This window comes from Mirounga angustirostris, unplaced genomic scaffold, assembly GCF_029215605.1.
Source record: "Mirounga angustirostris isolate CCGP_5_RB_7025 unplaced genomic scaffold, mMirAng1.0.hap1 SCAF_8, whole genome shotgun sequence".
Classification (NCBI taxonomy): Eukaryota; Metazoa; Chordata; class Mammalia; order Carnivora; family Phocidae; genus Mirounga; species Mirounga angustirostris.
In genome coordinates this window covers 54,495,213-54,567,301 of record NW_026991716.1, presented here as the reverse complement: position 1 = coordinate 54,567,301, position 72,089 = coordinate 54,495,213, and the positions used below count along the sequence as shown (strand labels likewise).

Below are 72,089 nucleotides of genomic sequence, written 5' to 3'. Positions count from 1 at the left end.
GAGTGATGTTGGGATAAAAATAGTGGCCATTTGTGAACGTATTCCATTGTTAAAATGCACCCCGTATGTTTTAATGAAAGTTATTCACCCAGAGATCTTGTTCCGGCTAGCAAACTGATTCAATCACTGAAAGTAGATGACTTGAGGAAAAAAAATCAAATAAAATACCAATTTCCCATTTTCCTCTTCATTTTAAGCCTATTCGCGAGTGTTCTTTTCTCATATTTAAAATTCTACTGGGCTCAAGTAAGAGGCTGTCAGATAATTAGAAAAGAAATTAAAGAGAAATGCAATGGTTGAATGTTTTTTAGAAGCTCAGAAAAGCCTGAGTGTATCCATTGCCATTTGCTTGAGTCTATTAGGGAGTTAAAGTGCAGAATATTGAATCCAAGCATTGTGATTTTTCTAGACGTCAGCATTTGTAGCCAGAGGGCTTGCTCTTCATCAGGACAATCTTCACCCTTCATAAGCTTGGGCCTGAATAAATAGAAAGTATTGATTAAGAGAAGTGAGGATGGGGAATATTTTTGATGTTTCTTAGGTTTCAAATAGTACTCTTGGGTGTTTGTTATTTGCATTACTCTCTGCTGAGAGCCCCAAGGGAGTTTCTCCAGAAATGCTCTGTGGTAATAAGCCCTATGGGTAAGTAAAATGGAAAGAGAAAGCTTTTTCCCTGCCTTTGAGGAGTATACACATGGTTAGAGAGACAATACACAGAATACCAGATAATTTCTCCCATACGCACTTACTCATCATAATGGACCTCTACTGACATTTTAAGAAGCAGCACGTATGTGTGCAAGTCACATGACTTATTCCATCTACAGATCATGCTGAATGTTTGGTGAAATCACTGTAGGAACTCCCCGGGCCAATCTCTCCAAGTTTTATCTGGGTATGAGTTAGTTCATCATGAAATAGCATACTTGAGCTGAGCTTCCCTTCCTCAGTAAGATGTAAAGAGGCACCTTTGCCCTTTATAAAGACAAATATGAGCAACACCAATTTGAAGGAATGCCTCTGAATTTCCTACAACTGTAGTTGAAGATAGTGCTCAGTGTTACTTCAGATGTGGCCCACCTGGGACAGGCTGATAGCTGTCACTCGACTCTCCCTTAACACAAATAGAGGGGCTGCTAATCGTAAGTTCAAGTGACCGTTCCTTAAACAAGCATTCATTCTGCATTGCTCTGTGCAAGGCTTGCTTCTCATTCCAGAGGACATCGCAGTAAATTAAAACAGATACAAATTTTTGCCTTTGTGAAGTTTACATTCCAATAGGGGAGACAGACAATAAAATAAATGAGTTTAAAAAATCAGATAATGATACTAGTTTTGGAGAAAAATAATGAAAAGAAAGGGAATAAAGACTGTAAGATGGCAACATGGCGGCGGGGGGGGTGTTATTTTTAAATGGGGTAACCAAGAAAGGCTTACTGAGAAGGTGACATTTTAATAAATATTTGAAGGAGCTAAAGCAGCTAGCCAAGAATGTACCTGAAGAACAGCAAGTGAAGAGTCTGGTGTTTCCCAGGAAAAGGAACAATACTGTATTGTTGGAGCAGAGGGAGCAAGGGCGAGAGAAATTCTAGTAAATGGTGAAGTTGGAGAGATGGTGAACTTCTGTTGCTAAAGGTGTTGTCACACAAGTTCATGCCGTTTTAAGGAGAGTCTTATCAAAGACTCCCTATCTGATGACTACTTGGACCAGATAACTTTTATGGGTCCTAATGAGATCCTATGATTCTTGGTTGCCACAAACATGCACTTTATTCTTACGGGGTAGGTTTCTTCAAATTCCAAACCAGTGGGGGATAAAGGATAAAAAAAGTCAAACTTGGTTTCCCTTTTATTGAAATATAAACTCATTGAAGGCAAAGAGTGTTACAATTTTGTTCACTGCTTTGTGCCCAGGAGCTAAAAGTGTGCAAAATGAATATTTGCAGCAAAATAAATATTTGTTTAAGGAATAATCACATCAGCTTATAATCAGTCCGTATCCCCTCTATTCTTGCTAAAGATAAGTTAACTGAAAATCATCAACTTGTTCAGAGCTAAAAAGAATGATCTGTGGTTGTAATATGCATAGACTTTTCTTTTATAATCATGAAAATATTTTAAAGAATGAAGACAATCTGTCACATTACAATTTTGGCACTTAAAATCCTGCGCTTTCAGAAGCAGATATCTCTTCTTTCAGCTCTCTGCATGCTCCAATTTCTCACTTCTTCATTCAAATCTCACTTTATTCAAATGTCATTTTCCATGACCACCTTATCTAAACATGCCTCCCCTCCCTTTACTACTTTCTATTTCTTTTACTTTTTAATTTTCTTCATCATATAGGTTATGAGTTGAATTGTGTCCCCACCAAAATGTACATTGAAGCACTAACTCCTAGCACCTCAGATTGTGAGCTTATTTGTAAATAGGGTCTTTGTAGATGTAGCCAAACTAAAATGAGATTATTAGTGTGGGTCTTAGTCTGATATGACTGGTGTCCTTTTAAAAAGGGGCAATTTGGACATAGACATAGACATGTATAGAAAGAGGTGTATGTGAAGAAACAGGAGATCACCATGTGAAGAAAGAGGATGGAGGTGATGTATCTACAATCCAAGAAAAGCCGAGGATTACCGGAACACCACCGGAAGCTAGGAAAGGCAAGGAAGTGTCCCTACAGGTTTCAGAGAGAACATGGCCTTGCAGAGAACTTGCTTTTGGATTTCTAGCCTCCAGAACTGTGAGACAATGAATGTCGGTTGTTTGAACTCACCTAGTTTGTGGCACTTTGTTGTAGCAGGTCTAGGAAATGAATATACCACTCGACATATACCATTTATTTGTTTAACCTCTGTCTGGCCCTGCCAGATTCCAAGTTCCACGAGGAAAGAGACATGATGTATTTTGTTTACTTTGTACCCCAAGTACTTAGGACAATCCCTGGCACTCAACAAATATTTGCCAAGTGTAAAGATAAAATATTTTTTTTTTTTCCTATTCTTTTCTTTGCTGCTATTTGTTCTTTCTTACCTAAAGATAAATCCAAGTCCAGGATTGGAGAGGTAGGAAAAAATTTCAATAACTGTAAAAAAGTATAGAGGAAAATTTTACTTCATATTCTATTATGGTTCCCTAAAAAAAAAACCACTCTGTGGTAGAAACTAATTCTCTGGTAGGGAGAGTCTTAAATATTTCTGAACATGTCCAGGAAGGCCCTGTGGCCAGGATGGAGACATTGCCTGTCCAGGAGACTCTGTTGGGTACTTAGGATTAGGATATCCTGTGTGTTGTCAGCCTCTTGCCTGTTGATTGTGCAACTCAAAGAAAGTGACAATTTCTGGCAGGATTGCTCCATTTCCTTCCCCTTTGCTGTTACTGACCTCTGCTGTTATAAAGCAGCACCTCTGCTCACCTCTTAGGGCTGCTCTCTGATTTCCCACCAGGAAAACGTTCAGTAACAAATCTCATCGTTCTGGAAAATAAAAATACCCCCTAGGCCTCAAAGGCCACAGTGACTTCCACCATTTATCTCCCAAAATGGCTTCTTAGGTTTGGAAACTCGGTCTGTGAGAACCCCACACAGGGTCACATGTCTTCAGCCTTCAGCGTTACCGAGAGAGTCAGATGTGCTCAAAAGAGAAAAGGAAACTTGATACAGCTTCCGCCTTCCCTTGGCCACTAGATGGGCCTCCTGTAGTAACTTGCAGCGAGCTCTAGTTACTGAGCTCACACCGTGGCTTTTTTTTTTTAATGTAAAATAAAGTATCCGTGCTTCCATTAATCCCCACTCTTATCTAATTCAACCACCGCATCTGACCAACTCATGTGAAGGAAAAAAAAAGCTATCCCTTCGTTTAGATGAACAATCTTATATGCCTCACGAATAACACATTAAGATTAATGATTTCACGGGCGCCCGGGTGGCTCAGATGGTTAGGCATCTGCCTTCGGCTCAGGTCATGATCCCAGGGTCCTAGGATCGAGCCCTGCATCGGGCTCCCTGCTCCTTGGGAGCCTGCTTCTCTCTCTCTCTCTCTCTCTCTGTCTCTCATGAATAAATAAATAAAATCTTAAAAAAAAATGAAAGATTAATGATTTCAGTGAAGTCCTTCTGATAAGGCAGCAGCATGATATTCTAAAATAGAAAGAATAAAAACAAAGAATATGTTCGTGCATAAATATCCCTTTTAATACACGAGTTTTGGAAAGTCCTGTATCTCATGAATCATTAGCCTATTTTATCTTGGTGTTATACAATCATTTCAAAAACAAGACCGTGTAGATGTTGCCACCTACCGTTTGCCTGGAAACGTACTAGTATAATTCGCTTTATATAACCATACTCTTCCTTCTAACTGCATTTCTTTTTCTCCAAAGGCCATTTTCATCTCTATTCCTTCTTCTTTTAAAATGCTTTATTTAATGACTTACTCTTAAGTGCTCTATAAAATTATCACAAGAAATTCTCCCACTGACACATTGGGAAATCCTGAGGAAGTGACCTGATTTTCCTTAAATCTTCCCCAGTATATTGAAATAATTTTTAGGTTTGAAAAGATATACAGTATGTGCAATCGAAACCCCATATTAAAAATACATTAGTCTTGGGGCGCCTGGGTGGCTCAGTCGTTAAGCGTCTGCCTTCGGCTCAGGTCGTGGTCCCAGGGTCCTGGGATCGAGTCCCACATCAGGCTCCCTGCTCAGTGGGGAGTCTGCTTCTCCCTCTCCCACTCCCCCTGCTTGTGTTCCCTCTCTCGCTGTGTCTCTCTCTGTCAAATAAATAAATAAAAAATCTTTAAAAAAATAAAAATACATTAGTCTTCAATCTAATTCAAAGAAGATTACTGGATTGCTCTTAGTTTTAAGATTCAAATTTAGGATATTTGTAAGGCAAACATCTACTTTTTTTCCCTGTAAATATATTTAGATGTCACTGATTGTCGAGTTCTTTTTATTAGGATAAAATACCAATTATTCTACTAACCAATGTTTACTTCGTAGTTCCATGAGGTGAGTGTAGCACTATTTTAAGTACGGTGTTGATTCAAACTAGAAATAAAGTAAAAATTTTTAAATCTTTACCACACTATTTGGGCTAATTTGGATGCACTGAGATCATCTATGGCTTGCAGACAAATAATTGTTCTAGACCCAATAATAATCATAATTAAAATCTGTGAACTGTTTTACAGTATATAATTTTTTGGTATGTTTTAGTAAATTTGGTTCTAGTAACAATACTGTGAAGTAATTAGTACAGTAATTGTTTCCATATTACAGATAAAGAAAGTAAGACCGAAAGAAATCAAGGTACTTGTTGAATACTACATGGCCAAAATAACTCTAAATCAAATTCTCTTAACTCCTAAGCTTATTCATTTGTTATTGCTTATGAATTAGTTTAGTTAATTTACATGGTAGGTACTCAAAGTCTTTGTCAACTTCTGCCTGTTGAGTGATTAATTTTAAAGTGTTTTCAAAAATCATGCCATTCACCTCCAAATCTTTGGACAGGTCTCTAATAACCGAAATTTACTGAAATGTATTCTTATCCTATGAAGCTGACCTGGACAAGTGGGTCCCAAAATGCTGCTTTCCCTAAGTATGTGCTTAATACTTGGTTTAGTAAAGAGCAGATCCTTTAAAATGGTATAAAATACAACATTTCATTGCTTGTACTATTTCTTTTTTTTTAGGATTTCATTTATTTATTTGAGAGAGAGAGAGAGAGCATAGTGGGGGTGGGGGGGAGGATCCCAGGACTCTGGGACCATGACCTGAGGTGAAGGCAGATGCTTAACTGACTGAGTCACCCAGGCGCCCCTACTTATACTATTTCTATTACTGTTAACAACTTACAAAAAACTTAGAGGCTTAAAATAACACAAATGTATGATATCACCTCTTCTGTAGGTCAGACATCTTGCCAAGATGTGAGTGAATTTTGGGCTCGAGGTATCAATCAAGACATTAGCCAGACTGAGTTTTTGTGTGGAGACTCTAGGGAACAATCCACTTCCAAATTTATTCAGCCTGTGGACAGAATTCAGTCCCTTTTCATTGTTAAAACTGAAGTCCCCATTTCTTTTCTGGCTGTTGACTGGGCTGGGGGTGGGGGGGCAATCTTAGCTCCCAGAGGGCACTGACCTTCCTTGCCATAGAGTCCCCTCCATCTTCAAAGCCAGTAATGAAAAAACTTTGCCTTGTTGAACCCCTCTCATGCTTTGACTTTCTCTAACTTCCCTGTCTCTGATTTCTGGACACAGATAGATTGAAAGGACTCATGTGATTCGGCGAGGCATTCCTGGATGACTTTACCTGAAGGTCAGCTGATTTGGGAACTTAATTACATCCCCAAGTCCCTTCACAGCAACACGTCGATTAATGTTTGACTGAATAACTGGGAGAAGGTGTTGGCACACCATGGGCTGGGAATTTGGGGGGCCTTTTCAGAATTTTGCTGACCATGCTTGTCATCTGTTCAGCTACCAGCATTTTCTAATTTGGCCTCTAATCTCTACTCTCTGCCTTAATACTCCCATAAATTCACATTACAAGGTAGGACCCTCAATGAATCTTTCTAAAGCACAGTTCTGATTAAATTTAATATCTTGCTTAAATTGGTAATAAAACAACCAACACTTTGAAGGTCTTTCATGGCATGTAAGTAAGGTCATTGAAAATCAAGATCTGTGCCACCATTCAGTCTACCTTCCTTCACGCACCATTAACTCGAGAATTCACCCGTTTGTCCTGTGTATGGCAAGCTCAGTGCTCTGGCTTCTCCCTCTTTTCCTTACCCTCATCTTTACAAATCTCAGATGTTGTTTCAAGGCTGCATTCCAATACCTACTGTTCCAAAAAGCTTTGCCTTAACCTCTTCTCCTTTGCATGCTTTTGTTTTATTATTATATTTTATTTTCTACATAGTTAGTGGTCCACTTTGGGTTAAGGTAAGTAATAAATGCCTTGTTGCGTCCACTGAATGGCGAATTCTTCTAGGCCAGATCTGGATTTGGTTCATCTTTGTCTCTCCACAACACCGGATAGTACCTTGTAGAGGTTTTATGTTGCAATATGTTTGTTGAGCCATTAACTAAAAATCAAAATAGAAACCAGAATGGGTCAAGAATTCATAGATCTTCATCGTAAAAGCTTAATTATATTTCCACATCTTTGGCAGTTTGGGCTGATGGCCTGTTCTTTCTTTTGTGGTTACTATATTTCAATGTCATTGACTCCAGAGCTGTGGTCTTTAAGTTAAACTATATCCTTCAAATGCTTACCTAATATTGAATGATCAACTCATTTATGTTTCCTTCTATTATAAATAAATGTTTTTGATTTACTAGAGAAAAATGTTTTTCCGCTTAAACTTAAGAAAACTTCCAAGAGATAGAGACAGATCTTATTTTCTCATTCACACAGAGTTAACCGTTATCTAATATTAGTAATATTTCTCTAAAAGTCATTCCTTGACTAGTGGGCTCTGTTGTATGAGTCATGTGTGACTCAGCGATTATTCTGGATTTTTAAATGACTTACCATTTATTTAAGTGCGTTTCAGAAACGTTATTAGTCATTCTGAGATGCAGCTTGCACATTTCCAGTTATGATTAATTAAAAATAAGAACAGAACAGATATTTACTTGGTAACTTTCTGAATTTTCAAAGGACTTTGGCGTAATTATCTAATTTTATTTCATAAAGCATGTATCTCATCAGCTGTGAAAAATGGTACCTTATTTTAGAGATCCCTTGTAGAACATACTGGAATAAGTCATTTTGGAAAAAAAGAATTAGTTTATGAATGAAAAAAGTGAATGAACTTATGGAAAATGATTTATAAGATAAACTGAAGCAGAAAAAATAGACTCTAAAATTGCATATTTGAACAATAATCAAAACTTTACAGCTTAACTAAAAAAAACCCCACCTTATTAAAACATGTTAAAGAGGAGAGAAAGAGGAAAGAGAGATGAGCCTAGGTTTCATCTCTCAACTGCTGATGTAATAATTCTTTAAAGGGATGTCTTTATTTTTGTGGGATAATGGTATCTGTTCCAAAAGTTCGTTTGCAAGTTTCTTGATTAGGATCTGGAATATAGTTTCTCATAGAAGCAAAGTTACGAATGACAGTTGGGTTCCCTATAAGCCAGCGCTTCAGAGGACAATAGTGGGTTTTGATGAACACACAGGACTTCGAATCAGAATACTGATAGTAGTGCGTACTTCCAGTCCTCTATCTTTCTAATATAATCACATTGTTAAGTTTACAGTATTATGTGTTTTTGTATTATCATGGATATAAGTGTTATTGATTGCTTAGTCAAATATTATGCTATGATTATTTCTCTTTTACTACAACTCTTTCTTTTCATTGGGGTGAATTACAGTTTATTTTTGTTCATTTGCATATCTCTCTATGAACTAATTATTAACTTAACCCTACACTCAATCAATAGTCTGAATCTCTTCTTAATACATTCAGACCCACCAGATATTCTTACAAGGCTCATCCTTTTGAAGAATGTCTCCTGGATCTTCAGATGTGCTTCCATCTGGAACGGTTTCCCTTTGGGTCTTGGGTACAACTCTGTTCCCCTGCCCATGGTTGGGATCCTCTGTTTCTGAACTACATAGTTTCTTACTTTTTGGTTTACTTTCGTTGTGGTGGAGCACATTCTCTTCTGGTCTCTTGAGAAAGAAGGATGATAATGAAAAATGCCATGTTTTTGAATGTCTTAGTATCTCAGCACACGTTCTCCCTAGTTTGGGTAGGTGATTTTTAGATTGCTTTCCCTCAGAATTTCAAAAGCACCATTCCATTTTCTTCTACATTAGTCCTTTTTTGTAACTCTATTTGTTTTCTACTGCTGTACTCTAAATTACCACAGATTTAGAGACTAAAACAATGTTATAATTATCTCATGGTTCTGTAAGTCAGAGGTCAAAATGGGTTTGGCTGGACTCTCTGCTTTTAGGGAGACACAGGCCAACACCAACATGTCAGCCAGGCTGGGCCCTCAAAAGAAGGCTTTGGAGAAGAATCTATTTCCAAGCTCTTTTAGACTTTTTTGGCCAAATTTGGCTTTCATTTGTAGGATTCAAGCTCCCATTTTCTTGCTAGAGCTCAGCTGGGGGCTGCTCACATTGCTTGTCAAGTGGCCTCTTCTAACTTCAAGTGAGCGATGAATGGTGCCCTGAATTTTTCTGGTGCTTTCCATTCTGATTTCCCCTTCTGCTGCCAGCCAGAGAAAATGCCCTGCTTTTAAGGGTTGATGGGATTAGATTACCCACTTAGATAATCTCCATTATCTTAAAAATCTGTGATTTGGGATTTTAATTGCATTAACAAAATCCCTTCACAGCAGCCCCTAGATTAGTATTCAATTGAAAAACAAGATGATGGAAATCTTGGGGGCCCATCTTTAGAATTCTGCCTACCACAATAACTCTGTACTTTGGAGTGAACTAATTCTATAGTTACATAAATGAGTACGTATCAGTTGGGGAACTTAGTAACAGAAATCAACTCTGATAGATTGAAACAGAAAACGAACTTGTAAAGACATCAGACAGCTTTCAGAGTCATCAAGGGAGCTGATACTGGCCCCAGGAAATGGAGAGAAACAGACTATGGCTAAAAGAATGGCACCGAACTGACCCTGCAAACATACTTGCACCACTGAGCACTAGGTGACGTAGCTTGTCCCTGAATCACTCACGGGGCACCAAACCCTTCCACTTCTGCCTCTGGAAACTGGATCTTTCAGCCACTGTTACCATGTCCAAAAACAAGTCTTCCCTGTCCCTTCTCCTTTGTCCAATAGCTTTGGACTGAGAATCCTAGTAGCTCTGCCTGATTGGCTGAGCGGAGGACAAATCCCTGTCCCTAGATGAGGTGCATGCAGGTTAACTGTAGGGTTAGAAATGTGAGAATCTGATAATTTCAGCCTCTGTAGTGAGAATTATTCTATTGCTTCCACCAAGACTCTCAACATAGGTCTTTTTTGCCCCCCAAACACAGGAAGTGTTTTAGATTTTGGGCAGTAAACAAAATGAAACAAAACAGCACCAATATCCATAAGGGGCTATGAGTGAACAATGCTCATTATGAATCTAATTGAATTGATCAAGCAAGTGAGAAATCGAATATTTGTACTTTTAGCATTCACTGATAATAACATTTAAAATGTCTCAGTTTTCATCATTTTTTTAAAAAATTAAATTCCTATATGGGGTCTCGCATCATGTTCTGAGATATCTGAGCTACTTCCTTTCTCTTTTGGGTTCTTAAAAAATGATTAGGAGACAGTGAGGGCCTGGATTGCTGACAGCCGCTCTGGAGGGATCTGAAGGGCATCACCACCCCTCCCCCCTCAGCTCACTCACAGTGAGATCACCGGGCCCTCAATGCCATCTTGTTTATTTTTTTGAGATAATTTTAAACTTACAAAAAACTTCAAAAATAGTACAGAGTTCCAGTATGCTCTTCTCCAAGCTTCCTCTTAGGTTTGTATCTTACATAACCACAGAACATTTACCAAAACTAAGAAATTAATCTTGGCACAATACTATTAACTAGAGAATTTATTTGTATTTCACCAATTTTTCCAATAATGTCCTTTATTTGTTTCAGATCCCATCTTGCTTTTAGGAATGCCATCATTTTTATTTTGATTTTATTTTATTGTTCTACAATAAAATAACTCTACACAGAGAAATTTTACAATTCTTACCTGGGTTAGTCAGGCTAGGTGCTTAGTTGGAATTGATATATTAGGTCAGTTTTCTATTATAACAATTACAGCACGGAAGTGAAGGGGTTACATAAAACTTGGGATATACCACAGGGAGCATACACATAAGTGTAAGGGACCATGGGTGGGTCTCCTTTTCTTTAGTATATTACATAATCACAGAATATTAGAATTGGAAAGAATCTGAGAGGTCATCTTACCCCAATCCTCATTTTGCAAAGGGACCAAGATCAAGAAAATTAGGTGATGTGCCTTTAAGGAACAAGGCTTCATCCGGAACTCGGGTCTTTAATCTGCTGGCTTTTCCACTATAGCAGCAGTTCTCAGTGTGGTCCAGGGGCCCCCAGGAACACCCAGACCCTTTGAGGAGACTAGGAAGTCAAAATTATTTCCATTATCAGATGTTATTTGTCTTTTTCACTCTCTTTCTCTCACGATGTACAGTGGAGTTGCCCAGAGGCTGCATGGAGTGCCGTACCGCAACAGAATGAATGCAACAGCAGAGATGAGATTCTAGTGATTTTTGACGTCTAGATATTAAAAAGATCTGCAAAAATGTAAAATGGTGTCAAGCTTCCATTACTTTTTTATGCTTTGGAGAATAAATTGTTTATGTTAATGTATACTAGGTTCATTACTATTCTATTTTGAAATATGGTAAATACTGATTGACATATTTACATAAATGAAAGGTTATGGAATTCCCAATCATTTTAAGCACTGTTCCAGCCCTTGGAAGGATGTCATTAGTAAGAGAAGAAAACATGGATAATACCAACTATCAAATTTATTAAATCAATGGTGTTATAAAAATGTATTCTGTGACACTCCCCTTCTTTTTCTAAATAGGACTCTGGCTGTTTTGGAGTAATTTTTAACTCATTATATGTGATTGCAAGCTCCGTATGGGCCTTGGAACTCAGATTTCATGCTCCTATATTCATGATTGACTCCATTTAACTTTATAGAGTTTGGCTAAATATATGAACAATAATGGAAAATGATGTATTAAAATGATTTTGAACTACTTTTTTATTTTATCAGCTCTACATAATTGTCATGTACTTTTTTCAGGGCGTGGCATTGTTTTGTACTTATTGCTTAATTGAATTTATAGAAGGGTCAGGTGATAGGAGAAATTCCCCCAATTCACCAGAGCAAATGAAAAGGACAGCAACAACAAAAATTCTCCCATTCCCTGCCTATGTGTGTGTGTGTGTGTTTAAAGATTGATTTACTTATTTGAGAGGGAGAGAGAGAGAGAGATAGAGGAAGAAGGAGAGAGAGGGAGTGTGAACCAGGGAAGGGGCAGAGGGAGAGGGAGGGAGAAAATCCTCTAGCAGATTCCCTGCTGAGCGCAGAAGTGGATGCAACATGGGGCTCAATCCCAGGACTCTAAGATTGTGACCTGAGCCGAAATCAAGAGTTGGCTGCCTAACCGACTGAGCCACCCAGGCGCCCCCCTACAATGTGTGTTTCTGTTCATTCATGAAATCAGTGATCCTCTAGTCAGCTCTACACAAACTAATTTTTTAATTGAGATTTAAATCTCAATCCTGTAAACAGTGACTGTTTCCTTAGAAAATGAACAGAATTGGGGAGAGGAGGGGGCTGGGTATGTGGAAGGGATTACCAGAAGATGTTGTGATCAGGAGTTCCAGAACTATTGAGAGAGCCCAAATATTACTCTTCACAATGTTTGGCCACATTCTCTTCAACTAAGGGTGTCAATGGCAAGTTCTCTGCTTGTCTGTCACAACTGGGTACATAGGAAAGAGGAGCAAGCCCATGCACCTTCTAGAACAACCACAAATCTGGAGAAAGATAAAGTGGGAGTACCTTTCTGTCACTGTTGTTAAGGCCTCCTGCTGACCCTAAACTATGATTTTGTGATTGAGGGAGGTGGTTCGAAAGACTATTCTCTTCTCTGTACACATTTATTATTCTCACAAATCAGTTAGGCCCTTAGTCACACTGGGCATGTTTTATCCTATTTCTTTAGCAGTCAGTGCTGGGAAGGCAAGAACTTTGGGTCTCATACATTGTTTTGCAACATATAATACACATAAACATGAAATAAAACCAGAATTATTGTGGTTTCATTTTCTCCCACTGTTTCTTCTACAATGAAAGAATAGGTTTAATCTTGTACTTAATTTACATCCTTTGCTCCTCCAGTCCTGTTAAATAATTCATCAGAAGGCAGTAACTTAGTGGTAAACAACCCACTGTTTCCTCTTGGTGGTGCTTAGTAAACTTTAGCCGCTGCAATCTGTTCTCCTAAAATGAATCCCATCATTCCTTTAATCGTTTAGCCACTCTTCTCTGGATCCACTCAATTAGATTACCTCTTTTGGGCAAGAGAAGTACTCGAGTTGAACAGTCTTCCCATATGTTGTCTCAGAAGAGGGGTCGGGGAAAGACTTGAATCGTACATTCATGGCTCAATGGCCATAGTCATTTGCCTGATATAGTCCCTGAATATAGTAGGTATTGAACAAGTGCTTGTGAATGAGAAATGTTGAATATGGACTTAGGTTGATTCATTGTTTCTTCCCATCTATCTCTTCAAACCCTTTACTAACATTTGGTTTCTTGAACACTGATTTTATAACAGTAAGACTTTTAATGTATCTCATGCTCATATCACAGATTTGGTTAGATACCATTTATCCAGGCACAACAAGTGATTATGGTAGCTGCCTACAGAGTTAACTGTGATGCAGCTATTCACCATGTAGGTGCTGGCCTGCATCAAATAAGGGGATGAATATGTGTACTAGTAAAATCCTGAGAATTTTCCAACATAACACGAAATATATACACACGAATATGTATAAGTGAAATAGGGGATACCAGCGGAGTCTCCTTTAACCTCTATGGCTCCTGACAGGCTTGCATAAATACAAAGGGACAAGGGTTATTGAAGTTTCCTCACTTTATATATATGCATCTATTTATGCTTTCTTGGGTGCTGTGTTCTTTTAAGCTTGAATACCTTCCCATCTTGCCAGTGTGGTTGAGAGTGTGGATTTTTGGGGTCAGGCTATTAGAGTTCAGATCCTGCCCGTGCCACTTAAGCTATGGGGCTTCAGCAAGATACCTGAGATTTCTGTGCCTCAGTTACTCCATCTGTAGAATGGGGGTAATAAGAGTACCTCATTAATTTTGGGGAGATCAAATGAGTTAGTATCTGTAAAGCACTTAGATGTTCGCCTGTACACACAGAGAACTATATAAGTGTATCTTATTTTGTCTATTATAATATTGTAGCAGTGTTAAAAATTTGTAAAATTCCAGGGCGCCTGGGTGGCTCAGTCGTTAAGCGTCTGCCTTCGGCTCAGGTCATGATCTCAGGGTCCTGGGATCGAGCCCCACATCGGGCTCCCTGCTCGGCGGGAAGCCTGCTTCTCCCTCTCCCACTCCCCCTGCTTGTGTTCCCTCTCTTGCTGTGCCTCTCTGTCAAATAAATAAATAAAATCTTTAAAAAAAATAAAAATAAAAATAAAAATTTGTAAAATTCCTAAAGGTTTTGTCATAATTACAAGCTTTTACAACTGGAGTAGAGGAAGGATGTGTACAACCCAGCTTCATCTGGGTCACAGTTCCAAAGTAAAAAGATTGATTCAACAGTCTTACACAATTCATAGCACTCACCATAGCACATACCCTCCCCAGTGTCGGAGGGGGAGATGAACCATGAGAGATGATGGACTCTGAGAAATAACTGAGGGTTCTAGAGGGGAGGGGGGTGGAGGGATGGGTTAGCCTGGTGAGGGTATTAAAGAGGGCACGTATTGAATGGAGCACTTGGTGTTATACGCAAACAATGAATCATGGAACACCACATCAAAAACTAATGATGGCATGTATGGGGACTAACATAACATAAAAAAAAGAGACTGAAACACACTATCTAGGCAAGAGGGCTTTCACTGAAGAAGCTCAATTAGTGGGCCAAAGAAAAAAGTATTTTTGGAAGTTTTTTTTTTTCATTTGCTTCTTTTTCTAAAGTATGTTTGCTTAATTAAAGACATATTACTTTAAAGTTTATGATGCCATCGGAAATTTGTTTGTGATAGAACATAAAATATAGCCATGGACATGAGATATATACCATTTAGATTATCCCTGCCATCCTTTGTAACAGCCAGCACACAACAGAAATCAAATTTTTCAAATGAGTGTGGGCCCTGTTAGAGTCTAATATCTTTATTGTTTAAAATATTTTGTATATAGATTATAATTCTATTTTATAGAAAAAATTATTCATAAGTCATCTAGATTCAAAGAGAAGGTACAACTTACCCTTAACTCTGTCTACTATTGAGGAGGCAATCTGGTGGGAATGTTGTGTTCAGTAGGTGAATTGTTCTTCATCGAGTGCCCCTAAAATGAGTCTCAACAAACCTGAAATAATATACATTATTTTCTAAAGTAGCAACCTGGTCAGAGAACACTCAAGTGTTTGGCATATAAATTGTATGAAGGGCTTTGACTTTACCTAAAACATAACCATAATCATGAATACAAATTGTCACTTCTGGGTGAAGATGTCTGACAATAGATGTTTTCAGTCCTTTTATCTAATAGAAAGAAAGCACTCATGATAACTTCAGTGGCTCCAGTGAATGCCTGGAGCATAGAGGTTATCACTTGAGACTAAGTCATCATAAAAATTTGATTTAGAACGGCATAAGAGACAATTTGGGTTTTTTTTGACAATATATATTTAATTCTCATAATAGAAGTGTGATATTTTTTCCCTAAATAATAAATTCAGTGTTTCTCATCCTCATCATTTATTCAACAAAAATGTATTGATCTCTTATTATGAAATAAGCAGTGTTTCAGGTACTTGAGTTACAAATCTAACTTTAGGATCGAAACCTCTAGGAATTCACAGCTTAGGTGGGAGATATAAAGACAGGTAAAATACTCCATGATATGGAAAACACTATATAAAGTTATGTGAAAAGATAAAGTGACTAACTGTACATAAAGAAATTACATAGGACCTCTTAACCAAAAAAAAAAAAAAAAAAAAGAAGAAGAAGAGAAAGAAAAATCAAGTAAATGCAATTGAAAGAACTGCTTTTTGAAGAGAAAATACTAGCAATTCATCCCCCCCCACACACACTAATTTTCAGTTTATTAAGGATATGTATGCCCATGGTTTAAAGAGTCAAGCAGTTCCTCATCCCACTTCTGTTCCCTTCCCAAGACATCTAGTCTCAATTTCTTTAGCTGGATCTTTCTGTTTTAACTCAGTATCTCTAAAAATTTTGCTTATATTACTATTTACTCATCTTTAAGTTTTTGGCATTAACTATGGACTGCTCACATTGGATAAACAAGGATTTAGCTCTCTTTCCCTGCGCCTCCCTAAATACACATGCACACTTTCAATTCCCACAGTTGTCCTAATAAAAATCGTAATGTTACTAGGATCAATATTTGGTATTTACAGGGGCTCCTGGGTGGCTCAGTCAGTTAAGCGGCTGCCTTCAGCTCAGGTCATGATCCCGGGGTCCTGGGATCGAGCCCTGCCTTGGGCTTCCTGCTCAACAGGGAGCCTGCTTCTCCCTCTCCCTCTGCCTGCCACTCCCTTGCTTAAGCTCTCTCTCTCTCTGTCGAATACATAAATAAAATCTTTTAAAAAAAATTTAGTATTTACATTACCATGATTATGTAAAGCCATCCACAGTTGAGCCATGTGGTATTATTACATGATTATTTTTCCTGGCCCGTATCATTTTTTCTTTTCTGTGAGGTTAATAATTGTCTTTTTTTTTTTTTCCAGTTCCTTATGTGTAAGTATTTTATGTATACATTAGAAATTCAGTTTCAATTTTTCCCCAAACATTCAGACACAGAGGTATTTTATTAATTTATTATTTTTGAAAATTATTTTTTGAGCCTTCACTGTGAAAATATCTGACAGGAATTTACTCTTGATATTCAGATGTTGTTCTGAGATTTTACCTTACCAATTTCCCGGGGATTCCCTATACTCTCCCCCATGTTGGATCTGCTGTTACTTGGATCTCTGGTTTTCTTCTGTATTGGTTTCCTATTTTGGAAAATCATATCCATCATTAGTTTTCCAAGAAAGGGTATATGAGTGGTATGTGAAATATGTCTTTATTTTGTTCATTTGCTCTATAGTTTTGACTCAGTATAGAATTATGAGTTAGGTATTTTTCCACAGAATTTTGAAATCTTTTCTCCATTGTTTTCCAGCTTCCAGTGTTGCTATTAAGAAGTCTGGGTTCTTTTGGATTCCTCATACATAGTATGTGTTAGAGTTCTGAAATTTTATGATAATGAGTCTTGATGTGTATGAATTTTAATCCATTTAGCTAATTATTCAGTGTACCCTTTCATTCTGGAAACTCATGTCCTTTAATTCTGCGAAATGACTATTTTTGAAGATACCTTCCCCTCTATTTTTCTCTCTTTTCTTTTTCTGAAACTCTTATTATTCATATGTCAACCTTCTAGATTGGTCGTCTTTTTCTTTTTTAGTCCCTTTGATCTTATTCTTTCATTTCTTTGCTTTTTTCTCTTATTTCTGGGACATTCTACAATGACACTGCATTGTTTCTTGACTTTTCTCACTGATTATTTTGGATTAGCTTTCGGTGGTTTGTTAAAGGTTTGCTACAATTTGTCCATGTGCTTTCTACTACTCAAATCTTTTTTCTGTTGTCCCCATTTCCTTTCTTTTTCGCTTATGCCCTTTAGTTAGATTTTTTTTTTCTTTTTTCTTTTTTGAACAAGCAAAAGTAAATTCACGTATTATATCTGACATCTGTCTCCAAAAGGCCTCATCCACTTTTAAAGAAAAGTTTATAAAGACAAAAGAGATCTTTTATCTTAAACAATTAAGTAAAAAATTGGTTGGTTAGTCATGAAAGTCAGCTGAAATAAAGTACTCTAAAAAGAAGTACTCATTTAAAGATATTCTTTTAGTAAGTCATGTAATTATACACTTATCAGCCAATCTATTGATTTTGGATCAATACTTTGTTTTGAGTACACATTCATTGATTGAATCTCATATTGTCTCTCTTGCATAAACCGTTATCATCATGCATCAAATAAGAATAATGTAAGATTATTTATTTATTTATTTTGTGATGTAAGACCTTAAGACAAACCAAAAGACAATTCTATACTTTAATAAATTATCTTAATTTAGACTGGTGGAAGAAGTCGTGGAGGGGACTTGTTAAAGTAGCTAATCTTGAGGTTTAGAGTGAGGAGAGTCTAAAGACAATTTGATTGGGGGGTTGGAGATGATGTACAAGTCTAGTGAGTACAACAGAATTGGAAAGATGCTCAATGAATAAGTTGTCACTGGAAATTAGAATATCTGAATTGAGATCTCTCTGACTTATGGTGTGCAGTTCAGGCCACTATTGTACAGATAAAACTACTCTGCATGTGACATGAAAACTCTGGTAAAAGAATAATAAAGGAGTTCTAACAACTTAGTAAGACTTAACTATTGATCTGACTTATTTTTCAGAAATATACTGACTCCCTGTTTTATGATATGACAAGATTTTCATTTTATCTTATTAGAATTAGAAGTAATTATGAATTCGGAAGGTTAAAGCAAGTGGGTGTGGTTATGTATATAAACAGTATGCAGGTTGTTGTATTTTATATAAATAACATTGATTATCTGAAAACTTCAGCTATAATTTTTTTACTTTGTCTTGATTTATTAAAGTTTACAAAGAAAATCAAGCATTTGGATTTGGATGAAATTATGAAAAATTAACCAAAAGTAATGAGGTAAACAGGTCCAATTTGATTTTTTAAGTTTTTTTTTTAAAGATTATTTATTTATTTATTTGACAGAGACACAGCGAGAGAGGGAACACAGCAGGGGGAGTGGGAGAGGGAGAAGCAGGCTTCGTGTGGAGCAGGGAGCCCGAAGTGGGGCTTGATCCCAGGACCCTGGGATCATGACCTGAGGCGAAGGCAGACGCTTAACGACTGAGCCACCCAGGCACTCCTGATTTTTTAGTTTTAAGAGAGAAACAAAAAGCTTTTTAGATACTAAGTTTTGTAATTAAGAACAGAGAACAAAATTTGTCAGCAATATAGCAACTATTATAAGCAGTGTGTTTGAGTTCTATATTATGGTTTGATTAGTAGACACAGAGGCTAAACTGAGAAGATACTGAAATGTATAAGGTAGAAAAGAGACACAAAGATGGAGACAGGTGGAAAGATGAGCAAAGAAACAAAGGGAATAGTAGAGTTGATTACAACAAACATAAAATAATAACTATGCAATTGTGGAAATAGAACAAGATGGGTTCTTTCTGGCTGATGGGCTGGGGTGCTGACCTGGGCTTCCTCAGGCCAAAGTCCAGGATGGAAGTGATCAGCTATGGAGATTGTACACTCATACATGGAAAATACTTAGAGAGGATTTGATTTGATTTGATTTAGAAAAATCCTCTACCCTCCCCCACCAACTTGAAGTGACAGCTGAAGGCAGCAGAAGCATAATTTCAAACTCTTTTTGAGAAAGCATTCCCTGTTTCCTCCGACTGAGTTGGGGTTGTTCCTGGGACCACATGGGGCAACATGTAGATGGTTCTATGTTCCTTGTGGCCAGCTGGGAAGGGCTGGGGTTTGTTGGAGACCGACGTTTGTAGAATTAGAAAGGTTAAAGAGAGATGGTTGTGGTTATATAATGAAGGGAATTAATTTAGAAGGGACCCTAGAAAAGAAGGAAAAAAGAAAAATGGGAATTACAAATGAATGGGGTTTTGCCATTGGTACAAATCTGGGTCATGTACAGCTGTCCTTTTCCATTTGTGTTTTGCTGTGGACCGTGATTGCTTAGTTGTCTAATCCATGTGTCATCATCTGAGTCTAACAATAGATTTTATTCTAGAATACAATTGTTATATAACAAAATTCAGTATGTTGGATAAAAAGTCAATCAACACAGTTTTAAGCATTGTAGTGTCCTTTGTTTGTAGAGATTCAGGCATAAATGAGCATTTGTCATTTGACTCTTCTAGTGCATTTCCAGCATCCTGTGCTTTGGGCATGACACATCAGAGTCTGATGTTTATCTTTTATTACCTGCCAGGTCCCTCTGGAAAGAGCCTCCATGGAATTCATCATCTGCAGTGTTTGTTTCAGGTATACATATAAATACATGTTGAATGCATTTGTTGGGGGATACTGTGGTTTCCAAAGTCGACTTAAATAAAAAAGTGTGAGATGAATGATGAAGGGGACCTTCTGCAGGAGGTATGAAGTTAATAGTTAAAATGTTATTTACCAAAATACTGACAGCAAAGCTTTTTATTATTCTCTGTCAACTATTTGTGTGCCAGTATGAATAAGGGCAACATGATTATACTTGCTTTATGTCTGCTTTGGAGAAGTTTGTGAAGAAACTGTCTCCTCTACTAAGCATTGAGTTTATAAATATAATAAAAGTGAAATTCAGAATTTGCATTAGAACAGCTCACTTAGTTTGAAAGATCATTGAAAATAACTTCATTAGGCACTGGGTTTCAGAAGCATAAGGATGCTATAAAATTCTTTAATGCCTATTTTGGTTGTTATTAAGAGCACAATCTTTGTTTTTCTTGAAGCTTTTGTCTCATTGTAATAAAAATGGTTTGAGGTTAAGTGGCTAAAAGTGAGAACCCATTTTCAAATTATAATTGAAATGCCTGGCATTTTAAATAGTGATAGCCTCTCAACTGCTCTTGAATATATTAAAATACTCAGTTGGCAACACGTAGCATTTCTTCCTAGTTTTTAATGTGTATGTACCCAGCTTCTACTCTTGTATTTCTGACAGACCATTCTGCAAGACTGAAATGTAGACTGGGAGGCATGCTGTGGTCGAGTCTGGGAGGATGTGGGTTTTCTTTAGATGAAATTAAGAAAATAAAATACAAGAAGCAAAACTACTATGTGCAAAGCACAGTGGCAGACAACGCCCTTTGTTTGAAATAGTGGCAGAGAGAGAAGAGACCTGATCCCCACTCCTCCATCTAGTGGAGAAGACATCTAGACGATTAAGGAAGAATGGGGTCACTGCTACGTATAATTAGCATGGGCAGTGCACTTTGGGATGGAGACAACAAATGTACTTTCCACAAGAAACTGGGTAACAGTATGTGAAGAAGGGACTCACTGGGGAGTAGCTGTGGCTCATCCAGCAGTATTTTGTCGTTGTCAAAGGCATCAAATGACGGACTTGTTTGTTCAATCGAATGAATTTATCTGAAAGTAAATTTGTAGCTGCAAATGATGGCTTAGAGAAAGTAATTAGTATGCACATTATTGCCGTTTTGAGATATTGGTGTCTAATTATTCAACTTCTTCTTGGTCTAGGTTTTACTACTGGTGAGCCAATGGCAAAACTGTGTTTCTTATCCCCACCTCCTGTAGTTTTAGCCAAGGATTCCAGGTGACCCAGCTTTTGTGAAAATCCTTAAGAGTCACAGTCTCCCAAGACCAGTCTAGACCGATGTTGATTGGAGAGTAGAAAAACTAGCAGTGTGATTTTAAAGTACACAATTTTCACAGCAAGAGACAAACCCTGTCTGTCTCTTGGGGAAAAATTCCTTGATAACTGGGATAGAACATTATATTTAATAGATATAATAAAAGTGAGCCTTGGTGTCCACTTGACCCAACTCTCCATTGAATAGCCCCTGTGCTGCCCTGTGTAGGGTCATATTCTCAGGAAGAGAAAGAATATAGGAGGAGGGAGGAAGATGGTGTGTGACATTCCATTTCCAGTTAACTAATATCTGGAACAGGACAATGATTTTGTTTCATACCAGATGCTCTGGTGCCGTGAGCAGCCGCAGCATGAGGTTAACTGCAAAAAACACAGCAGCTGAACAAAGGCTCGATGAATCAAAAGGGCAGATTGTATGTGTGAAGAAAATCTCCCAGGATGATTACTTCCCCAACATGAACAAATTCCTCGGTAGAATCTTCAGCGAAAATGAACAGTTACTAATCTTAGATTTGGTATTTCCCTAAAGAATATTTTACTGAGATTCTATTGAAAACAATGTCATAAAGTCCTGTATTCAGCCAAATTCTTAGCAGTAGTGAACAGAAAATAGATCAAAAACACATTCTTATTCCCAAAAGTAGACCGTATGTGTGTATGAAGTTGCAAATTGAGGGAAATGGCAGCATCATAATAATTAAAATCTATTTATCAAAAGCCTTGTGTGTGGTCCTGAGCTGGGTGATACTGCCAAGCGAGTTGGGGAAGATCTGTTCTCTGCCCTGTAGATGATGCTTATGCCTCAATATCGGTGAGGTAGACACAAAGAAAAATACCTACACAGGTAGACACAAAGGGGTGATGCTTCCATATTGCAGGAAGAATGCATCCCATGTGGGTGAGACCAGAGGTTCATTCTGCTCTGTAGCCTGTATCATCTGTGTGTGTGTGTGTGTGTGTGTTCGTGTGTGTTTGTGTGTGTGTTGGGTCATTAAGTGCAGCTCTGTGGGAGGTTATGACTGACTTTCTAGAAGTAGGACTCAAGGCTAGAGATTTCCCTACTGCAACTTACCCAAATTTCCCCTGCTTTATGCTTGTCTGTGCAACCCTATAAAGACTTCCTGATTCTATTTTTATATTTTATACATGTTTGGCCTCTTAAAATTCAGTTTTGTTTTCAGATTTCAAGGTTTTTAGTTCATTTTATATTTGTTTTTATTTACCTCGAATCTATATCCCTTGAAGTGCCTCTCTAAATGTTAAAAATTAGGACTGTGTTTCACATGCAGTGGTTAAGAGTATACTCCTCGAAACCGGAATGCCCGTGTTTTAATCTTGGCTCGACTACTTACTGAGTGAGATGTGACAAATTATTGGATTTCTTTGTGCTTCATTTGGACGTTAATAGTACCGACTGCAAGAGATTTTGTGGAGAGATTAAATGAATTAATATGTGGTCAGTGCTTAGAATAGGGCTCAGAACGTAGTGAATAACAGGAGTTATTCATCATATATACTTTATTATGTTGTAGATGACCAGTAATCTCTCCCCTAAGTTTTCATTTTTATAGCCTTGTAGAGTTTTGCACTTCTTCTTTCACACAGTAGAATTTTATTTGCCTTTCTGTGTGATAATAATAACAATTCTATGTGGTATACATTTATATAAATAAACACATATTGATTCACTTCTAGCCCATTAATGTTTTCCTATGGACAGTGACTAGAACTATATTTAGTATTCTAGCCATAAGCACATCATATTTTTTTTAAAGATGGAACACCTTCTGCTGTCACATTTAAAATATTCTTTTTGATGAGCCCCAATATTTTTATCTGCAGCAGCCTATTAGCTGATATCTTCACTGACAGTTTTATAATGTTCTTGGATCTTATTTCACACTGTATTATAGAAATCGTTGCCATAAATATATATTAGATACTATATGTATATTTAAATTTTTCCATAACTCTTCTCTCACCTTCGAAACATATCTGTTGCATTTCTGCCCATCACAAAACCTTCAAAAATTACTTGGATCCTATTTACACTGATATTTTTGAGACAAAATCTTCATTTCTTGGGAAAATATGGAGATTTCTTTTTTAGTAAAAAAGAAAGCGGGTGCTAGCACCAAGTTCAGGTAATTGGCCAAATTCTTTTTTTTTTAAAGATTTTATTTATTTATTTGAGAGAGAGAATGAGAGAGAGAGAGAGAGAGCATGAGAGGGGGAGGGTCAGAGGGAGAAGCAGACTCCCCGCCGAGCAAAGAGCCGGATGCGGGACTCGATCCCGGGACTCCAGGATCATGACCTGAGCCAAAGGCAGTTGCTTAACCGACTGAGCCACCCAGGTGCCCTAATTGGCCAAATTCTTAATCCTTTATTATTTTAGCTTCGTTTGTTATTTAGCTTCATATTGGTGTTAGACGTTTATAAAGCATTTTTTCCCTCTCTGGAACTATTGGCTATGCACTTTTCTCATATACAATGTCCTGTTGCAGATTTTGCATTGCCTTACCCCCAGAGACGAGATTTGTTTCAGGCTTGTTGCTGCTGTTGCCTATTTTGCCATCTTGTTGGGAATGGAAGTGAGATCCAGAGCTCTTTGCATTATTTACATTGTGACATTTCTTTCACATAGACGCTCTTTATAATGATGGCTCCTCTATAATTCTTGGGTAGAGGTGGGTAAATAGGTGGAACAAGGTTCCATCTAACCTACTAACTTGGATCTAGGTTATTTTATTGCAAAAGTGGTGAGCATATGTGGTGGAAGAAATGGAAACTCTCTAGGTCATTCCTGACATTTGACTATCTAATCCTTCTACCCCTTCCACAGATGTGCTCGAGGATGAGAAGCTTGACCCATATACAAATAGCCCATCCCATTTTTAGCCATGATATTAAGTAAAACTCTGCTTCTCTGTAACTTCCAAGAAATTTATCTGTGTTTACCTTCTGTGCTTAGTTTTACCTCAAAAGATAGGGATGCTACTGAACTCTATGTTGAATTGTGAAGTTAAAAAAAAAACAAACACTTGAATTTCCTGCTGCCTTTTATATAAAACTGCTCAATATTTAGTTTTTAAGCAACATTTTTAGTTTTCAATGTTTTATTGCCTGTAAATTTTGTAAATAGGATGAAAAAATGAAAGAGTTTGCAACTACACATTTGGATTCTGCTACTTGCTAGGTGTGAAGTCAGAGGAGTTACTGCAACTTTCAGAGACTTAGCTGTTTCCTCAGGAAGATGGTTCCATAGTACTTTCCTCATTCATATGATATACCCATACCACTTTTTATCATGGACTATATTTATGTTCAATGGAAAAACAAGTAGCTCATCTTTATCTCTCACAGAGCATCCAGACCTATATGCCTGGCCTCTTTTAGATATTCACTAAGTACTTGTTGAGTAAATGAATGAATTTCATACAGAGGGTGGCCCCAGTAGGTCACCTGTCAACAAGGGGTATGAATGTACTGTATCTATTCTCTTCAATTTCTCTTTTTGGTATATTTCAAAGTATGTCTAGTCCCAATCAATATTGACACGTTAAATCATTACTAGGAACAATTACTAAAGAACTTATATTAGAAAAAGAACCAATATAAGAGTTACTTGGAGTAGTAGAAACAACTCTTTCTGAAAATATTTGCTTGTCAAAAATCTAAAGGTTAGAGGGAAACAGAGGACTCTTACTGTTTTTTAAGTTTTCGATTTTACTTTATGAGCTTCTGACCTTCGAATTTTTGCAATGAAGAGTATTACATTTGTAATAAAGAGTAAATTATAACAAAAATCTCTGGAAATTCCATGTATTCAGATGGAATCTCCTAAAATGCAATACAGTTTAAGGATTAAAATTCTTTATAAATATGCAGATGAAGGTCTAGTATTAGGGATAAGTAGATCTGTGGTTAATGTCTCCCTAAGAGTATCTTATTTTCTTTAAGTTGGGAAATGGTGGTCATTTGGGTCCATGTCCTTAATGATCTCAGGGACTCTAATTTAGTGTAAGACTAAGGTGACTTTGCAGAAACAGCTTGGTTGAAGGAGTGAATCACTTACTAGGCCATAAAGAAGTGTTCTAAGTTTTCAAATAAGCTTCCAAGTGATTCTTATTTATCTGGCTGGTGAACTAGAGAACTTAAAAGGAGAATACTATGGACTGGTCTTGAGTAAGACAGGGAACAGGTCAGAATAGAAGAAAACATATTTAATTACTAAGACAATAGAAAGGAAATATTTTGTAGTTTTGGTTCTTTTTAATTTTAGTTTATATTGATTTGAAATATCACGTTTTAGTTATGCTATGAGGAAGCATAGGAAATAAGATTTTGTTTATGTCTTAAAGGGAGTAATTATAACCTTGAAGATAAGGTGTGGCTTTGAGGATAAATACAGTGAAAAAATCTTGAAAGAAAGGTGGAATTAGTGGGGTAAAGGGACAGAGTCACTGTGGAGCAACTTGTCACCAGCAGTGCTTCTTTTTCTCTTACCTCTTCTTCAGAAAACTGAGGGAGTCCATGTAATATTTTATCTAGGAAAAGTGTTTTACTTACATCAACCTACTGAGTTATCATCAGATCCTATTGGACATTCAATGATATTTCATTTTGAATCATTCATGAAGGAGAGATCTGAGTCAAAATTTCCTTCTGGCCTTATATTTCAACATGGTAGGCTTTGGTTGTCATTCATTTATTAGAAAATATTTACTCAGTTCCTATTTTATTCTAGTCAATATGTTCAGCTCAATGATACATCTAATATGCTACCTTCTAGGGGTCTCCAATCCCTTAACTAGGTTCCCCTTGTCAGTCTTTCCTATTCCATCTGTCTTGGATTCCATATCTCATTATTTTAGTCTTTCTTGCAAATATCCTCAACTTATTTTTGTTGTTGTCTTCCTAAGTTTGTATCCTCACCAAACCTCAATCCTGTGCTTTTCACTTCTCTGAAAGAGCTTTGCTGCTTGAAAAATAGTTTACCTGTGCAGATTGATGCCACTGTAACTTAAAAATCTCCAGTTTCTGTGAGGCACTGAACACTTTTGTTCCTTGAGTTGTTTTTTTTCACCTTCTCTGCTAGGATGACGGCAAACCATTTCCATTCTCCTTAAAGCTTTAGTCTTCCAGATGTATACTGTCTGAGCATCTCCCACCTAGCAGAGAAAATTGGAAGCTCCGTAACCGGCTGCCTTTCTTATCCAGAAGAGATAAGAAAGATCAAGGATTTAAAATTAGTTTCATTTTCAGATTCTGCCATCTACTGGGTCAACTTAATTGTCCTGAGGCTCAGTTCTGTCATCTGAAATTCCTCTGTCCTTTCCTCCCCCGAATTTTCCTTTCCTCCTTACTTTTTCTCTTCTCTCCTCCTTCTAACATTCTAGCTTCTTCTCTTCCTCTTATGGAGGAGGATATATTAAAGTTAATCCCTTCATTTCAACTCTAGTTTCCGTCTTTTCTACCCTTTCAGGGACCTTGCTTTGTCCCTTTTCTTCTCTCTTCAACACCTCTATTAACTCCTTTCACAAAGCATTTAAATATGTGTAAGTCTGTTCTTCCTAAAAGCAACATAAACTTTTCTTAGTCAGACCCCTATGCACTTTCCCAGTGGTCATTGCGTTTATGTCCTTCTTCTTCTTACTTTTGAATTGTATCTCCTGACTGTCTCCCTTTGATGGTAGAGAACATTTCTGGCATGCTTATTGTATGTAGACCCTGGACGAAGCACCTCTCATTCCTCCTCAACTCACAGCAATCTGGCTGCTGCTGACATCCTCCCACCGAACCTGCTTTACCGATGCCTGGAGGGACCTGGGTCGCAAATACAATGGTCTGGTCTTAATAGCAACCTTGTTTATAGTTTCAGTAGTAGGCCTATTGGTGCTCCCTTCTTTTAATACAGCTTTTATTTCTCGTTATCAATGAAGCCACTCTGTCCAACTTTTTCTTTCACCTTCTGGTCATTTTTACTCTGACTGCTTTTTTGGGGATTCCATTCCTATGTCTACTTAGTCAATACTGTTGTTTCTCAGTTCTATCTCAGTCCTCTTATTTTCTCAGTCTCTGCTCTTTCTCTTAATGATTCCCACCACTTTCAGGGCTGTGCTTTTTTCCTTCCATTTTATCTTTTGGATTCTGACCTATAGGGCCAATGCTTGCTGGATGCCTTCAGATGATACAGTTATCGTAGATTCCATGTATTCAGAACAGAACCCAGCAACGCCACTCTCAGGTCTCCTCCTCATTCTGGGTTCCCTAGTCAGAAACCTGCCTGGCACCTTTGACCCTCTGTCTCTTGCACCTCCTATATCAAGTCCGTCACCGAACTGCCAAATCTACCTCCCAAATATATCTGTAGTATACTCATTTTCTCCCCCACAGCGGTTACTGTAGTCAGATCAACATCATCTCTACCCCAGATTGCCCAAGTGGATATTGGGGCTATAAGTAGTTCCTTGTTTTATAGCTGCAATGATCCTGAATTCTAGAAGGACACCTAAATATAGTCTTGGCACCTAAGGAACCACAATACTTAGGTTAAACTAATCATTGCCTTTTGGTGTGGAGAAAAAAGTATACAAATGAAGAGTTAATGATACCGAGAATTATTTTACAAAGCACTAAGTAAGATCTCTAAGAGGAGGCTAAACATTTACCAGTTGTGATGAAGAAGACAATAATTATGAGTTATTTTAAACAGATTTAAAATTTAGTAAGAGATCTACTTTCACTGGGAATTTGAGAAAATTAGCCATCTTTGAATGAAGTGGCTAGAGCAAATTGTCCAGGGGGTTAATTTTGAGCTGTGACCAGAACAGCAGATAACGGTTTCCCTGGGACAAACTAGATAATCGGTAAGAGCCTAGCAAAGAAGAAGACAGTGTGGGTCAGAGGAATGATAAAACTAGTTTTGCATGGATGGAGATAAAGTTTGTGCACAAAAGTGGCTAGCTGTGGAGTCTGCAGGGATTGGTGAGACCGGCCTTGGCAGGGTCTCAGAGAATACTAATTTGAATTTTTCCTGAAGGTGATGCAAAATTGTGGAAGTATCCCAAGCAGAGAAATTATAAGACCAAAATTGTGATTTAAAGAAGCACCGTGGGCAGTAGTCTGGAGGATGGGGAGAAGTAGAGAACGGAGGGAAGAGAGTTTCATGTAACCATTCTGGTAATCCAGGGGACACAGATAGGAAATGGCAGCCCTCGTTTTTAAGTGGTGAATTCATTGAACAGAATGACCACGACGTATTTAACTCTTCCCACTTCAGTGTGTGTTGCTTTCAAGTTTTTGTTATAACAAAGGTGGCACTGGACACGCATACAGCTTCATATATTTTGTATGATAGTCTTAGAACAAATTGCCAGAAGTAGAACTAGTAGCTAACAGGTATGGATATTTTTAGATTAGTCGATGTAAGTTTGTGCTGTGTTCTTTGACGTATCTCTTCTGTAAATACTTTGAATACATTTTCCTCCCTTCTTCTTTGAAGAGCACACATTAAGGAAACTGAAGGCATATTCATATTCTTTTACATTTGGTAATCATTGATCTTTTTTACCATTATTTCTAACAGAGGTTAAAACTTGATGAGATTTTTTTTGGCTTGCTTTCTTTGTCATGCACCCCTATCATTAATGAAATCAGAGTGTTTGGGAAATGCATTAATGATTATACCTGAGACTACAGCCAGTATACAGAGGTCAGAACAAAGGTTTTTAAAGTATCGATAGTAAAAAGGTAGCTGTTAGTGAAAATTAAAATCAAATGAATAAAATCAGTGATATTTAGAATCTAAATAACACCAGTTAATGCATTGAAGGGAAACTTATTAGGTCAAATTAGGGTCTAAATTTAATGGTTGGCAGGATCCCTTTAGGTGAAACCTCTTTTAGTTAATTTGATAAGGCACTGAGTTGAAATGCAAAATGACAAACATATTAAACCATAAAACAACTTTCAAAAGAAACAATGTGATGAGAAAAACATGAATAATGAAAATTCTTGTGATATGAAACATTCTTTAAGGCCAGTCCCATGTATGAGCAAATGAGTCATCTAATGGAATGATAGCAGAAACATTTCTGAAGCAGGAAAAGCTTCTCTGTTGGAAATGTCAAATCAAGTCAGGATCAACCTGTTGTAGTAGAATTTGGGGTTGTCTAAATTAAGCATGAATTAGATTTGCATATTTATGCCATGCGATCAAAATGAAATTGCATATCTGTACTTATGCTTGTGGTTCTTCCAACCTGGTTTACTTCACCTCTATCTTCAGCTTAAGTGTCCCTTCTTCTTTTTAAGCTTGGTCTAGTTTCCCTGGCTGTCTAAAGACAGTTTATAAAATACTCTGCCTGTTTAATAATAGCAGTACCACAGAGTCTGAGCATGAGTATATCGGTCACAGTACCCTCTCTGAGAACCCTCAGACTGCTTGATATACCCTAACCTCTCTGAGAGGTTCTCCTAGTTTATTGTTCAGAATCTAGAGCTGTTCAGATAAGGGATTAGTGCCTGACTTAGTAAGAGCCATCTCCCTTGAGTCAGGGAGGGGCCCATGTGGTAACCTAGAATGAGGTATCTTCCCAACAGAGATCCCCAGTAATGCATGGTGCATAGGTAATAATAATCAGGATTAACATCTGTTTAGTACTTACTATATGTCAGGCACTGCTTGTCCAACATAATGGTGCAACCAGGAGATTTGTAAATTGGAAATATATTATTGAATGCGTGATAAATGGTGAAAAGTTTCTAAACTAGTTGGTAAGCAGGTGCTGACAAGAGTCCCTTAAGGCTCCTCTCAACCCTCTTTTTTTTTTTTTTTAAAGATTTTTATTTATTTATTTATTTGACAGACAGAGAGACAGCGAGAGAGGGAACACAAGCAGTGGGAGTGGGAGAGGGAGAAGCAGGCCTCCTGCTGAGCAGGGAGCCCGATGCCGGGCTTGATCCCAGGACCCTAGAATCATGACCTGAGCTGATGGCAGACAATTAACGACTGAGTCACCCACGCGTCCCAACCCTCTTAACTTCCATAGTTATCCTACTAATCCTCTTGGGCATTTGGACCTTTCCATGATCCATCAACTAAAGAGTTAACATCTGGCCCTGTAGGGGTTCTCTAGAACCCTGCCCTGGCTTCCCAGCACCCCAACAATGACACAGGGGTATTCTGATGGTATTCATTCAAGATGCATTAAGTACTTGAACTCTTGAGCCAATGGCCTGGGTTCAAATCTTAGCTCCACCAATGATGAGAAATGTGATTTTTGAGCTAATTAGTCTTTTTTGACTCAGTTGTCCTCATATCTCAGATGAAGAGATAATATATTTATCTCAAGGGGTTGTTTTTGAGACTAAATGAATTCATACATGCAAAGTATTTAGAAGAGAGGTGACATATAGTAGATAAAACAAAAGCATTTTTTAATTTTTATCAGCTATCATAAGAGTTCAATGTTTTGAGCATCATCTCTCAGTACCACATTAGATACCAGTGCTAGGGAAAAGATTCGTGGCCACTGCTGCTGTTCTTGTGCTGGGGCCTGTAGAAAGGCTGCATATTCTTTTTTTTTTTTTTTTTTAAGATTTTTTATTTATTTATTTGACAGAGACACAGCGAGAGAGGGAACACAAGCAGGGGGAGTGGGAGAGGGAGAAGCAGGCCTCCTGAGGAGCAGGGAGCCCAACTCGGGGCTCGATCCCAGGACCTCGGGATCATAACCTGAGCCCAAGGCAGACACTTAATGACTGAGCCACCCAGGCGCCCCAAAAGGCTGCATATTCTGAACTGCATTCAAGTCTTTTTGAGACCTGGCTGTGTGGAAGTTGAGAAACTTTCTTTTCTTCTTTATTCCCTACCTTATACCTTAAATTAATTGCCAACATTAAAAAAAATCATTAAATTTCACACAAAAATCCAGACTTCTGGCATTCGTTGGAAATTTGGAAAACTGGCAATTCCGGGTCCATGTTTTGTCATGGCAGTGATAGGCTGGAGCCGGGGAGGGCTTCTTCCCAGAAAGAGGTTTCAGCTCTGGTGGTTACTCTCCAGCCCTCTGCGTCTCTTTGTTATCTGTCTGGTATTTGAGTTTGCTATCTCTGAACTAGGGTGACCCTAAACTATGTCCCTTTCTTTACAACACGGAAGCCTTAAACTTCTATAACAACATTTGATTGCCTGTACTAAATTATAAGACTGTTTATGAAAGATACCATGTTTTATTTGGTTTATTTCTTTGACTTTGCCTTACCATAGGAGGTTGCCCATAGTCCTCACTGTCTGGATGGATGAAGTTTAAGCTGGTAGTGACTTAAGATGGTTTTAAGCCTTATACAGAGAAGAGTTATAAAAAATATGCAAATGAAAAAGAATATACAATTGAGGAAGTTGAGTCAACACAATTTTACGAGTCATACAGATAATATTATATAACAGAAGTGAAATTTACTCCAGTTCAACTGTCTGGCTATAATGATGTGGGAAGCTCCTCAAATAATTCCCATTCTTCCTTGGCAGTCATATGACCTTGAACAAATCACTTAACCCCTGTGGACCTATATCTGCTTTGGCAAAATGTAGGTAATAATAAATGTTCCCTTGATGTTGTGTATTAAATGAAATATAAAATATTGCCTGGTTATGAAAATACTTGTAAAATGTGAATATACTTGCTGGGTATATTTATATTTATAGCAGAGTTTACAGATGAAAATAACAAGTCTTCAGAACTTGCTACTTAGTGGAAAAGTCAAAATTAGAACCCAAACTTCATGAATCTTGGCTAGTTGGCTTTTTTACTGAAACATTATCATATTGTAACCAAATACAATTGAAAGATTTAGGAGAATAAAAACATTCTACTGGGGGCAGGGTAAGCCAGGGATCCAATAAATTAGGTTCAGCTGTTAGAGCTATGTCTATACTTTGATCATCCTTGTATATAAAAAAAAAAATTCAAAGGACTGAGCTAAATGTATTCTTCATTTGAAAAAAAATTCTTTGGAGCACCTATTATGGAGTCAGAGGCATATATTATGACTTAGTTCTTGGACCTTTATTGATGAAAATCTCAGGTTAGTAACCAGGTGAATTGTCTTGGTTTTTTCTTAAACTTTCCCTTTTGATCTGGTCTATATGAAAGCAGGTGAATGTTATTAAAATGAACTGTCTCTAAACTCAAATCTCTGGCATTTAAAAAGTAGAATGGCATTTTGGAAATTGGAAGACCTGTTTGTAACCTGCATCTCTCATTCACTATTGTGGTCTTGGGCAAGTTATTCTGGGTCTCGCTTTTTTCATTTGTAAAATGGAGATTCTATTACCTTGAGGTTTATGCTGAGAAATGTGCCTGACAAAATGCTCACTTTTAGCACATTGTTATTCAATTGCAGGTTAGAGTTTAAAGCTGAAAGAAATCTTAAAGTCTATCTCATTTGATTCCTTTAATCTGTATGTGAGGGGATCCCCAATGGGTAAAACGAACACAAATGTTAGTCTGTTCAATTTCCTTTTGTATTTATATACCTGACCAAGTATTTCATTTCTAAACAAGACTTCTCCTTTTTTTTTGTTTTTTTATTATTATATTATGTTAATCACCATACATTACATCATTAGTTTTTGATGTAGTGTTCCACCATTGATTGTTTGCATATAACACCCAGTGCTCCATGCAGTACGTGCCCTCCTTAATACCCATCACCAGGCTAACCCATCCCCCCAGCCCCCTCCCCTCTAGAACCCTCAGTTTGTTTTTCAGAGTCCATAGTCTCTAATGGTTAGTCTCCCCCTCCGATTCCCCCCTTCATTCTTCCCCTCCTGCTATCTTCTTCTTTTTTTTAACATATCCTTTTTTTTTTTTTTTAAGATTTATTTATTTATCTGCGAGAGAGAGAGAGTGCACGAGTGCGTGCAAGCAGGGGGAGGGGCGGAGGGAGAGAATCTTCAAGCAGACTCCCCGCTGAGCCCAATGCTGAGCTCGGTCTCAGGACCCATGAGACCCAAGCCGAAACCAAGACTCAGAATCTTAACTGACTGCGCCAGCCCGGTACCCCTAAACAAGACTTCTTAATAAAGCTAGGGTCATGTATTTATAAAAACACTTATCAAAAATGCAATTACAGGGGCGCCTGGGTGGCTCGGTTGGTTAAGCGACTGCCTTCGGCTCGGGTCATGATCCTGGAGTCCCGGGATCGAGTCCCGCATCGGGCTCCCTGCTCGCCGGGGGGTCTGCTTCTCCCTCTGACCCTCCCCCCTCTCATGTACTCGCTCTCTCTCATTCTCTGTCTCTCAAATAAATAAATAAAATCTTAAAAAAAAAATGCAATTACATAATGTGTATTTCTGGCAATGTAATTTTAGAAATGGTGAATATGGGGGCACCTGGGTGGCTCAGTTGGTTAAGCGTCTGCCTTCGGCTCAGGTCATGATCTCAGGGTCCTGGGATCGAGCCCCGCATCGGGCTCCCTGCTCAGTGGGAAGCCTGCTTCTCCCTCTTCTGCTCCCCCTGCTTGTGTTCCCTCTCTCGCTGTCTCTCTCTGTCAAATAAATTTGAAAAAAAAAAAAAAAAGAAATGGTGAATATGTACAATAAGGCTAGTAAATCACTGTCAGAATTCTATCGGAAGTGTATTGGAAAAATATTTAAATAAAATAATAAACTGCTAGAAAAAAATAAACTACTGTATCTCACAATAAGTATCACATCATCCAAATACAAAATTATCTGGAGTAAAAGGGAACAAAATTTTCTAAGATGTGAAATTTTAAAATAAAAAAAGATTTTATCTTACAAAATATATCTTTTTAAACATAGTAACAATAATAACAATGTGTCATAATTACATATAAATACAAGTTAAATTATTTTTTCTTCTTTTAGCTTTTGGAGGCCGAATTGATATTGACAAATGGGTACAGCTGTTCCCAGCAACCACTCTGGACACATATTTAGAATTGCTCCAAGATATGGAGCCTTTCAGAATCTGCTCTTCAAAAAGACAATAGCTCAAAATGTTAGACTATAGTTTTTCACCCTGCCCCTGCCCCTTTCTTCTCCCTTCAAACTATAATGAGGGTTTGTAAAAAACCTAAAAATATCGATGTCAGCTTTTTTTATATTTATTTTTCTTCAGTGTTAGCTTTTGTGTCCTGGGATGGCAGGGGTGATTCCACCCACTCTTGGTACAGAGATGCCTGAGCTCTTCACCCCTCGGCCCCTGCTTCACTGCCCACCTCCTTGCTGGGAATAGTCCTCGGCAGGTCTATCAAGAAATTCTGTCAAGGATTAGAACTAGATTGTACAAGTTAGGTTATTTTGTTTGAAAATATTTTTTAGATTTTCCCAAGCTATAAAACTGTTTGAGTATAACACTTGTTTTACACATACAAAAAAACAGTATTTTGTGAATGCAACTGATTTTTGAAGTAAAGTAAATATTGATGCAATAAGGATGAGGGTGAGAAAAAAGAATAAAACCGAATTCTTCAGCTACTTGTAGATTTGGTCAGAAGGTTAGAGATTCTAAAAAAGATGGAAATCATAAAAAGAGGACGTTGAAGCCAAATTGGGTTTGGTAAAATGTTTTTAGGAATGGATAATATAAAATATCCCAGAGTAAAAAACAAAGATAGAAATCTTCACTAGTTGGACAAGATCTTAATTTATTTAATGACACTCCCATACTACATATAAAAGGAGCACAGAATATCCTGACTGTAAGCAGAATATTGGGCTTCTTAATTTTGAATTATTCAAGAGCATGTGGAAGTGACAAAATTTACCTCATTATCAAAGTCTCTTATATTCCCTTGAAAACTTAGCTCTCCAATTGTCATACTTTCTTGACATCCAAATTTAGTTGCATGCAAGATCTGTTATTTGGCTTTTTGTCTATGAATTATTACAGGATACGAGAGATGAAGGTAATGAGACTGAAGCCAGCAGGATGAGTAAATTAAGAAGAGCAAGAAAGAAAGTCACAAAACAGCATGTTTTCTCAACTGAAGTAGGAGAAATGGATATGTCCAACTCAAAAGGTATCTTAGCTACTTTGATCCCTCAGGAATATGATGTCAGTGACAATCTCTATTTGGTTCTCCTTTTTATAAAATTTTTCTTTTCATCTAAGGGAGAAGCAAAAACAAAGAACTAAAATTTATTTCTACATAGGCAACACAAAAGATAGCAAATGTAAGGGTTTAACGTAAATATATAAAATTAACCATTCAAAATATTCAGAATTGAAAAGGAGCAGAACTAGGATGGTAGTGAGGGAAAAAAGAAAGAACACAACAGAAGGAACATATATGTAAGAAGGGAATCCTATTTCTTCTCTGAGATCAAGTGTAAAGATCATTACTAAGGATTTGGGAGACAACAGTAAAGATGTGGAACAAGTTTTCATATCACTTGCTGGAATTCCAGCTAGACTCAGTAGATCTGAAACAGTGCTGGAACTAGGAGTTAATCAAACAAGAGACTCAGTCCAGGAACAGTGGTGTTTCAAGGCAGGGGCAGTAGGAATGGCCAGTGCATGGTAACAGTAAAAAGCAATCAGAGTTTAAGTTTTCTACGGACAACATACCCCTTTATGGCCCACAACCAGGGCAGGCCATTCTCATTGCCCTTCATTTGGTATGTCATTGCCTGGGAATAAATTATTTTCTCAAAGAGTCCTCTCCATATCATGTTAAAAGACAGTTGAAAACAAAGGCAGTGTGTTTTAACATTTTTTTCTTTATTTATTAAAGAAAGGATCAGAAACCAAATGGTGTGCCACAAGTTGGGGGATGTGAGCAAACCAGTTGTGGGACCTGGCTCGGCAGACTCTCATGTGCAACAAGATGACAAGGACTCCGAGAATCAGACAACAGTGATAAAACCATCACCCCTCCAAACATCAGCCAGTGCTCCTTGTCGTGAAGTTAACACAAACTCCAACCATACTGGTAAGGACTCTGAAACAGACTGACATATGATTCTAGCCACCAATCCCAAATTTGTATTTGAATTAAAGATAATGTGGCATTGACTGAGGAATGTTAGTCTGGGAGTCAGAAGAATTTATACACCTATCATTTATAAAAGACATTATAGTTTTCTTTAACCACTAGGCTGCCCGTCTAGAAAATGGAGGGGTTGCAATATATGATCTTCCTGGTCTTTTCTAAAAGTGAATTTTCTTATTCTAAGTTTCTGGCTTATCAATAGTGATATAACTATTTTGGCCTATCAGAGTATTGGTTAAAAATCTTTGGGATCCAAGTTAAGTGCAGACTAGTTAAAATGAGGTATTTATTCCATAAGGGAATCTGTGAAGACAGGGTTGAACAAACAAGGTTTGGAAAGGTAGAAATAGAGCAGGGTGTGAAGTTAGAAGGCCACTGTCCACCAGGCTACCCTCACTACTGACACCAATTGCAAGTTAGGGAATTCCCCAAGACTAACCCTAGTTTTGATAATTTGCTATAAGGATTCACAGAACTCACTGAGAGCTATTATATTCAAGGTTATGGTTTATTACTGTGAAAGAATACAGATGAAAAGCAGCCAAGGGAAGAGACCCAGTGGGGAGAGTGCAGGAAAGTTCTAAGCATGGAGCTTCCATTTGTCTTCTCCCAGCGGAGTCATGGACAGCACCACTCTTTTGGCAATGATATGTGAAAATATGCATGGAATTTTGACAACCATGGGAAGCTCACCTGAGACTTGGTGCCCAGAATTTTTGGGGGTGCTCCAAAGTGGGGCTTCATGTGGCTGACCTCAGTCTCCAACTTCTCTGGGAGTCAAGCTGATACCACATGACTCAAAGCTCCCAGGATAAGTGACATTATTAGATTTTCTAATGTGGCCCAGAAGCCCCAGAAGCCACAAAGACACTCTTGTCATGCAGGACATTCCAGATTATCCTCCAGGAGCCAAGGGTAAAGAGGTCTCCTTTGGCAAGGTTAAATTCTTTATGACACACAGGGCTTAAGGAAAAACTAGAGCCTGGAAGTGAATGCTGTCAGGATTCCATACATATTCATTTTCTATTGCCAGCATAATGAATTACTACAAACTTAGTAACTTAAAAGAACACAGTCCGTTATCTTTTAGTTCTGTATGCCAGAAGTCTGGGCTGTGTCCTCCGGTTTCTCTGATTCAGATTTTGCAAGGTTGAAGTCAAGGTCTTGGCCATCTGGATTCTTACCCAGAGATTCTAGGGAGTGCGTTCAGATTGTTGGGAAAATCCAGTTCCTTGGGGTTATAGGATTGAGGTGTCTGTTTCCTTGCTGACTGTCCACTGGGGTGGCCCATAGCTCCTGGAAGCCTCTCTCTGGTCTGGTGTCTCAAGACCAAGACAATCCCTCAAATACTTATGCTTGGAACCTCTCGAAATTCTCCTTCTTCCACACCTCTTTTCTGCTTACAGCTGGAGGAAGTTCACTGCTTTTAAGAACTCTGGATAAACCAAGACAATATCCTTATTTTAAGGTTTATAGCTTTACTTGCATTTGCAAAGTCCTTTTGGGCCTGCAGTTTAACATATTCTGCAGGTTTCAGGATTTAGGATGTGAACTTCTTTGTGGGCAGTTCTACATATCATGGCATCTCTCATCTCTGCATTTCTCTGTGCGTTGGCTTCGTGAATTTCTCCGTGAAATGAAGATGAGCACCGACAGCCTAGCGTCAGGCACTATCAGTCCAAATGCCACAGGGGCCAAGTAAATAATACAAATGACTGAGATGGGCTGGTGTAAAGAAACGGTCAGTGAGGCTGGCTTGTGAGAAACTAGCACAGAGGGGCGCCTGGGTGGCTCAGTTGGTTAAACGACTGCCTTCGGCTCAGGTCATGATCCTGGAGTCCCTGGATCAAGTCCCGCACTGGGCTCCCGGGGAGTTTGCTTCTCCCTCTGACCCTCCCCTCTCTCATGTGCTCGCTCTCTCTCAAATAAATAAATAAAATCTTAAAAAAAAGAGAGAGAAACTAGCACAGAGTTTGACAAACTGTGGCCCACAGGCCAAATTCAGCCTGGTAAATTCAGTTTTTGGTAAATAAAGTTTACATGTTGTCTATGACTGCTTTTGTGTTACAATGGCACAGTTGAGAAGTTGCAGCAGATACTATATGGCTTACAAAGCTGCAAATATTTACTATCTGGCCCTTTATAGAAAACATTTGCCAATCCTGGATTAGAGGATATATGCCCCATTTCAGGCCACCTCAGAGCTCTAGCCAGTGGTTGCTATGGAGAAATAACCACCCAGTGTTACCAAATTTAGTGTCTTCAAGAGAAGCTTGAACTCAAGATTTTTGTACAAAATTTTCAGATATGTAGGTGTTGACTATTTTAAAAGTTTCCAAACACTGGGACAACTAGTAAGAAGACATCTGCTGGCCACATTGTCTCTTCTGTAGTTTGTGGCCCTTGTTTTATATACTCTTGAATGTACTTTTCCCTTTTTGAGTTGGTATTTCTGAAAGCTCAATGTCTATTCAATCTGCCTTTTATAAGTGACCATGGCTTGTCACACACAGACAACATTTCTCCAAGGCCTTCTAGTTGCTATAGAGCTTTGAGGTTTTATTTTAATTTTTCATTTTTTTTAGTGTTTTCTTATTTTTTTCCCCTAAATACTCACAGCAGGAAAACTTCCTCTGTAAAAGCAGATTGATTTAATTTATTAGTCCTCTGAGGGGATGGGAAAGGAGAACACCTCCCAGGAACCATACTGTAAGAAAAACTAATGAGTCCCCGAACTAGCAATTATCTGCCTGCTATTCATCATGTGCATCTGGGAAAGTCTGACCAAAAGGTTTAATTGTAACTAACAAGTATGATTTATTTGAAGAAAAGAAATTCAGACAATGATTCAGTAAGATTAGTTGATTCTTTGAAAATTAAATTAGATGGGATAGAGTTCTCATATTTGATGAAAGAATTAAACTTTCAAATGAATAAAATGATGCTTCAGATACTGAAATATGTGATACCAATTTCTACTTGTTAATTAGACAAGGTCAAATCACCCAAGGTGTATTAATTAATTAATTTACTCACACACCCCGTTATTAAGGGAATAGTCATTGAGCGTCTGTGATATGGTTCTATGGCTGCAGGTACTGGGGATATAGCTGCAAGTAGAGCTGAGCCCCTTTTCTCCTGGAACTGATATGCGAGTGGGGAAGGAAGAAAGTAAGCACGTGATTCTACAATACAGTGGGTGGTGATGAGGACTCTGAAGAAAATGGAAATGGGATGATATATTATTATGGGCTGAATTGTGTCTCCCCCAAATTCACAGGTTGCTGGAGCCCTATCCCCTCATCCCTCACATGGTGGCTGTATGTGGAGATAGGGTTTTAAAAGAAGTAATTAATGTTAAATGAGGTCTATATGGTAGGCCCTAGTCCAACATGACTCGTGTTGTTGTATGAAGAAAAGATTAGAACACACAAACAGAGGGAAGATCATGTTATAAGCCAACGAGAGAGGCTCTCAGAAGAGACCAACACTGTTGACACTTTGACCTTAGACTTCTACCCTCTGGCACTGTAAGAAGATAAATTCCTGTGTAAGCCACCTGGTCTGTAGTATTTGTTATGGCAGCTCTAGCAAACTAATACTTACTGTCCAGCCATAGTGCAACTTGGCGATCTTCAAGTGAATCAGGGGTTAGACCTGTCTACGTTGTGATCAAGTCTCATAGAATTAATACTCCAGGTGATTATGTTTATTTATTTTCAGCACTTTTAACCATGGCAAAGTATTCTGCCTTTGCATTCGATGGCATATGTATTGTCTATAGTTCTCCCATTCAATAATAAAAGCTCTATGGGGGCAGGGCTTTTTCTGGCTTCTTCCTAGAGATATGTCCCATATAAATAGTACATGGTCATTAAACAACCTATCTTGAGTGGATGCATATTTTTTTTTTATTTTAAAAGAATGCATATTTATTGTGGAAACATTAGAAGATACAGATAAGGCAAAGAACTAATAAGATTGTCTGTGATCATATTACTGGTGAGCCCATGACCTTGCTCCTTTAGTAGGAGATGCCTACTGATTTTTTTTTATGTTTTTTATGTTTTTAAAATATTTATAGCTTGTATGTAATTCCATATTATTTTTAGAATACTGTTTGTCTGAAATTTTCCATATTTTAAAATGCTATTAATTTTATTTTCTGTAAGGAGAATTGTTCAACTTGGGCAGAACACCCAATTCTTCAGGATAGGTTGGGAAGACAGCAACTACTAATTTAGCATGAAACATTTTAATTGCTACAGCTTAATTGTTTGTGTTAAATGGAAGGTAGTTATAAAGCCTCAGGAGTCTCAGAGTAGCCAAATGTATCAGTGACAGGACATTATCTCTAATATGTCTGTATAGGTGGAACCAGTAATTTGTTTTCCTCATGCTTCATGTACTTAAAAACTACTTAATCTGTGTTTTTAAACTGTCAATCTTCATGCTTATTTTTAAAGCCAATTATATCTCAAAAAAGGATATTCAGGTATCACTTTAAAATTATAGGTGCTCAACATCGGTGATGTGACAGATTGATGGGTATTCAGATTCAGACATGATCATGGTACCATTACCAGGGGTAGAGTAATTGTGTTCACTTTATGTGTTTAAGAAGCACTTATATGGTGCTTAATGTCTGCTAGGAACTGTTAAATAACTTGCTTAATCATCACAACAAGCCTATGAAGTGGATAATATTGTATCAATGAGAAAGCCCAGGCTCAGAGAAGTAAGAAAGTGTCTAAGGCACAGGCAGGATTCTAAGGGAGGCAGATGGTGTCAGTGTTTGTGTTGAATCTCTATGGTCTGCTATCTCTTCTGAAAGTTTGGACGGTAGCTAACATTTGTGATACGTACTACGTGCCTGACCTTTTTTTTTTTTAAAGATTTTATTTATTTTTTTTGACACAGAGAGACATAGGGAGAGTAGGAACACAAGCAGGGGGAGTGGGAGAGGGAGAAGCAGACCTCCCGTAGAGCAGGGAGCCCGACGCGGGACTCGATCCCAGCACCCTGGGATCATGACCTGAGCCGAAGGCAGACGCTTAACGACTGAGCCACCCAGGCGCCCCCTGACCTTTTTATATGCTTTGGATATATTCATTCATTTTATGGTAATGAGTCACCCACTGGGAGTTAAGAGGTCTGGTTTGTAGCTTCAGTTTTGGGAATGAACTGAGAGTGATTTGGACTACCTCATTGTACCTCTCTAGGACTCAAGCCAGCAAGTCGGTTGGATTAGGTGATTTATTGCCAAACTCTCTTCTAGCTCTGAAGTTGTAGAATTTGCAGTCTATCTTAAATATATATATATTTAGGTTTCTGGTTTTAAAAATTGAGTAATCAGTCTAGACTTTTCATCTCTTACACTCTCATCCTTGAAAAACTATTTTATTTGCTCATTTATACCCATATTAAGGTTTAAATTTGACAGAGATTCAGATGCCATTATAAAGCCCTTTTGGCAAACAAAACAAAAAACAAAAAGTGCAAATCCGCAGAAGATAAACAAAAACCAAATAATTTTGCCTTTATTCATACTGGAACTTTTAATTTAGGTATTACCAGTTAGTTCAAGAAGCTCAGGCTTTTTGATGACAGTCCTCTGGATACAGACTTGTATGGTGCCTAAGCTATCAAGTCATGCAAACGTATCCTAACTTCCACAAGCAAAGGCATTTTCCGTTAAGTACGTACATATGATATTGCTCTATGCTTATTCAAATAATGTTAACTTACCCTCAGCCCCAAGCGCTAAACAATCTCTTAGGCTGTTTAGAGACCACGTTCTTGGGAATATGGTAAAAGCAGAGTAAGAAAGGTAAGATCTCCAACTGTAGGTCAATGACATGAGTATATGATGATTTTGTTAACAATCATGATGCCTAAGTCACTACTCTGTAGCCTCCGTTTGTTTTTCAGTTCATCATGATCTAATGACTTAGGGCCATCTTCTATTCTACAGATAACACCAGGGACGGCACTCAAATTCCGACCACACCTTATCTCTCCTCTAGAATGAAGCACATTAAACAAGAGATGTCCAAGAATCACCTTCAGTTTGTGCGATTTGAAGCAACAGACCTCCATGGTGTGTCCAGATCTAAGAGTATCCCTGCGCAGTTTTTCCAAGTGAGTTTTACAGGTAGAGTTATGATTGAATGTAATTTCATGACCACGAGCAAGCAAATGGTCCTTACTACTCTTTCTTATTTTCTTGTAATCTATACAGTAATTAAAGCTGAAAACCAATAATTTATTTTGTTTTTTCCCTTGTCCCTCCCCAAACACATTATTGCTCTGTAAGGAGCTGAACATATACTTTCAGGGCCCAAATAGCAATTCCTTTACCCAACAGAAATACAAAACTAATTAAGACTGGTAATTTTAGACTTTCGGCCTTGAATAATTTCCCTCCATAGAATTATCTTTTCTTTCTTACTGCAGTTATGGAGATTATATTTTGTTTGACATGAGAAAATTGCAACAGAAGACCCAAGAGCAAATATAAAATGAAAAAGAAAAGATTAAATAGAAAGAATTTGCTAGATAAAAAGCATATCCATTTCAGGTTCTAATTCTGATAAGAAAATACTCTATTGTTGTTGGATGACTTAATAAATATCATTAAGTTCTTGAAAATAGTGATATCAAGAAATGTTGTATTTTTGGATATGTTTTGAGACTTTCTGAGATTTTTTTCAGTTTATGTCATGTATTTGTTTTAATGAAGGATTTATTGTGTCATTGAAACATTTCTTAGAAGGAAGGGACATCTATTAGTATTATATATGAAAGTACCAAAGTTAAGCAACCTCTAAGTTTATTTTTAAGGTATATCTTCCTTTTATCACTTTAGTATCCAATTGTAATTTTCTCATTTGCTTTATGTTGGGAAGAACTGGGCATCTTCAAAAATACTTTTTAAATGAATTCCAACAGGTTCAAATTTGTTTCTTAAAAATGCTCAACTTCACTCATCATCAGGGAAATGCAAATCAAAATGACAATGAGATCTCACCTCACACCAGTCAGAATGGCTGGTATCAAAAAGACAAGAAATAACAAGTGTTGGCAAGAATGTGGAGAAAAGGGAACCCTTGTGTACTGTTGATGGGAATGTAAATTGGTGTAAGCACTGTGGAAAATCACAGTATGGAGGTTCCTCAAAAAATTAAAAGTAGAAATACCATACCATCCAGTAATTCTATTACTGGGTATTTACCCTTCTGAAATGAAAACATCAATTTGGAAAGATATATGCACCCCTATGTTTATGGCAGCATTAAGCTAAGATATGGAAGCAGCCCAAGTGTCCATTGATAAATGAATAGCTAAAGAAGATGTGGTATACATATGCAATGGAATATGTCTCAACCATAAAAAGGATGAGATCTTGCCATTTGTGACAACATGGATGGAGCTAGAGGGTATTAGGTTAAGTGAAATAAGTCAGACAGAGAAAGACAAATACTATATGATTTCACTTACATGTGTAATCTAACAAAACAAATGAACAAACAAACTGAAACAGACTCATGAATGCAGAGAACAAACTGATAGTTTCCAGAGGGTAAGGGGTAGGGATGGGTGAAATAGGTGAAGGCAATTAAGAGGTACAAAACTTCCAGTTATAATTAAGTCATGCGGACGAAGAGTACAGCAAAGGGAATACAGTCAATAATATTGCAATAACATTGTATGGTGATAGATGGTGACTACACTTATCTTGGTGAGCACAGCATAGTGTGTACAATTGTTGAATCACTATGTTGTACACCTGAAACTGATATAACATTGTATGTCAACTATACTTAATAATAATAATGAAAAAAAAAAAAAGAAACAACCGCCCCCCAAATTTGTCTCTTAAGAAATCCTTTAGACCTGCCTACAGACATTGTTTTTTCTTCATCCAGGCAAGAATACATGTTGGTTAATTTTGATAAGAAAATGTGAAATTTACTGTGGACAGGCCGAGAATCTAATTTATCTGAATTTCTTTCAATCAGTAAGAAAACACAACTGGCACTTCAGGCACTTGCCGGAGACCTCAATATAAAACTGTTTGCTATTCAGTTTTTGTCAAACCCTCATCATTTATTCCACTAATGGCATCTCAAAAGCTACATATTTAGAATATTATTTTAGTTCCTTAAGGAAATTCTTTTATGAAAATATAATTTAATATGCTCCCTACACTTGCTGGGGATTGATATAATTGACATAAAAAGAAAATGTCTGCATTGGTTTTTTTTTTAATACAATTGAAAATACTTTCCATTATCTCATCCAATGTCCAATATATTAGAATCAATTTTTTTTCTTCTGGAGGTTACACAGGGAAAAAGTTTGTCTATTATAAGAATTTTAATATAACTTATCATACTTCCTCTCAATTGCTGTATTTATTTTTAGCCTTAGTTTGCTAATACAAATTCACTTTCTCATTTCATTACCTAGTCATTGTTTTATTCTTATTTAATGATCACATAGTATCTATTTATTTTTTAACAAAACACTTTAAATTCATTTTGGAACTTGTGAAGGTATAAGTAATAGTGAATATTTACATCATGAGTATTTGTAATTTAAAATTAATTCATTTTGGAAAATTTATTGCAAATGGACATAAAAAATAAGTTCAGCTGTGCAAAACAATATAAACAACATGTGTCTGATATAAATACAATTCTGTGTGGGGAACTCATTAAACAAAGAATGGAATCCATGATTTAAATTTGCCTATAACTTAGTGAAAAGTAATTTCAATTCTTCTAAAGTAATTTTTAAACCTTTTGCTATTTGTGGAAAATAAAATGTCAATTTAAAAATTATAGTTAGACCATGAAGGGGGATATAGGAGGTAATATAATCCATATGATTCATTTATAGATGAGTGAAATGAGGCCCGGAAAAGTTAAGGAAAGCTTTCTTAAAATTATACAGGCAATTAGAGGCAGATCTGGGATGTCCAGCTGTGATTCTTCACTTCCAGTTCCAGTCTCCTCCTTCCCTGCTCCTCCTCCTTCTTTTCCCTTTTTTACTGCACCTACAGCCTCCAGCTCAGCTTTTTTTTTCTTTTTTTTAAGATTTTATTTTTAAGTAATCTCTACAGCCAACGTGTGGCTCAAATCCACAACCCCAAGATCAAGAGTTGCATGATCCACCGACTGAGCCATCTAGGCTCACCCAGTTCAGCTTTTATATTTCTTTTTATTCTTTATTTGAGGTAAGCATTCTTCCTTACTAAAGAAACAATATTGATTTTTTAAAAATAAGCCACCTACTAAGAATAGAGGAAAAGACTGTTATGCAATTGGAAAAGGCCAAATGGGGAAACTCTGATGATGATGGTGGTATTTACTTTTTAAAGAAAACTTATCATATGCCTGGCACTGTGCTAAATGCTTTACAAACATTAGCTGATTAAACCTTACAACTAACTTACACTGTCTCTGTTCTAGTAAAAGACTAGTTTTTTACATTTAAATTATATGCAGATAATGTGGATTCTTTCTCTCTTTGATCTAATCAAAACATGATATATTGCAATAGAATTTATAACTAATTCTTTGGCGGTCTTTACTGTGGTCCAAATTTCCGTTATCATAGAGATTTGAGCTATTTTGCAAGAGTTTTTATTGAATCTCTGGTGATCTATATTAGAGTATGAAGTTGTCCTAGTGCTTTATATTTATAAACACACTTTAAGATCATTTGTTGTCATGAGCAAGACATGTTTATGTACATTTATGTATTTCCCACCACTAATAAAGAGTCATTTGAATTCAGAATGTCCAAAAAAGAAGAAAGAAAATGACAGTGTTAAAAAAGAGTGCTCAGAAAAATAGAGATTAAATAGTCTGAAGTGTGACTTTTCCCTATTCTTTAAATTTGTGAAGGCCTAGCGGAATGAAATGGTAACAAGTTGTTCCCTATTGTTCACAACCAGGTGAATACAAACACAAATTTCAATTGCAGGAACTCTTGGAAGTCTCATGAATAAAATACATTACCCTTCATTTTAGGAATATACAGAGCTAACATACAGATTTTCAAACTAAAAAATTGAAAAGTAGGGAAATAACATTATTTCTTATAGTAAAAATTCACATGAAAGGATTTCATACTAAAGTCCTCAAAAATTCCACAATGCTTCTGTGTGTGTGTGTGTGTGTGTGTGTGTATACAGGTCCTTGAGGGAATTGAAAAAAATTAAGCGGGTACTGAAGAGTGCTTGACTTTCTGAACTTTACTACCAGCAAAAGCAGATTTGGATCAGCCAAGTCAAATGGCATTTGAAAGTATATGGATAGATGGTGGCAAGTGAGGGAGGCAATGGCTTGCAGTCAAAGGAGAAGAGTGACCAGTGTGGTCTCTGTTAGCATCAGCCCCTCTTTGGGAGCTATGCTCTTTGGGATTGGAGGTAATAGAAGAAACAATTTGGCTTACAGAATGTTAGTATGTTTTATTAACCTCATGATACACACTGACATCATGGGAACCAAACCTTATAGCTAGCAATTCCCCTACTATTAATGTAACCTTCAACCCACAAAGCCTTGTTATATTGCTATGACACAATTTCTAGAAACTGTTTTACGTATCTGCTCAACTTGATAACCTCATCATGTCCCTGTTGTCTGGCATATAGCAAAAGTTAAATAAATGACCAAGTCCACTGACACCAAGAGGTCTATGACTAGAAAGTGCCTTAGCAACCTTCTAGTCTAACACTTTTGTTTCACAAACTGGAAGGCCGATGCACTTAGTCCAGTGATTTGCCTAACTTTGCACAAGTGGCGAATGAAAGACTTAGGCCTAGAAGTCAGATTTGGTGACACCCAGTGGGTGGCTGACCTGAAGGCGATATCACGTTTTGGAACTATAGCTTTGGAGAGATAGGTCCACACTCACAGGCAAAGTTTCTGGGACTGGGAGGCTATGATGTATTCATTCTGAGTGGGTTGTAAAAGTGGATGCAGAGAGGATTGCAGCTGTCAGCAGACCAGGCTCCTCGTTAGGATGACTGTCCTATGTGTCCTAGGCCTGACCACCGTCAGGTCTCTGGGAAGGGCTGAGGATTCTCAGTTAACTATAGGGATTACAATAGAATAAGCTAAAATAAAACCTTATCTGAGATACTAGCAACTATGCCATAAAATAAAAAGTACTTTAAAAAGGACTAGGTTATGATCATTTCAAGTAATTTCACAAGGCTTTACTTTTGTCATTTGCTATAAAGACATTTTCTTTATCATTGTACCTTTTATTTATGACTGCTATTTTCAGACCCCAAAGCATATAAAGCCTTGAAGACTAAACATATTAAGAGTTGTTTATAACAGTAACTCAGGGGTTTATTTTAAAATATTTTAAATTTGGGGGCCCCTGGGTGGCTCAGTCCGGTAAGCCGCCAACTCTTGATTTTGGCTCAGGTCATGATCTCAGGGCTGTGGGATCAAGCCTGCGTGAGGGCTCCATGCTCAGCAGGGAGTCTGCTCGAGGATTCTCTCTCTCCCTCTCCCTCTGCCCTGCCTGCCCTCCAGAGTCTCTCTGCCTCTCTCTCTCTCTCAAATAAATATATCTTAAAAAATAAAATATTTAAAATTTATTTGATATTAAGCTAGTGTTAATCAACATATGTTAAAGACTTCTTTTTCCCTCATTAGCAATGTGTCCCCCCCTCCACTCCACCCTTTCGTTTGCTTTCAAGTGTCAAAACCTGATTGCTCTGTCCTTCAATTTCTTTAGGAAAAAGTGATCCATGGCGTTTGCATGCCCCGAGGTTATCTTGAACTGATACCGAATCCTAAAGATGAGGAAGTGGATCACATAAGGGCAACATGTTTTAATAGTGACATCGTCCTGATGCCTGAGCTCTCAACCTTCCGGGTCTTGCCGTGGGCTGAAAGAACTGCCAGAGTGATATGCGACACATTCACTGTGACTGGGGAGCCTCTTTTGACTTCCCCACGGTACATCGCCAAGAGCCAGCTGAGCCAGCTACAGGACTCTGGCTTTTCCCTGCTCTCTGCCTTCATCTATGATTTTTGCATTTTTGCTGTGCCCGAAATTATCAATTCAAAGACCATCTCTTTTCCTGCTTCAACATTGCTAAATAATCATGACCAGCCTTTCATACAGGAACTTGTTGATGGCTTGTATCACACTGGAGCCAATGTCGAGAGTTTTTCCTCCTCCACCAGGCCCGGTCAGATGGAAATCTGTTTTTTGCCCGAATTTGGCATCAATGCGGCTGATAATGCATTCACCCTCAGAACAGGTGTCAAAGAAGTTGCGAAGAAATATAATTACATTGCCAGCTTTTTCATCGAGACTGGATTCTGCAATTCAGGAATTTTGTCTCACAGTCTCTGGGATGTCGGGGAGAAGAAAAATATGTTCTGCATCAATGCCGGAGTTGAGGAGCTCACGATCACTGGGAAAAAATGGTTGGCAGGGCTCTTGAAACACTCTGCTGCCCTCAGCTGCCTGATGGCTCCCGCTGTTAGCTGCCGAAAGCGCTATTCCAAGGAGAGCAAAGACCTCAAGGATAGTGTGCCTACAACGTGGGGATACAATGATAACAGCTGTGCTTTTAATATCAAGTGTCATGGTGAGAAAGGCACCCGGATAGAAAATAAACTGGGCTCAGCGACTGCCAATCCATACCTGGTGCTGGCGGCGACCGTTGCTGCAGGCTTGGATGGACTTCAAAGCAGTGATGGTGTCCTGGCCGGTCCGGATGGCAGCACAGACTTCTATCAGGCCAAATCTTCCGAGATCCCTTTGAAACTGGAAGACGCTCTTGTGGCCCTGGAGGAAGATCAGTGTCTGAGACAGGCCCTGGGGGAAACTTTTATTCGCTATTTTGTTGCCATGAAAAAATATGAGTTGGAAAATGAAGAAACAGATGCTGAGAGAAATAAATTCTTAGAATATTTTATTTAGACTAGAACCCTTAACTATTCTTTTGGAGATGTGGTTTTTTTTTAAGTAGCTGATCTCCCAGGAAGAAAAGATTGGATTTTTATAATTAACAACAAAAGGACTACATAGGCTTTCACTCTTCTTTGTCCCCATGGAATATTTGACAGATGAAGTGGGACTGCCGAGAGGATTCTGATAGTAGAAACAAACAATAAAGTTGTGGTGCAGCTGTAATATGCGAATTTCCCAGGTCTTGTCAGTCAGTCATCATTTCCTCTGTGTATGTTGACCTAGATAGAAATATTCAGTTATTTCAGGCAACAGATACATTCACACAATTTTAAAAAAGCCTTAAGAATTACAAAGCAAAGTGTAAATGACTAAAAAAAAAAAAAGAATTCCAATTATGCACATATGTTGTGACTGCCAGGGAGACAAAAATGCTTACTAATACAATCTCACTAATCTAGACATATAGAGGACAGACACTCTGTTTCCTGCCCTTTCCCCATCCTTCTGCCATTACCCTTCCCATGGGCTAACCTGCCGGGAATGTGGCTAGGGGAACACTCTTGGGAATGGAGCTCACGCAAGATGGAGTAACAAGGTGGAAGCTCTGCTTTGTGGAGCAAATTTTGCCAGCATCATTGTGATCTTTCTAAATAAGTTAAATAAGTTTTCAAAAATATGTCATGATGACAAGTTAGCAGAAGCTTTCACATTATATCCCTTCTTTGTACCCTTCTTTACTAGCTCCTGAAACTCCTAGGAATTTCAAGGACATTATGTCCACAAGAAACAAATCCATAAGAAATAAAATTTGGCTGGGAACAATGAGGTCAAATATTTGAAAGTCATGAAAATTTTTCTTTAAACAATATCTCATATATCATATCTCAGATATAAAACACAGGTGGAATGGGTGTGTGCTTGGGGATGGGAGGGCTCTTCATGCTCTGTTCTGTTCTTCAAAGCTACGATTTCAAAGACACCTGTAGTACTTTGTGAAGTGTGAGAACAACTGTCTACATAACCAGGGGTATGTTTGCACCTTAAATTTGTATTTAAATGACTGGTTCTGCTGCCTACAGAGGTCGATATGTCCTGGAAAATATTAAATGTTCCAGACCTTCATTTGAATGAGATAATGTTGTAACTATCACTAGAGTTTAGCTTCTTTGGGGAAGAAATCCAAAATCCACTGACGAGCAAACGAAAACCGTATTCTCCTCTTTAGGATCAAACAGGAGATTTTATGTTCAATTAAAACTGACAGTGGTCTCAATTTAGATAGCAAACACAAAGGCAGGGGATTAGATTTGGCTCAGATCGTCCTATTCAAATTCGTAGTACCCAGTAGCTTAAATAGTAAAAGTCGTCTGGCCTTCACTAATTGATCCCCTCTTTGCTCCTCTGAGCAGGAGAAGTGTGTCTGGATACATAAGAATAATGTTCTTGGTGGATTAAAAGGTAGAGGAAAAGAGAGTGCAGGGTGGGGGGAGAAGGAAAGGAATTTGCCCTGAACCATGTGAGGATGAAATCCCACTCATTCTGTCATGAGAAGGATAGTTGGGAAGATCCAAACCCATGGCGGCTTGCTAGTTATTTGCCAATATCCATTCTCCCTCTGTTCTCAGGAATAACACCTAAATGTGTCAGTTGGGAACAGACTATGGAAAATAAAAATCACATTTCTGAGTTCCCACTGTGGCTGAGTGTGGCTGTGTTATTAGATTCAGGCCAAAGGGCTGTAAGTAGAAGTGTTGTATGGAGCTCTGGGAAACTTCTTTAAAGGACAGATACTCTGTTTCCTGCCCTTTCTCTATCCTTCTGCCTTTGCCCTTCCAGTTGGCTAACCTGCAGGTGTTGTGGCTAGAGTAATGCCCTTGGGAACGGAGCCCAGGCAAGACGGAGTAACAAGGAGGAAGCTCTGCTTCACAAAGCAGATTTGCCTACATTCAGATTTTTACCAGGGAACAAAATAAACTATCTCCTTTAAGGCACAGTAATTTTTGTCTTTGTTACTGTGACAAAACTTACCTTCCTACTTGTGAGTGTGACTGTGTGTGTGTGTGTGTGTGTGTGAGAGAGTGCATGTGTCTGGTTGTATGTGTATGTATGTGTGTGGGGAAATATTTGAGGAGTTTGGGGATGAAAGAATAAAGATAGAATAAACAGTGAAAGACCACTTCCTCAATCTTTCCACTTTTTTTTCCTTTTTGAGAGAGATGGAGCAAATATGCACTCTTGAGCAGGAGGGAGGGGCAGAGGGAGCAGGAGAGAGAGAATCTTAAGCAGGCTCCCACTGAGTATGGAGCCCGATGATGTGGGGCTCGATCTTAGGACCTTGAGATCATGACCTGAGCCGAAATCAAGAGTCAGCTGAGCCACCCAGGTGCCCCTCAGTCTTTCTGCTTTTTAAGAGGAGAATCTGAATTAGAGGGATCCACACATATAAAACAACTGTACTGTCTCCCACCCTAACAGAGCTGTAGAGACACCTTGGTCGTCCATGGGCCTTCATGAAACATGGCTAGTGCTTTGGCTTGACTTTTCCACAATAGATAAAAGATGTTATAAAAATTCTGCTAATCAAGTTGTTTGTAGCCTCCCCCCCTTACATCATATTAGCATAACTTAAAAAAACCTAATATTCAGGATGGCGGTGTGAGGGAATTATGTAACTAAGAATAATATCTTCAGTGTTAATTGTACCACAGTGAGTTGACAGAAAATATTCAGCCATGTGTTACCAATCACTAAGTTGGTGTGGCCATCTTCATAGAGATTTCCCTTAGGTGTATGCTGATGTATATTCTTGCTTTATAAGGTAAACCCAAAGTAAACATGGGCCAAGAGTAAAGTTTAGGGCTAAAGAAAAATGGGGTAGGTGTAAAAAACTCAATTATCTGTTTCTTTTCTATTTCTTTTATCTGTCCCAAGTTTTCTATTTCAGAGGGGGCTTTTTTTTCTTTTAAAGATTTTTTATTTATTCATTTGAGAGAGAGAGAACAAGAGAGCAAGAGTGGCTAGTGGCCGGGGGAAGGGGGGGAGAGGGGGTGAGGGAGATGCAAACTCCCTGCTGAGCAGGAAGCATGACACAGGGCTTGATCCCAGGACCCCAGGATCATGACCTGAGCCAAAGGCAGACACTTAACCAACTGAGCCACCCAGGCGCCCCTCTAAGGAGACTTTCTGCTGATGCTTCTACCTTTTTAGTCTTAGCAAGAGGGCCAGATACTCACTCAACAGCATTTATTGGGCACATTTTGTGTGCTAAGCCTTCGTACCAGGCTAGACCCAGAAAAGGAAGATGAACAGACAGTGAAAGCATTTTGGATTTGTTTATCTTCAGCAGAACAGAATCTTTTTTTTTTTTTTTGGTAGACCTAATGCTGAAAAAAACTATTTGGAAGGCTGCTTTATGGCTTGAAAAGGATGCTTTATGAATATCTTTACAGAAATTACTTTCTTATTTTCATTTACTATAATTGTTCTAATCAAAGCTTACGGGAAAATGTGATTACTGAATTTAAAGTTGGTTATTAAATGAGTATACATAAGAAATGTAAATTAAAAACTATAATGTTTTAAGACTAGAAACTAAAACATTAGTATCATAGTAAGAAGTTTCTATTTTCAAGGACACTTTATGATTTAAAATTCCATTTTACAGAGTCTGAATAATAACGAAGCTTGAAATGATGATTTGAAGGCAATGAAAGATCTGAAAACTTTAATATGAATAAAAATTGAAAGTGCACAGTAAGGTCTGAACTTATCGGCAATGTACAACAGTTTATTGACGTATCTCCAGTCTCCTGTTTAACAAAATAGATTTGCCAATATGTTTGTATTATAGGTATTATTGGACAGTACCTTTAATCTTAGGTTTCCTACTCCAAGTGTCTCCACTTGTTATATACGTGCACAATGCCCTACATCTTCTGTTAAAGTGTTTCTCAGGTTGCCTATAGTTGGCAGTTTATAGGATGGATTTCCAAGTAGGATGTGAGTTCCAAGAATGAAGGGCACAGATCTTATTATTATTTGTGTTTATATTTCTTATTTCTTGCAGATGTTTTGGAATTCAATATATGTTAAATCAATCAATCAGCCAATCAATCAATCAATTTGTAATAGTGTAGGCATAATACAGTTCTATGCTTGTATAGTATAATACTGTCACACATATTCTCATGCCCAGAGAGAGTGAAAAGGAGAAATGGGGACAGCTGAGAGAATCAATGATTTGTGTTTGTTATTAACCCTGAAATTTCTGCCATTAGATGAACTTCTTCAGCTTCTCTATTTCTAGGAACTCTTGAGTAAACAATTTGATCAGCTTGATGGGGATCATAAAAAACAGAGAGCAGAGCGGAGTGATCATGCTTTTTGGCCACATTGAATCCTTCAGTAACTTTCTTATGTTTGTAGAATTCCTCACCTTTTGTCTCCTGTCGTCGTCCAAGGTAGAAGTTAGAACCTCAACTTTCCAGGTCATCTTGCAGCCGTGGTGCAGACTCTGCCAATCATGATGCAGTCATTCAACCCTCATGGACTCTGGGTAAATCTGAGGAGGCAGCTGTGACAAGAGTCCCTGTGGTAGCATCCTGGGGTGGCATTGGTGGGACAGTTGCTCGGTGACAGTGGCTTGGGGTCTCTGTGCAAAAGTCAGCGTAGCTTCTAAACCTGATTTTCTGACCCTCCTAGATTCTGTGACTTACCTAATATCTCTTAATAAATTCATTTTCTGCTTAAAATAGCTAGAATTTGCAAAAAGACAAAAAAAAAAAAAACAACAAAACAGTACATGAGGGGAAAACTTTGATAAGGGGAAAAGGGATAAAAAGCAGACACTGCTCCTTAATTCGAAGAGTAGGAACAATTTAATGTTTATATTAGATTTAGATTAAATAAAGTTTTATTAGGCTCCTTGTACCGAGCATGCATAATGCTGGTGCTCTCTCATTCACTGCCTCATTTGACGGGTTCTACAATTTCATGAGCATGGTATGGTCATTATTTTAAGTGTAGGAAGTAGAGAATCATATCATGACTTTTTAATTATTGTAATAAAGGCAAATAAATACTGTACTAAACGCAAATGGATATTTGTCCTTAGTTTACTAGTTAAGTGTAAGAGAGGTAAGACTCAGAAGTTAAGTGTTGACGGAAGCGAGAATCTGATCCAGGTTTCCGTCCTTGGAGCATCATGGTCTCTATGCTATACCCAAATGTCATTCTCTACACAGTTCCAGCCAAGAACAACACCGAAAATTAAGCTGCACATCATTTCAATTTTAAGGCTTTTGGGCACCAAAGTGCAGGTAGATACTTAAATAAACATACCTTCCCTTTTTGTTAATATGTGGTTCGATTTAATGTCATTGCACTGAGGTTTAGTCAATATGTTCAACGACAAATAAATCCCAGCAAACCAATTGTGGAATTGTTCAGGTAATAAATAGCAGATACCTCTATCCAGATCAGAAGATCTCATCACAAAGGAGTATCAGGTCACAACAGCATCCGTTTCAGAACTTTTCTCAGACAAGAATAGTAATTCAAGCCTTAAATAGTTTTATAATTTTTTGAACATAAAAAACACACAGTTGAAGTTTCTGACAGTCTTTGGAATTTGAACTGAAATTATTTTGTTCCATCTTCAGAAATATCCTTTGACAAGTGTTCAGCATTCACCGAGAGCATAGAAGATTTGATACTTCTCTCTGGCTGTTTAAGGAATAAAAGATAAGAAAACACATTGATTTTTAAAACAGTCAGCTTACCTGAAGAGAAAAGGTGTAAATTAAGGTGAAAAGAGAATTGGCTGAGAATCTGGCACACAATGAGAAAGTTTTTTCTTTCTTAAGACTTTTTTTTCTTTTATAATTTGATCAGTTGATTAACTGATAATTTAATCTTACCTGGAAAGGAAAGAAATGTATAACTTTAATTAATAGCTGTACAAAGAGAACTTCCAACATATGATTCATTGAAAACGAATGGATTATCTGTCAATTGGACATATAAAAGGGATTTGCTGAATAAATTGTTACATTGTGGAGAACTTTGCAAAAGTAAGCTAGAGGGCGGCAGTGTACCACCAAACACTCAGGATCGCTGGCTCAGAATTCATCATGACACCTAATATTAAACATGAAAGTAACCAGATCTTAAATGAATGGAAATTGAGAAAAATGTATTAGAAATACTAACAGCAGAAATGCATTTCCAATCACATGACTTGCATTTGAATATCTTCAGGTTAACAGATATTAAGTACAGGCTCAATATTGGGGCCAGGGGAGAGAAGAAAAGAACATTGGAAGGATATAATATTACTGACACTGAAGGGTAGATTCAAGAGCCATTAGAAATATGAAACCATGGAAACATTAGCTTCATTATGTGATGCCTGAAATTAATCCAGGTTTTTAAAATTCTGGATGACTCTGCAATGGATTTGGAATAAATAGTTCTGAAAAGGACTAAAAAAGAAATGTTTAATATTTAATAAGCTATGAAAGGAATGATAAAAACCTAGCTATAATTTGTTACTCATTTGGAGGTTCATTTCAATGAATCAGCCTATAAAAGCCTCTAAAACATCTATAAATTAAATAAATTCCACAAAGTGCTAGTTTTCTTTCTGAGATCACTAGAAAACATATACGCCAACTCACCTTTTTACAATTAAACTTTAGTGTCAGAAGTGAGAAAAGATGGCTAGATTTTTAGATTGTTATTGACTTAGATCCTAAACAGCATTTCTACTTAACTTATTAAATAAGTTTTTGAGAGCTATTTGCACATGAATTAGTGAAGACGAAGGTGTAAAACTGGACAACATATGTTTCTCTTTCACAAAGAATTTTCAACTTTACTGAGAGAATAAGACATATTTATAAATGTCTATGGATTGAGGTAGATGTTGCAGAAGAGAACAAAACAGCATAGAGGAGAATGCCATTGATCAAGTAATACAAAAGGCTGTGTCTTGTCTGTATGTCCTTGACTCCAACCTTGTCCCCCCCCCCCCCCGCAACACCCAGGATGGCAGGATTATCAGGCTCCATGTCTCCAGGCTGTTTGTATCTTGTCTGTATGTCCTTGACTCCAACCTCGTGCCCCCTGCCAACCCCGTGTACCACCCCCAACCCCCAGGATGGCAGGGTTATCAAGCTCCATGCCTCCAGGACTTGAAGAAGGAAAACAGTGTGGTTAGGAAGGAGAGAAGAAACAGCAGCTGTGTTGGGTTCTTCCCCTTCCTTCATTCCCTGACAGGGAACCGGCCTTTCACCTCTGCTTTGCCACCTAATGCAAGAGACATCTCTTAGATGTTCTCAGGATCCTGCTCTTCTGGCCTTCTCAGGCCCTCCTGCTACAAATTGCCCCTTCTCTGCTGTATCTCCTGTATGGCCCATTCTTGATGTTTCTTTCCCATCAGAATTTAAACACATTGACCCATTTCCCATGTGTATAATACATGCACACACATCCCAAAAGGGGGAAAAATTGTTATTAATCCCAAGTACCCTTCCTACTCTCCAATTTTAAATCAAATTTTTGATTAGGTTACACACCCTTGCTCTTTCTTTTTTTTTAATTTTTAAATTTTTTATTTTTTTAGATTTTTTTAAAAAGATTTTATTTATTTATTTGAGAGAGAGAGAGAATGAGAGGCAGAGAGCAGGAGAGGGAGGAGGCTCAGAGGGAGAAGCAGACTCCCTGCTGAGCAGGGAGCCCGATGTGGGACTCGATCCCGGGACTCCAGGATCATGACCTGAGCCTAAGGCAGTCGCTTAACCAACTGAGCCACCCAGGCGCCCTATTTTTTTAGATTTTGTTAATTTATTAGAGAGAGAGAGCGAGCATGCGCAGGTGGGGTGAAGGGCAGAAGGAGAAGCAGACTCCCCGCTGAGCAGGGAGCCCTATGCTGGGCTCGATCCTGGGACTCTGGGATCATGACCCAAAGTGAAGGCAGATGCTTAAACCGACTGAGCCACCCAGGCGCCCCACCCTTGCTCTTTCTACCTCCTGTTGTCATTTACTCTTGACAGGTCCATACCAATCTGCTCCAACTGCTCTCACCAGGGTCAGCAGTGACCTCCCTCCCTCTTGTTAAAGCCACTGGCCATGTCTCCTTCTTTATGTTTCAAGACTGCTTGGCAGGTAGAATTTGACACAGCTGACCTCTGCCTTTTTGTTGAAATGGTTTTCTCTTGACTTGTAAGAGGCTCTATGTTTTCTTCTCTCTCTCCCCACTTCTCAATCTCCTGTGAACTTCTGTCTTCTATCTGATATTTATTGTTGGTTATTATTCAGGATCCTTCTCCTCTCTCTTAAAAGTCCCCTCCTCTCTAAAATGTGTCCCTGTAAATCTTATTATTTTTGGTTTTACTTTTTATTGATTAATACTCTTGATTTGAAGTAATGGGAACCATATTGAACTTGATTAAATAAAAGAGAAGTTTTGGGTTTTTTTTCTGGTAGTGGTAGAAGTACGCCTTGCCTTATGGGCCATAAGAACTTGGATGCAGCAAGGTCCCAGAAATGGGTCTAATCAAGGACCAAAGCACTGCAGATAAACCAGGATGTCTCTGTGCTCATCCCTGTGTTTCTCTATATGCCAGCATTATGCTTTCTCTCTTGTCGTAGCCTGGGTCTCTCTGTTTCTTTCTCTGTACAATGGAGAATGGCTGCTGGGACCACAGACCAAATTCTTATCTCTTATGTTCAATAAGCACCTGCCTGAAGCTGGACTTTTCAGGTCCGATTCCAAATTGTCTGGTTCCATTCGGCCAGTGTACCCACTCATGCAGTTAATTGTGGCTTGCAAGGGAAAGTGACAGTGTACAGTCATAAAGGCTTTCTCTATTACAATGTGGGGGTGGGGCACAGAGAAGGGGGAATCCTTGCGGGATGACATGAAAAGCCAGTGAGTGTCCATGGTAAGTTCCATCCCTTCACTTGCCATCTACAAGCAGATGACCGCCAAATTGATTTCCCAAAGTGCACTTCCATTTGTATGTCCCCTGCCCCCCGACATCTCAAACTCAGTATCCAGTGCTTAACTCATGACCTTTGGCGTAAAAATCTACACATCAGTCCTCTACTATTCTTTCAGTCTTCACTGGCCTCCTACTAGAAGAGTCCCTTGTCATGCCAGGTTACTGGTCATCTGTTGCCATCCATAGTTTAAGCCCAGGAGGCCTGGTGAGACGTGTGGCCTCTTCTCCTCACATAGTCAGGGCTCCCCCCTCACCCCAATACCTCTCATCTGTCCATGTTAGTGTTGCTTCACCTTTTTCTGGCACTAAGGGTCCTCTGAGTTTGTCGTGTCCTCCATCCACTGAAAGGCCTACACAGTCCACTGGGCAGCGTTGGCTATGGCTTCACCCTATCCCACACATTGGTTTGCAGCTGGTCCGCCATTGCTCTCTGTTTTTGGCATGTGATTTTGGGCAAGTATCCTAATTTCTTTGAACCATGTTTCCTCCAGTGATAAAATAAGGATATCCTCCTTATCCATAGCAGCAGGTGTATTACAATAATTCCTCCTCCTGTCCCCCTTTCTAACTTAAAAAGACTACAGGAGTGCCTGGGTGGCTCAGTTGGTTAAGTGTCTCACACTTGGTTTCCGCTCAAGTCTGGATCTCAGGGTTGTGAGTTCAAGCCCATGTGCATTGGGCTCCACACTGGGTGTGGTGCCTACTTAAGAAAAAAAAAAAAAAGACTATAAAGTCAGATCACATTGCTAAGAAGCTTCATAAATATATTGTGCTAAGCTTCTTTGCCTATTCCTTTAAAAATGTGACACTGAATGATTGTATGACTTAATCATCCAACAGTTACTGAAAACTTTGCTATAAGTTAGATGAACAGAAACTGAAAGCTGAGTAGAGAATAAAGAAATGTCTTGACTGAAATCTGCAGAGAGCATCTGAATTGGACCCCACATGCAGTCTACTTCAAATCGTCTTGGCTTCTCTTTCTAGTACGAAACAACACCCTAAGGATTCAATTGGCAAGGTTGCTTGCCACAGTTGGAGCTCATGGAGACGGTGGGATAGAATGATTCTCTCACTTCAGGGATACTCGTTTTTCATACTCATGTGCCAGTCAAAGAAGCCCCATGCTGCATGGTGGCCTTATAGTTTGTTTTTGGTCAGGGCACAGTAATTTTTTCTGCATGTCCTGTGGTTCCCAGATCTGTTTCTCTGCCTCACTGGTATGAGAGAAGGGGAGAAAAAATAGTGAGAAAGTGAGGCAGCTTTGAGAATCACATTAGTTATAAGGATGCCCTAAAACAGTGCTGCTCAGAGCTGCTCAAAGGGATCCTTGCAATGGCAGAAACATCACCTCACCTCCGAACTTTTTAGAAATGCAAACTCTCAGGCCCGGGAACATGTATTTTCACAAGCACTCTAGGGGATTCCTCTGCGTGCTTAGATTTGAAAAGCACTGACCTGCAAGATCAAGACCTGTCCAGGAGTTCACAGAGATTTCCATAAGCCCCAAATCTAAGGGGAAAATACACAAAGTCTCTGCTGCTTTTGAGAAGCGACTTCCCTGCTTCTAGTTCCTTGTGCTCCTGGGGCTAACATTTGCTATTCCAAACCGCTACAGAGCCAAACAGCTGTTCTCACACCTAGGATATCTTCTTAATACTCAAGAAAGGCTTTTACACGCTTCAAAAAAGTACGTTATCTTCTGTGCTATTAGGGCCAATGTGAGGACTATTAATCATGTTTGCAGCTAAGACAGTGAAAAGCTTCTTGACATGTGAAAGATCTCACTTCAGTTCATCACTTCCTCCTTTAAGGAAGGAGAGAGACTCTACAAAATAAAGAATAGTCTCTGATTGAATGGCTCCCAACTTACTGGGTTTGGCAGGACATTTAACCTTATTAAGCTATCTGATATTCTCAGGAGGCAAAATTCTTGCATGATCAAGAAGTCACATGGTATTTGTTTGGTACTAGTTGGGGTTATGCAATGCCTCTTAATTCTCTTAATGCCTCTTAATTCTCTGTAATAATAAGCACATTTTTTTCATAGGACAGAAACAGCTAGGTCAGGATATACACTCACAATAGGAAACACATTGTACATGTTGCATTTGTCCACATTCCCGTAAAAGATTCTGAAATTTCTGAAATGCATTATTCATATCAGATTCACACACACACACACACACACACAGGAATGAGAGAGAAAGAAATGTATTTATCCACAAAAGATCTAAGCCTCCACATAAAAACACACAAATGTGCAATTTGGAAAGTGCAGTCATTATGCCTACTGGGGCAGCCTAGTGCAGAGTCTTCCGTGGTGCAGTCTCTGGAATTAGACTCTGGGCTTGAGTTCCAGCTCTATCTCTCATTATCTCTGTATCCTTGTGAAGATTTTGTAAACTTTCTGTGCTCAGTTTCTGCATCTGTTAGAGGAGGCTCAAAATAAAACCTCAAAAGTCAATGTGAGGATTAAATTAGTTAATGCATGGAAAGCCCCTGAAATAGTGCCTGATGTTTGTTAAACATTCAGTAAATATTTGCAAACAAATCATAGTATTATTTATTTTTTGTGACAAGGGAAAATATGGATTTCCTTTTACCCTGTCCCTATGGTTTGAGACCTCCCCAGCTGGGGGCTACGGTTTAAAAAAAGGAGTTCTCTTGGAGACATTTATGGTGGGGTTGTATAAAGGAAGCAAATATAGGGACCAGTTTTAGGCTTTAACCCTGATGTCTTCTGGCCTCTGTGTTTGTTTTCCTCTTTCCCATTGCAAGTAATTCTTGGACAGGATAAGGGAGTGCTTTCTCTTCTCTTCTCTTCTCTTCTCTTCTCTTCTCTTCTCTTCTCTTCTCTTCTTTCTCTTCTCTCTCTTCTCTCTTTACTCTTTTCCTTTCCTTTTCTTTCTTTCTTTCTTTCTTTCTTTTCTTTCTTTCTTTCTTTCTTTCTTTCTTTCTTTCTTTCTTTCTTTCTTTCTTTCTTTCTTTCTTTCTTTCTTTTCTTAGTGTATGTTTTTAAAAATTTACTTTATTACTTGTAACACACTTCAGAGGTAGTCTGACTGACAGAAAATATGATAGTATGTCAGATTCAAGCGTTCCTTCAAACATTATTCTTCATGGTTATATTTTACACACATGTAAGAAGAAGACGACTTTTGCAAGTGGAACTTTCTGGAAGAAATCCCATGTAGCATGGATTTTCATCTGCCTGTGAAATTGAAAGGAATCTTTCTAGCATACTAAATCACCCTGTATTTCTTGAACAATACAAAGGACTGAAATGCAAGGCTATTCATTCATTTGCTTACTACCAAGTATAATTTTCATGTTAGGTCAAAGAAGAAATATGCAGCGTTAAGAGAAAGGCAGATTTGAATAATTTATATAAAGGACAAAAACTTAACATACACAAAAAGATGATGTTTGACACTGGGGTCTCTTCTGAAAAGAGCTCATTTTATTAGATTTCAAAGAAAACAAGCTTATGTTAAAGAGTAATAGATTTATAATCTTTTAAACAAAAAAATGTTCTCCCATCCAATGAGGAATACCTATAATTAAATTTAGAAATTAAATACTATGAATTGATGACAGCATTGAGACCAAGAAACATATAATTTTATACATTTTATCTTTTTTCTATATAATTTTCAAATTTGAAAATCTTGTAAGACTTTTTTCCTGAAGACTTTAAAAAATCATCCGCAGTATAATAATCTATTTTGTTTTGTGCTACCTCATTTAGTTTCTACGTAGTTCAAATAGTGATTAACAGACTTTTCTAAATAGAAAAAAACATGAGCAAATTAAGATATTCACAAGCAATCTCAAAGTATTTATAAGATAAAGCTAATCTTAAAATGAATGATCACATTGTTATTTCTCCTTTCAAACTGATACTATGAACTTTGGTATTAACACTTTTTTTTGTGAGGATAAAATCTTTCATCTTTCTTACTAACAGGAAGATTAGCAACACACATCTTATGCCAGAAACTGTTCTCTTGAGGTTGTTTTTTCATGAATTCCATACAGAACTCTGTGCTTGCTACTGTTCATGGTTGGTTAGAGCCATATCTCAGGCTACGGAGGGCTTCTACTGAGACATTCACAATGAATTAATGAAATTTCAAGTTTTGTTACCCTAGAGTGACACAATAAAATCCCCTGGGATCCCTATTAAATCAGAGGGTTTCACTATCAAGTGACTCAATTGGTTTCATGCTACTGCACAGTGAATAAGAGTCTCTCAATAAAGCCACACCATGAGCTTCTATATATTGTATAGCAAATCAATAGCATTTTACAACAGAATTATATGGTAAGCTTCCCTGTTCTCTAAATCAATGGAGATTCACAATAGGATTCACCTTTTAGCTTCTATGAATTGCATGGTAAATCAAGTATCTTTATTTATTTTAAAACTGGATAGTTGCCATTACATTAGCCATAGGCATAACATTTCTGATAAGAATAAAGTCTTATTTCCAAGACTTGCCTCAAGATAATGAGGCAAGTTAATGAGTTTCGCAAGAATAAAGATAGGAGCTTCTATGATGTCAAATATTGAGGCCACTTGGACAAAAGGAGCAAAACCTACTGGAAGTGGCAAGACAATTTTCTGAACCACAAACTCATGAAGAAACCAAGGGCTAAGAAATCTTTCTGTTGGTGAGACAGGTAAGATGATGATGAGAAAAAGGACTCAGAGAGAATGAGGAAGTTGTTCAGTTGTAAGATGGAAGATAATGGGACGCTTGTCAAACATTGATTGAAAAGTCCCATCCAGGAATTACTAAAAATTTTATGCCTTCTTGCCAGAGAGAAATAGTTACTTGATTCCGTGGTATCTTTTAATTAGAACATTTTAGGGATTGAGGAAAAAGAATTTCTAGAGAAAATATTTTACCAATCTGGAAATATTTTCTCAGTTCTGAAAACTTCTTGCCTTTTTAGTAAAATACTATTAATTTTCTATAGACTAAATTTAAGTAGGGTGAGTTCAGATTGGATTTTAGTCTATTTAGGCGGAAAGAATTTTAAGTATCAAATTTGATTTTAATGTGATTATCACTTAATGTGATAATCAAATGAGGTAGACCTTTCAGACAATCCAAAGTGTGAGGCTTCCAAGTAGATACAGAACCAAACATTTTAGGAATGTGAAAGATACCAATTATTCCTCACATTTCTTTTAAGGATGAAGAACCTAAAGCCCAGAAAATTTTATATGACTTGCCCAGGGCTGTTAGTTACTGGCAGAACCAAAATTATATCAGGATCTGTTAATTTCCAGTCTAGTGCTTTTTTTTTTTTTTAATGCTGTGCAATGTCATCTTCCTATTATTCCATATTTAAATAGAATTTTTGTGCTGTCACTGGAACTTGTAAAATATTTTTACCCTTGAATCTGCCTTTTTATTTGCATTTTGTCATGTTTTAAAGCCCCATTGGTTTTCTGCCTAGAGGAATTTTGAATTAAATTGCCTTTTGGGTTCTAAATTTGTTTTAAAACTCATTTTGAATTGGCTCATAAAACTGTGAGCTTGTCCTGCTTGAGTTTGGGCCCATCCCCTGATTTAAACTGACTTAGACATAAACTGGAGGTAATTTCCAATTTTTCTCTACTTCCCAATCACCAGTCAGACTTTCGCTATCCTGTTTTACGTTCTTTTGACAGAAACTGAGGAAAGCTTCCCAACCTTGCAGGTGATTTAGAGACTCTTGGACCAGATTCAAACACATTAAGAAAAAAAAAGAGTAGTGGTAGATTTTAGATAAAAAGTATATTCAAACCTGTTCCAGAAAAAAATCCCAGCAGGTGTTGATGACTCATAGTCCTCCAGTCTTTTATCATCTCATTAGCTTTTGACTGCCTGACCCTGGGTGCTCATGGCTATGTCGGCTGCTGGCTTCCTATTTTCTCTCAGGAATCTGAATTATTCCCCCTCTCCCCTACTCAACTTAAAGCTTTTACTGACAATATCCTTTGGGAATTGGAGTAGCAGAGAAATACTATGTAAACATACTGGTTCTAACCTTCAATGACCTTTGAGATTTTAATTTCATCTTTTTTGTGTCCAGTCCAGCCCAGAGCTCCTAATATTTTTACCTTCCTTTTGTCCCATCGAAGTCCTGAAATACACAAGGGGGCAGAGTTTTAAGCAAGAGTTTGTATAAGACTGATGAATCACAGACCTCTACCTCTGAAACAAATAATATATTATATGTTAAAAAAAAAAAGAAGATAGTAGGAAAGGAAACATGAAGGGGGGAAATCGGAGGGGGAGACGAACCATGACAGACTATGGACTCTGAGAAACAAACTGAGGGTTCTAGAGGGGAGGGGGTGGGGGGATGGGTTAGCCTGGTGATGGGTATTAAAGAGGGCACGTACTGCATGGAGCACTGGGTGTTATATGCAAACAATGAATCGTGGAACACTACATCAAAAACTAATGATGTAATGTATGGTGATTAACATAACATAATAAAATAAAAGAAATGTAAAAAAAAAGAGTTTGCAATGGAGATTACGTGAGTAAGCGTGTGAGTGTGTGTTTCAGAGTTTGTGCGTGGATGCATGTGAGCCAAGTTAGAAAATCATCCATATTCTTTTTAAATGAGTGAAAGGGAATGTTTACATTTAGCTTTTATCTGTTGGGCAAATGAGTGAAATTAAGATACATTTCTCTTTGACATTTCAGTTTTGGATACTTAAGTATTCTGATCCAGTGGAAGGCAGGTTACTTAGCAGCTGTGGACCCAGTTCTCGGCTCCCTGTTGGAGCTAGACCCAAGCTGCCGACAGATATTCACGTGTCATCACATTCAGGGTGACAACTCTATGACTGCAGCCCAGAGAGAGGAAGAAGGCACAGAGAGAGAGAGATGTGAACTGGGGGGAAACAAAACCAAACAACTCTGACTGATTATTTCCACCCCTTAAAGCAGTGGTTCTCTCCTTGGCTGCACCTTGCAGTTACCTGGGGAGCTTTGAAAAACACTGATGCTTTAGGTCCCACCCGAAACATCCTGCTGCGATTGTTCTGGGACGGGCCTGAGCATCAGGATTTAAAAAAAAAACCTCCCAAGGTGATTTTAATGTGCAGCTGAGTTGTTCTTAATCTTGGCCTTAAGGACTTATTGACTATCAATTCTGCTTTCGATTTAACCAATAATTCTCAAACCTGCCTGTGAATGAGAATTGCCTTGGGAAGCTGTTAAAGACACAGATTCCTGGCCTCATCTTGCTCAACTAAACAGAATTACTTGAGGGCGGGTCCCCAAAAATCTGCTTTTAAGAAAATACCTTGGTGGGGCATCTGGATGGCTCAGTCAGTTAAGCATCTGCCTTTGGCTCAGGTCATGATCCTGGGGTCCTGGGATCGAGCCCTGCACCTCGGGCTCTCCGCTCAGCTGGGGGTCTGCTTCTCTCTCTCCCTCTGTGATCTCTCTCTCTCTTTCTCTCTCTCTCAAATAAATAAAATCTTAAAAAAAAAGAAAGATAATACTCCTCAGTGATATTTTATGCAGCAGCTACTTGAGAATTGCCTATCTGTTCTGACAATTACGGAATAATTTCTACTGGCTTATGTCCTTGAAGTTCCATAGGAACCTCCGCAGACAGTACTCTGCACAGCTGAGGAGGGGGAGAGTTTCCAGAGTTTCCAGAGAAGTGAAAGTTATGCTGGAAACACCTTCCAAGTGGGAAGAAGAATAGGAGGGAATATAGAAAAGGAGGAGAAAATCTTTGTGCCATTTTAATCCTATTTATTGATAAACTTCTCTTGAGTGAAGTATAAATCAATCAAATGAGTCTCCAGTGATGCAAAACGGCTGGGTTTGAATCCTGGGGCTGCCACACCATTGTGTAAACTCGAGAGATCTGTGTTTTCAGGTATGAAACGGACATAAGAAGAACATATTTTTTTGTGGGATTATTGTGAAATAACATATGTAATGTGTCTAGTACAATCTTTTTGTGGAAGAAAGTAAGAGGCACTTTTATCACAAAGAGATTACTTTTATCACATCTACGAATTTTTTTTTTCTCAGCAGTAACACATGTAGAGAGGAGGACAAGGAGAGAAGGATAATTAAGCAGAAGCCTATCAAGCCTGGAACAATCATAAAACTTAATTGCCGTCTATTAAGAAAAACAAAAAAATTTCAAGGTTGTTTTTTATTTGAGTCTTACTTATTATGTTGCTTTTAAAAATGTAGGCCGTCTCAAAAATGCAATTATATTTTGAAACATTTCATTTTAAGATCATTGGTGACCTCTATTTAATCAAGAACATATCTATCCAAGGACATTTGCAATTATCACCAGTAGTACAATAATCATCCATGGAATTATTATTTTTCTATCCTCGATATGCAAAAATAGCTTAAAAGATCAATTTTGGCTTCATCATATTGAGTTTTCTTTTTTCTTCTCAAAAACCTGTAAGTTTCTTAAATTACAGGAAAACATAGTAAGTGAATTTGAGTCTGATATTTATTAAATAGGCTGTCCATTTGATCTGATGTATCAGTTCTAATAGATTCAAGCCTCTCAATGGTCTATATTTATAGGAAATATAGACTATGCAAATATGAGCAGGAGGCTGGCTACGTTTCTTTGGCTTCATTGGTAAAGCCAATGATTATAAATGGCAAGAGGACTTAAAATATCTCCTGATCTGGCAATGGGAAATCATCACATGTACTATCCTCATAGCTTCGTTTCAGAGAGTGAGAGAACAAGGAAGGCATGTTTTTACCATTGCAGAAGTTCCTTTTTTTCTTAGTATGAACCCCACACAAAATGTCCCTAAGACCTACGAGTGAGTCATAATATCATTATCCCTTTATAAAAAATATAGTACTGTGACCTATTTTAAAAGAACCACTGATAACTACCATAGACCCAGGAATGCATGAACAAATGAACAGATAAAGGAGACTTCCAAGGCCCAGTGGTATAGGGACGTGAGAACCATAGACATAGCTTCTCGAGGGGAATAACTCCGGTGGAAGAACGAATGGAGGAGGTAGAATTCACATAATAGCTTAAAATTATGGAGTGAGAGCTTCAAGTTTCAAGAGACACCACAAAGCAAACTTAAGAAATCAATGGTTTCAAAGACAAGGAAAGAAAGGAAGACTTCAAATAGACTTCTCGAAAGAAGGACATTTATCACATTGTATAACATCATAATGTTGATGGGGAATAGTTTATTAAGAGTAATTTGTATTTGATCAGAACTATAGAATAATTAGCTTAAGTGTGTGGTTTATTCTCCAGTGGCTCACCCCATTTCTGAGAGACCACCAGAGTGGCTGGATCAGAGCAGTTATGCATTAGGGTATGCTAAGAGGCCCACTTCTGATATCCAAATAGCATTGTTAACGGGAGCTTAACGTGTTTTTCATTATTCACGCAAAAGAGTAATATCTCTGAGGATTGGATTCATATAATTAACAAAAAGACAGATTCTTCCAGGCTGGGGGATTCAGATCTTCTCAGTGGGTGGGTTCTCCAGAGAACTTTTCAGATAGAATAATGAATAATCGAAAATCCTATTAGCATTGAGGTCTCACAGGGTGGCAGACACCTAGTCATTCTTGACGAGGGGAGTAATTTAGGTAACCTATGCACAAGTCCAGCCTTATGTCCCCTATTTTCGTTCTTCAATGACAAAATAAGTGTATGTCATCTTATAAAAAGTTTCGTGTGTTTATGTGTTGACATCTTATACACAGAATATCTTCTCCTTACTCTTTACTTTCCCACTAATAATATGGATATTTAATCCTTCTTACACACAGATGAGTCTTTTTGAAATATAGTTCAGATATTTTCACACCCCCAAACAAAAAACATTAGTGACTCACAGCTGCTTATAGAACAATATTTATATTCCTTAGCCTTTATCCACCATCTGCACTCCCCTTCAAAGACCCCATTGCCCAGCTAAGCCGAACTATTCACAATTTTTATTTTCACTTTGTGTTTTTGCACCATTGTGCCTGCTTTTGTTCTTGGTACTCATTTCATCTGAACTTCCATTTATCCACGTCTTTATTTGCCCAGGTCTTGTATCCTTCACAAGCTAGCTACAGTATTCTTTTTCCACTCCATCTCTTATTTTCTTTAAGCCACACACTAAATTAAAAATACATTTTTTGAGCTCCTGGACTAGCTTGCACATTAGGAGGAGATTTTATAGAACTTACAAGCCCCATCAGAATCTTGTGGGGAATCAGAGTAACATCTAGACTCAAAGGAGTAAATATTTTCTCACATTTAGTATGAACAATCCCCATGTAAACGGTCCAGTGTCTTATCTAGAAGCCTTATTTGTTCACCTCCCTTCCCATAGCAGGAAAATCCTTGTTTTGACAAAGTCCATTATTAACAGAGTCAGAGGGGGATGCAGATGGAGGAAGCTTTTGGTATTTCTCTTTAGTTATTTCATCTGCTACTTTTATTTTTTTTATTATTTTTTTAAAGATTTTATTTATTTATTTGACAGAGAAAGACACAGCGAGAGAGGGAACACAAGCAGGGGGAGTGGGAGAGGGAGAAGCAGACTCCCTGCCGAGCAGGGAGCCCAATGTGGGACTCGATCCAGGGACTCCAGGATCATGACCTGAGCCGAAGGCAGTCGCTTAACCAACTGAGCCACCCAGGCGCCCTGCTACTTTTATTTTTTAATGTCTTATTGTCTTAGTCAGTTCAGGCTGCTGTAACAAATACTACAGACCTGGTGACTCAAACAACAGACATTTTTGTTTTGCACAGTTCTGCAGGCCGAGAAGTCCAAAATCAAGGTGCCAGAAGATTTGGTTCTTGGCTTAGGCTCTCTTCCTGCCTTGTAGATGGCTGCCATCTCATTGTGTGTGTTCACACATGGCCTTTTTTGGTGCATGCCCGTCTAGAGAGAGAGGGCTGTCCTCCTTTCCTTTTAAAGGCACTAACCTCATCACGAGGGTTCCATTCTCATGGCCTATTCTAAAACCTAATTACCTCCCAAAGACCCCCCAAAGGTTATTGCTTCAACATATGAATTTTGAAGGGTCGTAATCATTCCATAGCACTGTCTTAATGTATCGCTCCTGCTAAGTTTCCAGGAAAAGTTCTAAATGTTTTGGAGGATGTCTGAGACTTTGGCCTGAAGTACTGTACTTAAGTTATCATTTATTCTCTCCATGTCCATAATCCATAAGTCATTAGAAAATGAGAAACTATCTTATAGAAACTCTGTGGAACAAATAGGATAAGGGTAATGGAAGAGTAACTATACTCTAATTATAGGCTGTGAAACATTTCCAGACAAAATAGAATTCAGAGGGTCTTCCATTTTCTCAGATGATAAAAGGTAGGATATTAGAGAAGGTGTTATTTATGCTGAAACTTTCCAACCAAGAACAACAAAATTTGCTGTGATAGGTCGGTCAGGGAAAAGCCTAAGAACTCTGTATGTTTAGCTGGATGACCAAATGGATTCCATCCTATTCTTCACATGTTCTCATTTGAAAATCTATCAGACAGTAACCTCTGAGGACAAGTACCATATTTCATTCTTTATAATTCCTGTAACCTTTTGTATGGCCTAGGCTCTCAGGAAGTAATTGCTGAAATAGAAAAGATGAAAACTGGCATTCTGTGTGGCATGATGGAAAATGTTTATGATTTTGAGTTGAGTTTTAGCTTTGTTGTTTACTGCCTGATATAGGTAAATCATTTAACTTGGCAAGTTCTTGGTTTAGCCATCTGTAAAAGTAAGTTATAATGATATCTAATTTACAGTTTATTGCAAGGATGAAAGTTAATTAAAAAAATTCCTGTCCTCAGTTGGTATTCATTTATTCAACGTACAGTTAATGATGCCTGCTCTGTTTCAGACACAGTTCTATGATCTTGGGATATATCAATAAATAGAACAGACAAAAACTCCATTACAGAACTTGTATTCTAGTGCAGGAGAGAGAAACAACACCGACACCAATCAATCAGTTGTAGAGGATGTTGGAAAGCCATGAGTGCCATGGAAAGAAAGAAAGAATGGAGGTGAGGAGACTGGAACCTTGGAAGTTCTAGATGCTCAGGAGTGACATCACGGTGTCAGATAAGGTATTTAGTGTAGGCCTCATTGTGAGGGTGAGATGTAAACAAAGATTGGAGCGAGGTGAGGGTGTTAGCTAAGTAGGTACCTGGAAGAAGAAGGTTCCAGGGTTGGTCAATGTCCTCAGAGGAACCAGCCTGGGGGTTCTCTGGTGAAGCTGTAGTCGCGTGAGCAGGCGGGGAGAGGAGCAGTAGATAAAGTCAGAGAAGTAAGGGGGGATGTTGGCAACAGAACATTTGGGGCCTTGTAAGCCCCTGAAAATATTTCCACTTTCCCCTGGATCAGACTGAGAGTTTGAGCAAAGATGACATGGTCTGACTTCCATTTTATTCACATTTCATGCATTGAACACAGTGGACACCCAGAGCACATCTGATGATGCTTGTGAATTGAAATTTATATTTCTTAAATAATGATTATGATTTTCTTGAATCAGAATAAAATTTTGGTTGCATCTGTAGCATGCCAAAGTGATAAACAAAATAAAACAAAGTACAAGGAAATTTTTGTCAGCTTATTGCCAAACTTCTAGGTTGACTGAATATTATTACTATTTTTAAAGATTTTGTTTATTTATTTGACAGAGAGATAGAGAACACAAGCAGGGAGAGTGGCAGAGGAAGAGGGAGAAGCAGGCTCCCTACTGAACAGGGAGCCGGACGACATGGGGCTCCATCCCAGGACCCTAGGATCGTGACCTGAGCCGAAGGCAGACGCTTAACCCACTGAGCCACTCGGGCGACCCTTGACTAAGTATTACTAACGAAATATTCTATTTGTGTTTTCCACAGAGTTGTTTCTTAGAAAGTGAACAAATTTTGGCTTTTGTAAAAGTCAGTGTAAAATTTCTTCTTGTCTCTTCCTAACTACTTATGAGAAATTTTTTGGAGAATTTCAAGTACTTTATTTTTCTTAAAAATAATATTCTTTCTCTATGTGGAGGCATTTTTCTGACCTTTATCTGGTAGCAATGACAAGACAGACTTTCATTCTGTAGTCACTGGAGTGAGTTCCCTGTGCTGATTGTCCTGGTTGGGGTTCCAGCGAGCTTCTCTTTCCCTGAGTTCAAAGCACGAATCCAGGCTTCTCTGTTACTCATACTGTTGGCGTTGTCAGAGAAAAAAAAAATCAGATTCAGCATTAGAACCTTCCCAGAGCTTTTAATTTTCTTCTCTACTAGCCCCCCTCCTGTCTCCCAGCAACTTGCTTACTTCTAATCCGAGGAAACACTTCGAATCGTTCTTTTCTTATTTTCAAAGGATCCTGAGGGTACAGTTGCAACAACTATACCAGTTACAATTTAATTAAGTGACATTCTTTGCTGAATAAATTACTGACATCCACAGACATTTAGTCTTCAAATTGTCTTTAAAAACTCAAAAGGAAAAAGCCCTTTACAAATTTCGCAAATGCTCACAAAAGAGAGATTTGAATAACTTTATTTTTAAAATCACTTAATGCACTTTATTGACACATCTTACGTCCGTCAGATGACAAAATTCTCTAAATCTTATTTTATGCTATTCAAAAATTCTGAAAATGTATTTGATTCAGTGAAAGGAATATTAGATTTTACTCAGTGGTCAATAGTTATAATCTTGTTTAGCTCTCTGAATTTAGTTTCAAAGAAATAATATACTAATACATTACTTGGTAATATTTATGTTACACTCTGGTAGACAGACTAATGG

General features: G+C 38.0%; 1 protein-coding gene across 1 annotated transcript; it reads left to right on the top strand.

The window, feature by feature from the left end:
* The first annotated feature begins 21,638 nt into the window (after window positions 1-21,638).
* LGSN (lengsin, lens protein with glutamine synthetase domain) lies at window positions 21,639-49,494 on the top strand. Its single transcript, XM_064596955.1, has 6 exons — window positions 21,639-21,759; window positions 34,187-34,218; window positions 35,166-35,343; window positions 36,058-36,255; window positions 42,290-42,456; window positions 48,082-49,494. The coding sequence occupies exons 1-6, from the start codon at window positions 21,639-21,641 to the stop codon at window positions 49,279-49,281; spliced, it is 1,896 nt and encodes a 631-aa protein (XP_064453025.1). The 3' UTR covers window positions 49,282-49,494.
* The last annotated feature ends 22,595 nt before the right edge of the window (window positions 49,495-72,089 follow it).

Coding starts and splice junctions, on each gene's coding strand:
- LGSN (XM_064596955.1), top strand. CDS start 21,639: ATGAGGTTAACTGCAAAAAACACAGCAGCTGAACAAAGGCTCGATGAA. Junction 34,219..35,165: donor GAATTGATATTGACAAATGG/GTACAGCTGTTC, acceptor ATCCAAATTTAG/TTGCATGCAAGATCTGTTAT. Junction 42,457..48,081: donor TCCCTGCGCAGTTTTTCCAA/GTGAGTTTTACA, acceptor CAATTTCTTTAG/GAAAAAGTGATCCATGGCGT.